This window comes from Triturus cristatus, chromosome 8 (assembly GCF_964204655.1).
Source record: "Triturus cristatus chromosome 8, aTriCri1.1, whole genome shotgun sequence".
NCBI classification, from domain to species: domain Eukaryota; kingdom Metazoa; phylum Chordata; class Amphibia; order Caudata; family Salamandridae; genus Triturus; species Triturus cristatus.
Window position 1 is genome coordinate 1,459,314,439 of NC_140591.1, and position 72,089 is coordinate 1,459,386,527.

Genomic DNA, 72,089 nt, shown 5'->3' on the forward strand with positions numbered 1-72,089 from the left:
GCGGCTCCATGGGTGTCATAGGCCTGGATCGGCCTGGTCTGGGATGGAGTGACGGCAAGGTGACTGCACCGCTCTGCATGAATCCGAGAAAAGTGGCGCCATGGTGAGAGCTTGAGGGGGGCCCCACTGTGCCTGTCTTGGTGTGTACAGTTGCTCGGGTGGCTGAGATGCGCTGCCCAATGTAGAATTCGGCGGTGACGAGCCCGACGGAGCATCATGGGCCCCGACGGGCGCAGTTCCCTGCTCTACTGCTTGATTGCTGCTGCCGGCACTGAGTGCAAGTGAGACTAACCTGAGAGACCTGCGTGAGGTACCCCCCGGCTGCCACCGCAGACCAGAAGTCATGAGCAGAGAGGTGAGGCAGTATGGCTGGAATAACCAGGCCCTGGACTGTGCGGTGAGTGTGCCCGCAACTGACTCGCAGAAGGGTGCAGCAGGGTTAAGCGGCCTAACGCCTCAATAACCAGGCTGAATAGCCCGAAAGGATGGGGCCTGCATGTGGGGATCTCCTGGCTCCCTGTTGAAAAGTGGCGAGGTGAGGAGAACGGGCCACGGGGTGGATGGCACTGGTGCTTTGTTGACTGTGTATAAGTGGGGCGGGAGTCGCTGGCTTTCGGACCTTACCCTCAGGAACACCTAGGAGCTCAACTCGCACTGCCCCCCCGAAGCATATGTGGATTCTGGGACGCTCATGCGACAGTCACTTGACAACTCCCTGTGCAGACCCACTGGACTTCTTTCTTGGTGGCATGGTGGTGGGGGAGACCCTGCCCTCTTTCCAATGCTTGTTCCCTGGTGGTACTTGCGGCGCACGAATATATGATGATACTTCGCAAACTAAAACAACGCATACTTTTACAACGTTGTTTTTAGTTCACAAGTACCATTACAACGCATTTTTCTATAACTCATACCATTACTTCACATATGCTTAAAAATGAATATGAAATGTCTTTACAATGGATCCCAATTCCCCGCATAGATTTACAATGCATTTTTTTTTAATAACCCCCAACACTACGCTAATTTCTACATCCATATACACTACCCTACACAACACATACTCCACAACACTACCCTAAAACACTACCCTACACTACCCTAAACCCAAAAACACTACCCCAAGCAGGACCCTGCCCCTACCCCCAGTCCGCTCCCTACACTGAAACACTACCCTGCATGACCCCCGACACTACCCTAAACCCTAAAACACTACCCCAAGCAGGACCTTCCCCCATCCCCCACTCCTGTCCCTACACACAAACACTACCCTGCACGACCCACAACACTACCCTAAAACCAAAAACACTACTCCTCAAACACAAGCCCTTTAAAAATACACAGCCGTCTTACCTCTCTCTCCTCGGTGCATGTCCCTTGTCCCATGTCCTTTGTCTTCGGCTGCAAGCATTGTCAATCTAAGGACAGCAGAAGTGCCCAAGAAGCCCCCAGCCAGCGCACAGAAGCCTGCAGATCCGCCCCGGGCACGCCCTCTGTCTGCAGCCAGCTTTGCCTCTTGGAGCCTGTGAGATCAGCTGCTTTGTGACGAGGGGGCTCTTAATTACGGGGGTGCTGAGATGAATGCGGGGGTGCCCGAAGCCCCTCATGCCCCTGTTTGGATGCTGTGGTCACTAGGTCACCTTCCACCATGCTGTCTTGCGGGTTGGGCACCACTTCCGGTGTTCGCCTGGTGGAGGACATCACAGGGGGACAAACGTTTTGGATAGCACTGCAGGGGATCTACGTATCTCCATCCGTGGAATTATTCATTTCCAGGGGTTAAGGGAGGGGGGGATCAGAAGTGAGAGCTGTGGGGACATGGGGCTTCAGACTCTGCCCTCGCTACTGGGTTGAGACCACTCTATGGTGTCTGTTTTCCCCACAGCTGAGGCCGCCTCTGCCCCACTGCCGTCATCACTGCCTCCTCATCGCTCCAATTCCGGGCGCAGCCATACACGCATTACAACGCATTTGTTGTAACAGCGCATGCGAAGTAATAACATGCGTAGTAAAGGCTACGCGTTGTTACAGCGCATGCGTTGTTACGCTTATGTTGTAATGGTATGTGAACTACAAGTTGCGTACTAATGGTTGTTTACTGTGGTGCACAGGTCCTGGCAGGGCCGGAATGCATTGGTGTCATGTGGAAGAGCGAAGCCAAACAATCCAAGCTCGCGTTTGAACAACGCAGACCTCCCAGCAGCCTTACCTCCATGGAAAGTGACCTGCAGGACACAGGGGCGATGGATACCTCTCCGCCCGAGCAAGACATCCAAGATATGTTCAGGGACCTGAAGTAGTCCCTAACTGCTATTGACCACAAAATTGACTCCCTGACTGACAGATTTGACTGTCTGAAAAAGAAGGTCTTTAATCATCAAGAACGCATTATGCAGGTGGAACAGCGCACTTCGACACTGTAGGACGACAGCGGTGCCACTCGAGAGAAACTTCTCAGCATGGAAAAGGTACTGGAGGTAATAAGGAACAAGAATGAAGATTTAGAAGCAAGATCACGCAGCAATAATCTGAGGATCGTGGGCATCCCAGAGTTCACCGCAATGGCCCGAGTTGAAAACTATCTGGAGGAGATGCTCCGTGCTCTCTTTGGTGCCTCGCTCTTGTATGGCTACATTGTTGAAATGGCACATAGATCACTCGGCCCCTGTCCACCTCTGGGCACGCCTACCAGACCAATTATCACTCTATCTCCTTTTATCCTGATTGTACCCTGGCGGTGCAGGCTGCCAGGCGAGAATTTCTAACAGTGAAACGCACTCCACAGAAACTTGACGTCAAATACTCTCTTCTATACCCAGTGAATCTGTGAATATTCCACGCTAGGAAAACATCCTATTTCTCGGATCTGAAAGGTGCAGCTAAATATGTCAGAGATCTTCGTATGGCCAAGCAGAAGCTGAAATCGGACAGGGATACCGAAGCACAGAATCACACAAGTGACATTGATTAATCAGGAGGCTGCAACAATGGAGTCGGAGGGGACACCCCCTCTTCGCAGACTGGTAATTGGGCGGCGCTGTGTGACAAGATGCCCCACTCCCCCTTTGCCTTCCCTGTAAGCTGTGTATCCAGTTGGCAACCAAGCTGAAGTTGCCGCGGTTGCACAGAGGCACTTTTGCCTACCTGCATTTGCTGTCTAGCCTCCCAGTTTCTTCCGATTGCTGGGTTTTGCTGGGCTCCGGCGGTCCCCCCGGGGGTTGATTCCCAAATTAAGTTACACTTGTGGGTGGGGAGGGAAACTGGGTAGAACTTTTCAGCCGATTTGGGGAGCTGGAGTGGGTGGGGTCCTGGATGGGGTTGTTTGCATTTCACAGTTCTATGGCTACTCCTTTCTCCTCCTTTTTCTGTCTTCCCTGACCAGCCAACGACTCTTATGTTAATAGACATGTACCACTCTAGACAGAGGATGAACACCTACATCCGCAAGGCCAGGACAACAGATATGAGAGATGCCTAGACTGAAATGCATCACGTGGAATGAACGGGGCTTCAATGACTGGCACAAAGTGAGACTGGTGACAGCGCATCTTGAGTGACACGGGCGACATTTGCTTTCTTCAGGAGCTTCATCTTACGGAGCACACGCGTGCGCACCTTCGGGTGGGGGAGAAACACATTGAATGCTACTCAAATTATGCACATGGAGTAGCCATACTCCTGTGGAAAGGCCTACATTGGCACATGTGCACAGCACTTTGTGACACACAGGAGTGATACGTGATGCTGGCGAGCATCTTAGGAGGGCAGCCTGTGAAACTGATCTCAAAATACAGGCTGAGCTTGGATGACCAGACTTCTTCTCAGAAATCTGGAGACTAGTGGACACCCTTGGCCCGGGTGCGGTTCTCAGGAGGGGGGCACTACAATGTAGTGCTTGACTCAACCCTCGACCACTCGACCAATTCAAGCCAACCACATCCTAGAGCAGCCGCTCTCTGAAGTCCCTCATAGCTGACTTTGGTCTGGTAGATGTATGGTGTAGCAGGAACTTGGGTGCTGCACAGGGAGCTTGTGTATCGTTGGCCGGGCCCTCGTGGTCACAGATCGACTACTGGCTGACCTCATGGGATGTAGCTCCCAGGATGGTGGAGGTACTCCATCTGCCCCGCACTCTCTCGGACCACTCCCCCGTACTGCTCACGCTGGACTTACCTGATTTTCTGGTGTGCTGCGCTCACTCGCAATGATATCGACTGGAGAGTGAAATACGCACATTAGAGATTGAGTTTTTACCACCAAAAGTGAGGCCACGCTGAGGCTCATCAGGGAGAAGATCGACGGCTTTGAAGAGGCAGCCACTCGCAAGACTCATTATCTCAGCAAAGACACCAGAGCTCGGCGATATGGTGAAGGAGATTGGGCCGGCTGGATGCTAGCGGGGCTTCTTCGGAAGCCATGGGCCAGCGACTACATACCCGAACTACGTACCTCAAAGGACACGCTGGTCTCGGGAGAGGCAGCAGTACAATCCGAATTGTTCTACTGCTACAAGTACCTGTACAGCTTTTGACAGAGGGTGCCCCCCCCCAGACCTTGACCTTGAGCCATTCTTTGATTCCTACAACTGCTATGGCTGGAGAGCGGACACAGAACCTACATGGATGAGCCATTCTCGGTGGAGGAGGTGGTACGGGCCATCAAGGTGATGCCAGGTAATAAATAACTCCGGGCTTGGATGGCTTGTCTGCCACTTTGTACAAGGAATATGCAGCGATACTTTCCCTGCACCTGATGCACATGTATGAGAAGTCCCTGGAGCTCAGGACGCTCCTAGTCATATTAAAAGAGGACCTCATAATAGCAATGCTAAAACCGGACAAGTAACCTCGGAGATGCGACTTGTACTGGCCGCTCTCCATGATCAATCTCGACAATAAGATACTTGCTAAGGGTTGCTCCCTTTGCTACCTCAGGTGTTGAGACCTGATCAATGCGGCTTTGTACAACCTGCTCACACTCTTCGCTACCATGCAGGAGCTGGACCCGACGATGCAAGCTGTAGCGGTTTTCCTCAAAGCCACCAAGGCATTTGACTCGCTCGAATGGCCATACATGTTCGCACTTCTTGCCTGTATTGGGCTCAGCGCCAAATTAATTAAACTTCTCCCTCTGCTGTACTCCTCCCTCTCCACCCGAATTCGAGTGAATGGGGTCATATCCCCCCCATTTCTAGGGGTACGCGCCAGGGGTGTCCGCTGTCGCCCATGTTATTCACCATAGCTATGGAACTCATGGCGGCATGCTTACAACAGCACAAAGCCCACCGTGGACTGGCATTCACACCATGGATGATACTTGTTTTGCTGTATGCGGATGATGTCACCCTGTACATCAAGCGCCCAGACGAGACTTTAGCCCCCCTGATTAGGGAATTTCTCAGAATTGGTGAACTCTCCAGAATTCTCATAAACATGGGCCAAGTCGGTGATCTTCCCACTAATGACCGTAACAAAGCACTTTCAAGCAGAGTTCCAGCTACAATGGGCAGATGGCCCGATTCGCTATCTGGGCTTTTGGGTGAGTTGTAACATTTAGGAACTATGGAGATCAAATTATGGACAGCTGATGGATTGGCTCGAGGCCCGCATGGCTGGCTGGACCAAACTCCCATTGTTGTTAATGGGGTTTTTAGCTAACGCAAAAATGATAATCTTACTCAAGTTCATTTACCTTTTTGCTAATCTTCCCTTTCCACTTAACACCGTGTTCAGACGCAGATTGTGATCTAGTATAATCTCCCTGTTGTGGGCTGGGAGACAGCCTAGGATCTCCTGGGAAATTCTGATGCTCCCTTTTGAACAGGGTGGATTTGCAGCTCCTAATTTCGATCTGTATTAATACTGCGCCCAGGCGCAGTTTGGCTTCCATTGGGTGCTCCCGACACAGTTTATGGCACACACAGCCCCTGAGTGGGACCAGGAATGCCACACTGCTTCATACCGTCCTTCATAGGATGCAAACTCTGCCACGTTCGGAGGTTGACAAGGTGGGATGCGCGGTGTGGGCATGGTACGCGTTGTGCCGTAGAGCGGGGCTGGGAGTGCTGTATGCTCCCGCGATACCCCTTCTCAAACACCCTGCCTTGCTGTCACTATCAGAGGCAGGCCCATGTGTCAGACTATGACAGCTTCATATCAAATCAATGGGCAACGCATTCCTTGAGGGGAAGTTTATAGAGCTCCACCAGGGGCAGGAGGAGGGGGAAATGACTGCTCTAGAGAAAATTACCTACTTTCAATTGCGGGCAGCATTGCGTGGCTACATAGCTTCTTTCTCTGCTGCACCACCCACGTTCTATACACCTGAGAACATTCTGAAAAATCCCTCCCCCCACAAGCTGGTTACACGGCTATAAACCGACATGCAGCGCACAGCATCCATATGCACCCCAACGGCCCATAGAGAATGGCAAGACTAACTTGGCATAGCGAGCAGTAGTCTTTCTGCTGTGTTCAGATAAAAGTCCTGTCCCCTAACTACCGGCTGCGCCTCCTTCACTTTAAATTCTTTCATAGATTGTATAGAGCACCTGACTGGCTCTACAAAATTGGACTGGCAGCTGAAGCGCGCTGCATGCGCAGTAGATCCCCTCGCGTTACTTTTCTTCAACCTCGCATTGGGCTGTCCTATTATATATTAACACTAGGAGACTATTTTCCAGACTATAGATGAGATGCTCGCCGAGCGCCTGGCCCACTCTCCCTTAATTGCCCTACTGGGATATGTCAAGACAATGCTGTGCATTGTAGGAGATTGGTGGCCATGCTACTGCTGCTCACCAAGAGGCGCATTGCAATGTACTGGGGCAGAGGTCGGGTCCCCTCAGTGAGGAGTGGCACAGAGATGTTGTGTTTTGTCAGGAGCAGTTGTCTGCATACTGAGATCTTGTGCCCGCTCACACCCAGCCTAGAAACATATGGGAATTACTGCTGGCATACTTACGGACAGTCGGACACACTCTAATGATTTGGACCTCCCGCAGTAATATCCCACTGGACAAGTCTTGTCTACTGATATGCGTGCATACGCCTGGTCCCTTAGTCGCACTCACGGGGGCTAGTCACCCCCCCGCTCTCTTGTCCCTCTTCTTTTCCTCTCCCCCTTCTTCCTCTAGTTTTTTCGCTAAATACTCCCTTTCTTCTTTCTTCTTCCTGGTTGGGCTCTGTTGCCTCTCGGCCATGAGGCCTTGTACACTGTGAGACGAACATTGAACTGCGTCAAGTGCACTGTGCATCCTGGGAAATGTTTGATATCATCTGCAATCCACAGTGAATGTCTCTAAATGGTACTTCTGCAGCTTGCAGCCGGGCGTAGATGTAAAACCTTGAGAGTATAATATGTATGCCTAACCGAATGCACTTATGCAAAAGTTAAGAAAAAGATTTTTTTTTAAAGTGCAACAGACATGCTCTGGGCCTGAAAAATCAAATGCTGCTAGTGGGCCTGCAGTGCTGATGGTGCCACCCACATGAGTAACCCTGCAAACATGTCTCAGACCTCCCACTGCAGAGTCTGTGAGTAGGGTTTTAAACTGCCTTCAACTACTAGTACCTGGGCTCTTCTGCTGAGAGTCCAAACTTGCCAAGTGCTGCCAAATCCAGTTCCTGGGCTCTTGAAAGTGGAATCTGGTGAACTGAAAGAAAAAAACAATTGACGCATCACGACAAACTTCGATGGATCGCCGCTGCCAGCACTTAAACGTAGTTACCGATTGACGCATCGACCACAGCTTCCACCTCAGGCCACAGCTTTTTGTCACATTTGGACATGGTGGAAGCACGGTTATCAACAAAGCGGTCAAAGCCTCAGACTTTGGAACATTAAACCCTTGCAGGACAAAAGTTTCTTATTCTGTAAAGAATCAAATGTGTGTAATGTGTGCATTGAAGCCAAAATGATTTTAGCATCACTAAATAAGCATTACAATTCCAGTGGCGGCTAGTGACATTTGAAAGTGGTGAAGCGTAAACGTTGGGCATAATTTATATATAGCAAGCGATGTGAACAAGTTCTATGGACAAACCTGGAGTCAAGGGGGAGTCCCTCTCCTGGGAAAGAAATGAAAAAAAAAATTGGTAAATGGTGCATTTTAAAGCAAATTAATGTAGCATTAAAGCAAGGCTTATTAAGCAGTGGGAACATATAGTCATGAAATATTAAACACATTAAAAACTGCTGCATATCTTCTTGCATTAATTTGTTCAACAGTTACTGTAATGTGTAAATTGTTCTGCATGACAACTTTAGCCCCTTAAAATGTATGCTTGCCCAGGGTCTTGCACTTGGACAGGGTGCAAACCACTGCCAACTAGAGACCCTTTTGTAACACCAAGATGCATAAGGTCATCATTCCCCCACATGGGAAATACAGACCAAAAAGTATCTCACTGAAAGAACTTCACAACCTATGGGACTTGCCACAGATCATGGACCATTTCCCGTGTGGCACCTGTTGTATCTGCCATTTGACAAAACCCATGAAAGAGATTATGTTAGACAACACACACCCCTGGATGTTGATGAGTCAAACGAACTGCAACACTAAGAACTGGATGTACATGATCACATGTCCATGGATATAGAGGCATGACCATTAGATCCATAAATATCCAGGTTAATGAACACCAGAGTGGCATAAGGTGCAGAAGGATAACCATTAAAATGAGTGCACATTTTTGAGACGTGCACCACACTCCAGATGAAATTGACTGGGTAGTTTTAGAAACATAGCTCTGTGCAAATAAAATCACTTGGCTTTACAGGGAACAAAATTGAGTGTGCCGTCTGCAGACTCACATGACTTGCCTTCATGATAAAATACACTGGATCAACACTGATCACTATTGTCGTGTCGTCATGCCTGACTCCGTCCGCTACTTCCGGGTCAGGCATGACAGGAAGGAGAAGGGAGGGGCAGAGCGAGGGAGCGCTAGTCGGGGAACAGCCATAAAGAATAAAGCAAGGGTTAATCCCCACTCCGTGTCCGCGTGTTCATTAAACGCTAGACACAAAACCTGGTGACGAGGGTGGGATGAGGACACCCACCATGAGCACACAGAGGCAAGAAGAGCTGCACACTGCACACAGAGCACCTGCAGCCTGGCAGCAAGAGATGCCTCGTCGGAGCTTATTAGAAAAGACTGCTCACAGTGCAGTCAGTAACCAGAGCACCGAGCGACCTGAGCGCCAGCCTCAAATATCAGATGCCATTGGGGTAAGAGCACTGAATCCCTCTTCAGAAACCGGCACCAGTGGTCCCATTTGGCGGCCATTTTGAGGTCAGGCATCCCTCACAAGGGATCACTGTTTCCAGCCCGGCGGCCATCTTAAAGTCAGGCAACAACCGGAAACAAACCTAAGCTCACCAAAATACACCCTGAAGCCTCCCGAAGCCATTGGGAGTACCCAAAATAAGCAGTAATACACCCTGAAGCCCTTCAAAAACCACCGGGAGCACTCCAAACAAGCAGTAAAGGTTGATAACCTGACGACATGACCACTCAGCCCGATTCTACGCAACCAGGCCCGGCCCGAGACATGCCGCAGGGACCCATACTCATGGGGGTGTCATTTCTGCATCCCCCCGAGCCCCTACCACTAACGTCTGGGAACAGCATGGGCCCCAAGTGGAAGAGCTGGATTGAGGACTTCGAGAACTTCATGAAAGGGTCTTGAGTAAATGACCAGGACCATCAACTCATAGCATTAAAAAATCTGGTAGGAAAAGACATTGGCCAGATCATCAAAGACCTGCCTCCAGCAAATAGCGCGTCACATGCAGATGTGAGGGAAGCTTTAGAAAGGAAGTTCCTCCACAAGTGCAATCTGGACTATGAACGATACACGTTTAACCTCGCGTCTCTAGAACAGGGTGAGTCCATGGGAGACTTCCTCTCTCGACTAAAACGCCTGGCGCGATACTGTGAGTTTGATCATTTCAACACAGAAGATGCTCTTCGCCTGCGCATCATCGAAGGGTGCCAATCAGAGTCCCTACGACGTCGACTACTAAAGAAACACTATTCGCTCGACGACATCGAGGAACTCACACGAATAAACGATCAAGCGGAGGAACACGCAAAGAAAATGGAGGCTGGGAAGACAGAGAAATGAGAGTAGGCATTCCGGTTACAATCACAAACAGACGCAAAACGCCGGCCGGATCAGAGGAGATCCGGAAAATCCACAAACTCGTCCCGTGGTGGGACTAGAGGTGGCAACACCCAGAAACAACCACCTCAATGTTATTGCTGTGGTTTGGACTATCCCCACACATGCACTTGCCCGGCCATGGGACAACAGTGTCACCTATGTGGAAGAGACAACCATTTTGAGCAATGTGCCAAACTCGTCGGAAGGAATCGGAATCGACCAAGCGAAGCACTGGACCACGCCACCACGTGAGGGCGGTGCAAAGGAGGAGAGACCACTCAACGAGCTCGTCCAGATCCAGCACCCAGACGTGCTCATCATATCGATCTCGACGATCAACGTCAAGGCAATCGTCTTCCCTCACCCCCATATCGCAAGACAGTGATGAATATGTGTGTATGTTGGTAGACCCGGATCGACTAAAAAAATATCCTCGGTTGCACAATCAGATGGGAAACCACTCGGCCAAGTTTATTCTAGACACAGGGGTGTCGCTTAATTACATCTGCACAACTGAATATGAGAAAATGCGCCCGAAGCCGCAGCTGGAGCCAGCCGCAGTACGTGTCTACACGTGGATGTCCAAAGAACCGCTGCCATGCCTGGAACGATTCCCCACTACGTTGACCTACAAAGACAGAACAATTCAGGCCCACGTTCATGTAATAGAGGGTCCTGACGCAGCTGACTTCCTCCTCAGTCTACCCACAGCAGAGCAGCTGAGGCTGGTAGAGATCCTATTCAAAGTCGACGACTCACCTGACATCATAAACAAGTTTCCGAAACTGTTCTCAGGCCTGGGAAAGTTAGCTAATGTCAAAGTCAGGCTACACATAAATGAACAAGTAACACCAGTGGCTCAACACCACAGAAAGGTACCGTTCCATCTCCAACAAGCAGTTGATGACGAACTCCAAGATTTGTTGAGAGCGGACGTCATTGAGAGATCAACTGGACCTACCCCCTGGGTGTCGCCAGTGGTAGCCGTGCCAAAACGGGGACACAAGAACAAAGTACGCCTGTGTGTGGACATGCGAGCCCCAAACACGGCCATAGAACGAGAGAGGCGCCCAGGGCCCCACATCAGTGACATGATCACTCGCCTGAATGGAGCGAAAGTCTTCTCAAAGTTAGACCTTAACAAAGGATATCACCAACTCAAACTCTCATCTTTCAGACACGTCAAAGATGATCTCACGATCAGTGCAGATGGGTTTCTGTTAAGGGACAGAAGAATTGTCATTCCTCACCAATTAAGACAAGGGACCATCAATCTAGCACATGTAGGCCACAGAGGCGTAGTGGCCACAAAGAAAGCACTGCGAGAGAGAGTCTGGTTCCCGTCTCTTGACCAGATGGTGGAAGCCATGCTGCAAGACTGCCCACAGTGCCAACTAGTCGGGCGTGAAGAACCACCTGCTCCGATGCAAATGTAAGACCTCCCAGACAGTGTATGGCAACAAGTAGCTGTCGATTTTGTCGATTTCTTTGGCCCGCTGAAGTCCGACAACTATGTGATCGTCATCATGGATGAGTACTCTCGATTCCCCATTGCACATCAACTCTCATCCACAAAGGCATCCACTGTCATACCCATCCTTGACAAAGCGTTGGGGAAACCCTGAAGTAGTGAAAACAGATAACGGACCACCCTTCAATGGACGTGAATTCACAGAGTTTGCAAATCATCTGAATTTCAAGCATCGGAAAATTACTCCCTTATGGCCCCAAGAAAATGGAATGGTCGAACGCTTTATGGCCACCCTGAAGAAGACAATACAACAAGCTGAACTGTCTCAACGGGATGTCCAACCAGCTCTCAATGAAGTGCTGGGAGCCTACAGGACTGCGCCACACAGTACCACCAACAGATGTCCTGCCACTCTGATGCTTGGGAGAAACCCGCACACTCGGATACCGACCTCAGATGCAGTTGCACGGTCTAGGCCCCCAGCATCAGACCATGAGACACTAGTGAACATCGACAAGGACAAAAAAGCAAGGATGAAGAAATATGCTGACGATCGTCGCCACGCTAAGGTGTCTGACATCCGAGAAGGAGACTGAGTATTGGTGAAACAAGAGCGGAAAACCAAAGCTGACAGTTGCTATCATGCTCACCCGCTCCAAGTAACAATGAAAAGAGGGACTATGATCACAGCTGCTTCTGCAATCAAGAGGACCACCAGGAACATTTCACACTTCAAAAAATGTAACCCAGAGGCCTAAAGTCGAGAAAATGAAGCAGACTGTGACACGGACACATCAAGCCCAGAAATGGATCAGTGTGAAGAACAGCCTCGCACCACCGATGGGGGTGAAGCCCGAGTCCTGAGCTCGTCCCATTGGACCCAGAGAATCATTCGGAGACCAGTTTGACTCATTGAAGAACTTTAAGAGAAGTGACAGAACTGGGGCCGTTGCCAAATCAAATAAGGGGGAGATGTTGTGTCGTCATGACTGACTCCGTCCGCTACTTCCGGGTCAGGCATGACAGGAAGGAGAAGGGAGGGGCAGCGCGAGGGAGCGCTAGTCGGGGAACAGCCATAAATAATAAAGCAAGTGTTAATCCCCACTCCGTGTCCGCGTGTTAATTAAACGCTAGACACGAAACCTATAGCATCCGTTGTTCAAAATCCACCACCCCTGGATGGTCTAATTCGGATGTACTGTTTAACCCCTTCAGTGCCACGCCCTTTCCCCGCCCTGTGCCGGGCATTACATTAGCGGGCAGGGTTCATGACGAGATAGTCTCGTCATGGGCACAGCGCAACCGTGCTCCATGACGAGACTATCTCGTCATGGGCACTGAAGAGGTTAACATCTTATGGGTGCAGCATATTCTGCCAGTTTTGCCCGAGGACCTGCCTTCACATTTTTACTGTTGAGAGTCACACACATGACTGTACATTAAACCCCCCCTTTCCGCTTTTTTGGCACTGTACCACCCCAACAAGCATTACAGTCTTTTTTTTGCTTTCCTTTACTTAACTCCAGTAGGAATGGTGGAGTCACTTTTTAACCTTATACCTTTTTTTCCTGTTTTTTTTTTTTAAAGAATTATAGATTTATATGTGCTGTTTGTAGTGAAAACTGAGTTTATTTTAGTGAGAACAGGTTTTTGTGGTCAATTTTATACTATATATTTTTTTACCTCTTTCTATTTGGAAACGGGCCCTTGCAAAATGGCAGCCTCGCTGTCCATCACTCTGCACACCATGATACACGCCAGTATGATGTGCACATGTTCTCTTGTGCCCCGCCCACTAGCGTGGATGCATGGCAGGTGCAGACAGCTGCATATTAAGCCACAACCTTCCCTTCTTGGGTACTTCCAGGATTGCTGAGAGGGGCTGGGTCACAGCCAATCACCACGCATGACACAGTGAATAGTCTCTTCCACCTCCGGTCGTCAGCTCCTACTGAATGAGGCATTGAGCATGGCCATTTTTTCATTATTGGTTCACAGAGACCGCACAATGCATGGTATTCCCTGCCATACATAAGGACTATGTATATTATACCAAAAGGGTAAGATATAACAAATGAATTATCTGCTGCCCTTCACTATGTATGACACGGTTGCTTGAGATGACTTACTTTATGTATTAAGTGTAAGTTTTGTCCATTTTGTCGTTTTAGTGACCCATATACAGGGAATGTTTGCCACTATCATGATGTTTTGCATCCAAATTGAATGCTTGCATACAATCTTTATGATGATAATAGCTGATAAGAGATGCTTGCAAAGACATGCCTCCCTTTCTATTATTCTTTCTTTCAAGTTGGACTTTTCATCCTCTATTTACTATTTACATGAGGTATTGGTTTAGCCACACTTTACAAGTGGTCTTTTGGATTGGGCACTTCACCAATTTGAACACATGTCCCAATTCCCCGTAGATTAGGATATTTGACGGTCCTGTTAAATTGCAACAGATCATTCAGGACTCCACTTAATTTGACCCCTTCAGAAAAACAAGAAGGAACATTATTTTCTTCTTGGTTTCACTTTGTTTTTAGACATAACAAGAACCACCAACTCTATAATGTAGTTATTAGGTGGCCCTTTGTTAGATTTAACATTTCAACCTTCTTTCTCCAATCTACATAGTCAGCACCTACATCTCAGGCTTCCTACAGCAAAATCATCATAAAAGATCACTGGCAAGGAGCGCCCTCGAGTGGCCCGTTGGACATTACGGCACCGGCTCAACAAGGAGCTGCCCGATGATGAAGCACACCATCCATGTGAGTGGGTGAGGGCTCTTGCTCCTGAATGTTCGTATTTCACTGAACTCCTTTGGCATGGGTTAGACACTAATTGTGTTCCCTCATGATATGAACTTATAAACTTCATAGTCTTTGTATATTGATTCATTTACACAGGAGACCATGTATCCTGGACTTTAACTGCTCCCAGCCCCACCTTTTTTTCACTGTCTTTTTATTATGTCTATTTATTTGTGGTTTTCTTGTTTTGCCTTTTTAACATTAACTCTCACCCTTCTGTACGTATTGTTTCATATTCTCAGAACAAAGTCAAGACTATATATATTTTCACAGAAGTCATGCTGTTTCAAATTCCGAAATCTAATACCAGTATACTGTTCCGAGGTGTAACAGCCCCAGATAAATTATCCCTAGCTGTATGCAGGTCCCAAGGGAAGCATCTTCTTGTAAGAGCAGTTGCCCTTACTCACCCTAAGGTGACATGCCTCATCATTGGGTGGTGCTCCTCGTCAGGTCAGCACTTCAATGCCTGTTTGGCCCCGCAAGAGGTCTCTTTGTCAGAGATCTTTTAATCAATATGCCGATAGAGCACCTTAAGGCAAATAATAGTGTGTCCTACAAAAAAGTGAGAAGATTGGTAAATGGTGTGAGAATAAAATCAACTACCAACTAGATGCCACCAAGTTATTTAGTGTGAAATCACTGGTTGGTGTTGAGCTGAAAAGAAAGACAGAGAAACTGAGCATATAACGGTCCTAGTCCCTGCAAGTGAGCATGTGGATCAGTCACTCATAGGCCAGGTATTAAGCTATGGTCTGTGTAACAGGTCAACATGTTTCATGCCTCAAATAGCCATGGGGTGGTCTATTGGCATTTCATCAGGGCCAATGCTATATGATGTGACCTAATCTTCCCGATAGAGTGGGGAGTTCAATAGATCATAGTCCCACTCCGTGTGTGGGTGATAAGGTGCCAACTGACATCTTACCGTTGTCTGTCGAGTGCTTTGCTAATGAGGTGCCTGGTTATGATTTACCTTCGTTAAAATCAAAAGAAGAAAGTGTAGACGTAACTGTACAAGGTTAAAAAGTATCAAACGTAAGTGCGCACACCCCTTCAACATGTCATTGATAAAACTGATGTACTGCTATGACACAATCCATACTAATAAGGTGGTAACACGCGCATAGATAACATCAGCAAGTCATGGATCCCATGGTGGAGAATAGGTGAATAAAACATGCACAAAATATAGGCTCCTCACCCTCCTGAATATTAGGGCAGATCAACTTGCCAGGATGCGTAGGTGCTGAACACAGGAATTGACCTGCATTGGGGAGGTAATCAGGGCAAGATATTATAGTTGTTAGAAAAAAGTGCCACTAAAGTATGGGGCTGTTGGTCACGGAGTAATATCAGAACCTCAATGCGGAGGGGCAGGTACATTGTAAACGGGTCGCGGCCACGGCCTCTCTTACTTGTCTCTGTATGTTAGAACATATTAGCACCTACTCTCAGACTCACCTCCGCAGGTAGCGGACATTGCAACCGGCTCCAATGAGAGAAGGGAGGTCTACGTCTTCATGTCATTGGAGAGGCATCTCAGCTGTCGGTGGGCGTGTCTACTCATCAGCGTAAGTGGGCTGATGGACTGGCGCTTGATCCCCTTAGTGGAAGGACGGACCTCGGTGTCTCGGGTGGTGATGGGTGTGTCTACGTCAGCATGCTGACGGATTGGCGCTCGAGACCCTAAGTTGAAGGAAGGACCTTGTGGGTGTGTCCCTAATGCCAGGGGCCGAGAGTGATAAACAAATGCCGCTCAAGTCTAGAGGCGCAGAAACCACTAGAATTAAACCAAAATAATAAAATAAATGAAAAGTGCCATGCGAGGGGAGCAGAGAGAACTGCAGAGTAGAGAGATAAAAACAAGCATTTGCAATGCAATAGGTCTCGCAGTTACACGAGTTAAATCTATTGGCATTGTAAATGACAATGCCAATAGGCATTGTTATTTGCAATGTCAATAGCACGAACTCGCGTAAATGCGAGACCTAATGCATTGCAAATGCTTGTTGTCTTTGGGAAGTATTTCTGACTCGGGGGGGGGAGGGGCGGTGACGATGGCGGGATTGCGTTCTACACTGAAGGGCGCAGCAGGCGACCTGACTGGAAAATGTGATCACACAGTGAGGCGTGTGCTCGCAGAGGGGGGCAAACTGTTAGAATAAGGTGCCATAATGCACGCCTGGCCAGGCTCCACTCCTGCAGAGAAAGGTCAAAAGAAGGGTCAAGGGACACAGAACCCAGCAACTAGGCTACAGAGGTGTGTAAGAACCACTAAAGAAGCTGACGTCATGGGGACGTTCGCGTGAGGGACAGACTCCAGACTCCAACCTCCAACTCCCCATTACATGCTTTAGATACATGGGGCCTGCGCGACGCACACGCCGTTAAAATGCATTTATATTTTGAAAAAAGTAACCCACTATTGAGATGCTCGATAGAGTTTAACAGTACCTCGTTAAAACGTATTAAAAATGTTTCATGTACTTTATTTTATGATTTAAATCAGGTATTACATGACTAGTTATAAAATGCAAATCCCTGCTATAAGTTGACGAGGAGGGAGTGGGAGGGGGAGTGGGGGCGGAAAGACAAGCGCGCACTGAAGTTGACGAGGAGGGAGTGGGAGGGGGAGTGGGGGCGGGCACAGTGGTGCGGGACATCAAAGGGGCCCCGAAAGTGAAAGAAAACGAGTGCTTTCAGGCTGCCAAATGGTGCGCGCGCCCGGGGCACATGCACTGTAGTTGGAGGCCTGAAAGCACTCGTTTGCACTTCCAAAACGCGCTTACTATAAGTCTCGCCAGAGCCAGCGCTAAAGCGCTGGTCAGGCGAGACCTAAAAAAGAGGAATGGACAATGACGGCCCGTGTAGGGCGTTTTACCGGGGCGGTGACGTGGCGCACAGGAGGGGCAGGGTGGGGGGTAGCAAAATGCGGCATACAGCCGAGTTCAGGTAAGTTACGAAAAAAATTAATAAAAGGAATTTCGTTGCGCGTGCTGCATCGTATTTGGCGATGCAGCGCGCGCAACGAAATTCGTTTTATTAATTTTTTTCATAACTTACCTGAACTCGGCCGTATGCCGCATTTTGCAACCCCCCACCCTGCCCCTCCTCTGTGCCACTTCACTGCCCCGGTAAAACGCCCTACACGGGCCGTCACTGGGAATGGACTGTACTGGAATAGTAGTGTCCAAGATGGTAACGTCGGGATCTCATTCAAAGGATTCCTTAAAATGTAATGACCTACCGTGATGTGTCCCTCTGACCAGGAGTTGTAGATGGCCACAAAAGGGGTGTCTGATGGGACATAGGTGAAATAGTAGATATCAAATATACATGAGTGAACCCACATTGTGGTTCCTGTAGGGCCATGTGGTGTATCTATGGGGCAAATATGACTATTTAAAATGAGTCCAGGTAATTTCATCATTCAGTCCTGTGTGATCCTTCTGGAGGCGGAACACCCAGCATTGTTCTTTCTCATACAATCTCCTAGACACATTGTGACCTTGCACAATTTCAATGACAGTTCATTTGAGGTCTGTGTGAGTGTTGTTCATGGTGACGAAATGAGGTCTAAGTTTGATGGTTAGCCTCTTACATCTAATATTGCACTGATGTTCACAGATCATGGTTTTGAATGCTTGTGTGGTCAAGCCTGCATATCTGAGTCCACCCGAACAGGTCATTAGATAGACACATGTTTTGAATTGGCAGTTGGTATGCTTTTCTTGATGCCACTCCCTATCGAGGCCGAGTTGCAGGGTTTTGGTGGCCTGCCTGAGTGGGCATACATTACACCTACCACACGGATAATGTCCAGTGACTGGTGCCATACCCCATGCACTTGTGATGTTTGTCAGTTTATTTACACTGCATGGGCTAATGTGAGCAAATAGATATCGAATGTTATTTTGGCATTTGTAGGCAAGAAGGGTTTAGTCATTTTGGAGTCCCCTATATTGAGAATCGCCACCGTTTCTTAATCACTTTCATAATGCTGTTAGAGGCTGATGTGAATATTGTCACGTAGGTGAGTTGAGGATTGAAAGGTATTTCTGTCGGGCTAGGATGGCTTCACGGTGGATATCATGAGGGTCTTTTGCATGCTGTCCTGACTATGTGTCATGGGGATTCTCATCCTAGGAGTTATTGCTCCAGTTTGCTTGTTTGTTGAAATTACCAATCTCACTACAGTTCCACCGGAGTCTAAGGAATTGTCCATACGGCAGGTTGGTCCTTAGGGAGCAGGGATGGTGACTCTTAAAAAAAGTAGGCTGTTCTGATCCGTTGGTTTATTGTATGTCTTGGTCTTCAGTTGTCCACCTTCCAGATAGATGAGAAGGTCCAAGAAGGGTAATTGGACATCAGACACATGCCTGGTAAATTTCAAATGGGGGTTTAATGGAATTAATCCAAACAAGGAAATCCTGAATATCTGTGGTCTAACCCTTCCAGATGATCAAAATATTGTCTATGTATCCCCGCCAGAAATTGATCCTGGTCCAGAAGGGGTTAGTTTCAGTCTGTATAGATGACTCTTCAAAAGGAGGCATGTATAAACATGCCAATCTGGGGGCATAGGGGCTGCCTCTTGAAGTTCCCCCACACTGTAGGAACAAATTGAAAAAGGTTCTCCTTAAGTGCCAAGGTTGCACAAGTCATCACAAAATCAATCGGGGTAGGTGAATTCCAAACCCAGATCTCATGATTTCCTCAATTACTTAGAGGGTTGCTTCCTGTGGGATAGTCGTGTACAGTGCCTCCACATCTAGTGTAACTAAGAGGTCCACCCCTCAAGTAATATTGATATCCTCAATAAGGTTGAGAATGTCCTTAAGATATGTGGGAGTTTTGCCGACCAAGGGTTGGATGAAATGGTCACAGAAATGTGAGAGGTGCTCCAGTAGTGATTGAATCCCTGAGACGATCGGATGTCCCGGTGGCAGGTATGCTTCCTTGTGGATCTTCGGTAGGATGTAAATGTATGGTGTATGCGGATTTGTGTTCAAGAGGAAATCTGCCTCTTCTTTGGAGAACCATTCATTGGTTCCACCTTCATTCACAAGAGTTGTAATCATTATACCTAGTCTAATGGTAGGATCCTGACTCAGTGGGTCTGTAACGCTCCGAGTTCCTTAGGAGGTGCAGACATTTGTTCCTGTAGCCGGTGGTGTCCTGAATCACAATAGCTCCGCCTTTATCCACTGGCTTGATAGTGATGTTGCCATCAGAAGATAGGGTTTTGAGAGCCTCCCTCTCGGCTTTGCTCAATTTCTGGGATCTCGGTGTGGAGGACATTTTATTGATGTCATTCATAACAGCCTTTTCATAGGTCCTCACCTCACTAGACAAGGTGTTGATTGGGGGTTGAAGGTAGATGGTTCTGTAAAATTTGTCTCCCAAGAATGTGATACAGAAAGATGATGTGTAGTATTCAATGAAATCATTAAAAATGTTGCTTTATCTATTAACCTATATTTAATGTATGTGGTCCAAATCAGACTGCAAATTTCTTCTGCTGTAAAATTGCCACGAAATTGATGGATTATTTAGGAGACAATTTAAATTATGTGAAGTAGTTTGTGTAATTTTGGGAACTTCAGGTTATGCTTGTTACATAAAATTCCTAAAATTACGCCATTATGCCACTTTGTGTAATTAGACGCCATTCACCATAAAAATGTACAGCAATTGCACCATTCACGGTAAAAATGTTCATAGCATGCACAAGATCAATGTTACAACAAACTCGCATTGTGCCCTCAGCAGTGCCTTGGCATTCAATATGTTTCCCACTCCCTTATTTGTAGAACCTTTGATCATTCCAGTTTAAACCCTCACATCTTCCCAAATCTGAAAGGTGATGCCCTGGCCTTGCCGACCACTTCCTCCAGTGACCGATCTTTCAGTTTGACCCCTTGACCTTCATGCCACTCTCCAAAGTTGAGAGGGTCCAACACTGGTTTTCTAAAAGTATTGCTCTCATGGCCTCAACCTGTTAGCACTTCCCGAATTAGAAAGGCCTCCTTTTCTGCGCACCAAAGGGGGATAATGCCTGAATGAACATGTGTTTTGAACTCTTGTGAGATTTCAAGCTCCCATGAGATTTGGAAGACATTTTGGGAGTGCCATTATGAATACTGCACCCATCTCTATCAGCTTAGCTTGGTTTTGAGTTTTTCCAGAGAACAGAGCCCCTCGTTGCTGATCTTCCTACTTACCCTCTCGTGATCCAGCTGTGATTTTTCTCTTGCCTCCAGCCCCTTTTCCAGCGACTTGTTCTGAACCTTCCTTCATCACCGGGGAGCAGGAATGCAACAAACTGCAAAAGAAAGAAGAAAAGAGAATACATTGACAACCCTCAGCTTAACCTCATGGTGAACAAGAAACTCTCTTCCCTCTGGTCAGTGCATTAAACTTTTCAATTGTCAAGTTCTTTTCTCATGACTAAAAACTCTACATGGAACTGCTTTTAGGAAAAAAGGATATGACAGATAGTCTGACTTTTTGCAAGGAAACTGTGACTCTAATAATAGACTTAATAATGTTTTGTGCATAACGCTCTATGGTGTAATATAGAACGGACCTCAGAATAAGTCTAAAGGTTTATCACCATACAGTGAGTTTCTTTGTTTTGGAGAATAACAAAGGGTGGGGAGAAAACCTCTGCTTTAACTGTTAAATGGGAAGGGGTTAAGCATGTTAACAAAGGTCTAATGTTTTTATCCATATAGAAGACTGTTGAGTGATCTCCTAGATGAAGCATGACTCCACTACCTGAAGATGGGAGAATTCATCCAGGGAGAATCAGAGAAGGAGAAAACTTACAACATGTCTTCTGTCTTGTTTCATCCAAATCCTAGTTTCATCTAGGACTTAGCCACCAACACCCATTGTTACCAAATCTTGAGGATACGCCATGCAAACCATTTGGGATTGTTTTAAAGTGACAGCCAGAGACTTCATTATTAACTATGTATTAAAGAAAAATAGCTCTAAACATGAAACATGATGTAATATTATGTTTGATATTATGAGATTGGAGTGTCAATATTTGTAATCTAAGTCCAAAACATGCTGGACATAATATGTAAGACCCAATTTCAATTCAATAAAATATCTTCGAAGAATGTTTCTACTTACCTAGGTAAATCCAGTCTAAGATAATATGATGGGCAGAATAAAGCAGGTAAATTGATGGCTAACTATTTAAAAATTAAAAAAGAGTGTACTAAAATTGATTCCATTCTAAAAAATGATAAACATCTCAGGCCTATTTACAAGCTCATCGCGACGCCGGTGCGTCACTTTTTTGGATTCACCGGCAGCGCAGTGTGCCTGCCCCATATTTACAAGGCCACGTAAAGTCACCCTGCGTGACTATTCATGGCCTAGTAAATATGGCCCCCTTTCACGCGTTACTCTGTATGAAAGGGGCATTCCATGGGTGTTGCTGTGGGTGTTCCCACGCAACATCTATGGAACGTGACACATTCCTGAAATTTGCAAAGTGTCACAAGCCTGGGAATGGGTCGGAATCCTACGACTCCCCAGGAGAGGCGTAGGAGAAGCACAACGAGGAGAAATACTTTTATTTCTCCTTGGTTTTTGCTCTTTCTATGTGTGCCACCTTCCGACCGACATGGTAGGTTTGAACTCTGACTGCTGCATTAGGATGACGGCGGTCGGAGTTTAAACCGGTGGGGAAATTTGCCTCGGTTCAGACGTGCTCAAGGACCCTGTTGATCTGTCAGAACTGCACCATAATCTCCAAAGGACAGCATTTCCACTGTCGGGATTATGTTGTTGCTTTCCGACAGCCAATCCATGTCGGCCTTTCTGACATGGATTGGCCTTTTGTCCTAGACATGGTGGTCTTCTGACCCCAGCTGGCCACCATCCCTGGGAGTGCCAGCCATTTCCAACGAGTTCGCAAATTGCGACAGCCTCACTAATATTCATGAGGTATGCAATTTGCGACCCCATTGGAGTAGCAAACAGTGTCTGGGACACTGTTGTACATTGCATTTAGCGAGTCGCAAATTGATGTAATTTGCAACTCGCTAAATGCAAGCTTCGACATCTGATCCTTGGACTCTGATAATGTTGGTATTTCAAACCAATGTTTCCTTTACATTTGCAAAAATTTTTTAGTTATACTTTCAGAGGATTGGAGCTATTACTCCTCAAATGTTAAAATTATAGATCTTTTGCTACCAATTTCTTTTCAGAAAATTACAAACTTCAAGAATATCTCCCTTCAAGCATGGTGATACAGAGTATGCTACAATCATTGGCTTGACAGATCTTACGTTTTGCCCATGTTTCTTGCTATAAAAAGAGAATAATTTGGTCTCTGTAGCTGTTTTTTTTTTTTATTACTGCTATATTATATAACTGCTTGCAGGCCAGGTTGCTCCCCACCTGCCGCACAGCTCCACCTGTGTGCCAGTGCCTCCCTCGCTGCCGCTCCTGCGTTGCCGTGAGTTCGATCCTGCTGTACCCCACTTCTGACTGTCTGTTGTGCCCAATTAGTTTAATATCTCTGTTTTGTGCCTGTATTTTGCGAACTGCTGTACTGTCTTGTCTTTGTTTGCCCTTGCTGTACTGTCTTGCACTTGCGTCCGCTGGCCCAGCTCGTTTCCTCCCCTCCCCCCTTTTCTCCTCAGTTCCCTTTGGCCCGTTTCCCGCCGCTGCTCCCCTGTGGCCCCGCCCCCTCGCCGTCCATTTGCTGCCCCGCTCCCGCCACCCAGCTGCTCCTCCCTCCCCGCCTGAATTGTCAGCCGCGCCAGAGGCGCGCCAGAGGCAAGCCCGTCTGTGCACGTCCGCGCCTGGACCGCGCCCAGCGCCAGAACCCCTGGACACCGCGAAAGCCACACCGCCAGACTCCGCTACGACGCTAGCACTCTCCACGCACTCAACGCCAGCCGAAACCACAGCTGCTTCCAGGCCGCCCCAAAACGCACCCGCGGACCCTTCTCCTGCCGCACCTGCAGCTTCACCTGCGACAGAGCCACCAAACCTCCAAGGACCGGGCCCAACCACCTCCGCTGCATACTCCTGAACACCCGCTCCGCACGCAAACACACAGTCGAGCTCTGGGACCTGCTCGACACCTTCGCCCCTGACGTTGCCTTCCTGACCGAGACCTGGTGGAACGACTCCTTGGTGCCCGACATCGCCATAGCCATCTCGGACGGCTACAAGATCACCCACAAGGACCGCACCAATGGAAGCACAAGTCCACCCTCAAGGTCTCCACCCACTCAGACGACACCCTCAACACCGCCGAACACATGCACTTCCGGATCCACACCGACCCCAATACCACCCTCAGAGGAACACTCGTCTACAGACCCCCCGGACCCCGAGCACAGTTCAGCGACTCCATCGCCGACCTCGCCTGCACCCACGCCCTCGCCTCCACGGACTACATCATCCTCGGGGACCTGAACTTCCACCTCGAGAACAACAACGATGCCAACTCCGCCACCCTGATCGCCAACCTGGCCAACCTCAGCCTCAGACAACTCGTCACCGCACCCACCCAGACCGCCGGCCACACGCTTGACCCCATGTTCTCCACAAGCACCCACGTCTCCTTCGACCACGCCATTGAACTCCACTGGACCGACCACCGCTGCATCCATTTCCCCTTCAAGAAACCCACTACACACTACCGAACCCAACAGTTGCCCCGCCGATGCTGGAGCAAAGTCACAGAGGACCAGCTGAACACCACCTTCACCCAGAACCCGCCAACCGACCCCACCGATCCAGACGCCGCCGCCCGCAACCTCAGACAGTGGATCGACTACTGCGCCAACACCCTCGCCCCTTTCAAGAAAACCCCCAACAGCCGCACCAGCAAGAAAGCCACCTGGTTCACCGAAGAGATCCAGACCTCCAAACGAGCATGCCGGAAACTGGAGAAGAAATGGCTACACGAACGTACACCGGACAGCCACGCAGCCCACAAGGATGCCACCCGCAGACATCACCACCTCATCAGATTAGCCAACAGATCTTCCTTCAAAGCCCGCCTGGAAAACGACGCACACGACAGCAAAGAGCTCTTCAGCATCGTTAAGGAACTCTCCAACCCCAGCGCCAACGACATCCCACCCTCACAAGAACTGTGCGACTCGCTGGCCACCTTCGTCCACCGCAAGATCGCTGACATCCACGACAGCTTCAACACCTCAATCACCCCAACAATGCCAGTCCCCGCCCACCCGACGAACACCACCCGCATCAACGGCCTGACCTCCTGGACCAACGTCAACAATGACGAGACACGCAAGATCATGAACTCCATCCACTCAGGATAACCATCAGACTCCTACCCACACCACATATTCAACAAAGCAGATGCAGCCATCGCACCCCAACTATGGAAGGTCATCAACATCTCCTTCGAGACAGCTACTTTCCCGGAAAGCTGGAAGCACGCCAGAATCAACGCCCTTCTCAAGAAGCCCAAGGCGGATCCCAAGGACCTCAAGAACTTCCGGGCCATCTCCCTGCTCCCGTTCCCGGCGAAGGTCATCGAGAAAATCGTCAACATGCAACTGACCCGCCACTTCGAGGACAACAACATCTTAGACCCATCCCAGTCCGGATTCAGAAGAAACTACAGCACCGAGACAGCCCTAATCGCCGCCACAGACGACATCAGGCGCCAACTAGACAACGGCGAAACATCAGCCCTCATCCTCCTGGACCTGTCAGCCGCCTTCGACACGGTTGGAGACACGCCTCCAAGAAGCCGGAATCCAAGAGAAAGCCCTCGACTGGACCACGTCCTTCCTCACCGGCAGAACCCAGAGCGTCCGACTCCCACCCATCCGATCCGAAGCCACCTACATCATTTGCGGTGTACCCCAGGGCTCATCCCTCAGCCCGACGCTGTTCAACGTGTACATGGCCCCCTGAAGTGACCACGAACACCAGTTGAGGGTAGAGGAGTGGAGTTTATTACAGCTCATCTAAACAGCTTCCAGGGAATGACAGCAGATAACATCCCACAGTTTGAACGTATACATTCCATCCCCAAGCCAACGTCAGAACCCTCAATCTGTGATGACATCGCTACCCAGGATACTACAATATCTCCCTTTCTCACAGAATTATTAAGAAAAGAAACAGTCCTGGAATAAAGAAAATTGCATAAAGAATTAATTGCACAAAACCCAAGAAAACTCAACGTAAAAAATCAACAAATAAAAAATAAACATAAAGACCTAGAAACCTTAACAAACACTAAAAATGATACAAATACACTTCAACAAATACACTTCATACATCCCCATCTTAAGAACACATCTCGACTCCCCTGTTCCACTTCATACATCGCTACCCAGGATACTACAATAAGATAACATCCCACAGTTTGAACATATACATTCCATCCCCAAGGCAACGTCAGAACCCTCAATCTGTGATGACATCGCTACCCAGGATACTACACCCCCCTCGCACAAGTGGCCCGCCAGCAAGGCCTCAACATCATCTCCTACGCCGACAACACCCAGCTCATCCTCTCCCTCACCAAGGATCCGCACACCGCCAAAACCAACCTCCATGAGGGAATGAAGGACGTCGCCGAATGGATGAGGAGCAGCCGACTGAAGCTGAACTCAGACAAGACAGAGATCCTCATTCTCTGACCGACCCCCTCAGCCTGGGACAACTCCTGGTGGCCGACCACGCTGGGAACAGCACCAACACCCACTGATCATGCACGCAACCTAGGAATCATCCTCGACTCCTCCCTCTCCATGTCAAAACAGGTCAACTCCGTCACCTCCTCCTGCTACAACACCCTCCGCATGCTCCGCAGGATCTACAAGTGGATCCCCACGGAAACAAGAAGAACACTGACACAGGCCCTCGTCAGCAGCAGGCTGGACTACGGCAACGCACTCTACGCAGGAATCCCGACCAAACACCTGCGACAACTGCAACGCATCCAAAACGCCTCCGCCCGACTGATCCTCAACATCCCTCGCTGCAGCCACATCACCCCCCACCTGAGAGACCTACACTGGCTCCCCGTCGACAAGAGGATCACCTTCAAGCTCCTCATCCACATACACAAAGCACTCCACAACCCCAGACCAGCCTACCTTAACAGCAGACTCAGCTTCTACACCCCCACCCGCCAGCTGCTCCGCCAGCCTCGCCCTTGCCTCTGTCCCCCGCATCCAACGAACGACCTCTGGCAGCAGATCCTTCTCCTTCTTTGCCGCCAAGACCTGGAACACCCTCCCTACCCACCTACGACAGACCCAAGACCTACTCACCTTCAGAAGACTCCTCAAGACCTGGCTCTTCGAGCAGTAGCAGCACCCCCTCCCCCAGCGCCTTGAGACACTCACAGGTAAGTAGTGCGCTTTACAAGTACTGATTTATTGATTGACATCAGCCATTGGTTAAAGAAGTGCTTGAGCCATCTGAAAGTCTATTGACTTGTATCACAGTTTGTAGGAGAGTAGGATCTGCTTCTTATGTTTACCCCCACTTTTTGCTTCCTGTTACACTGTTTTTGACTAGTCTGACTGGGACCTTGCTAATCAGGACCCCAGTCTATCTGCTTTCTCCCTAAACTGTTATGTCATGTACTTAGGTACACTCCAGATTGGATTCTAGGGTACCCTTGTCAGTCCCCAGTATATGGTACCCATGTACCCAGGGCATAGGTATCCCAGAGGCCTCCCATGGGCTGCAGCATGTATTATGCCACCCATGAGAGGCCATGCAAAATGGATCTACAGGCCTGTCATTGCAGCCTGTGTAAGTTGGTGCATGCACCACTTACTTAAGATATATGTTTACTATATCCAAGGGTCACTGCACTTAAAACCTATAAGTCACCCCCATAGGAGGCCTTGGCAATCCTGAAGGCAGGGTAATTGGTTCTAAGTGAGAGGGTGCTACTGCACGAGCAGGACACTCCTGCAGTCTACGGAGTCCATTCTCCCGGGTTGTTAGTGCTGCAGCCATTTACGACATATAGAGTGACATTACACGACCGCGTGATGACCAACTCTAAAACGGCTGGAAGTAACCCTATTGTGTTTGGTGTCAAACATTGTGGTGTGGGAGGTATGATTCCAATGAGCTTTTTGAGGTCCCTGGTGTTCCCGGTACCAGCTTTCTAGTAATGAGCAGCCCAAAATTGTTGCTGCTGACCAGAGACACATTTATGCTCTCCTGCTGCTGAGCCAAGCTCGAGCAGGGGATGGCAGAACAATAGGCATCCTGTCACAGGGAGGTGTGACCACCTCCCAGACAGAATTTGGTATTATTAGGCCTGGGTGGGTGTGCTTGCCATCGACCGAAAGTATGTATGAGGGGCACATTTGGTGTCCCTGTGCATAGTCCAGTTTAAACCAGTCCTAGGAGCCGTTGGCTCCTGCTCTGGCGCGAAACTGGACAAAGGACATGGGAGTAACATCCCCACTGTCCTGACCCTCCCCTGGGCGAGTCCCCTGAATCTGTCTAACCCTCTCCCGTGGGTACAAATGGGCTTACCTGGCTGTAGGACCCTAGATTTGACGTGGACAAGATTCTGAACCAGAAACCACTGAACTTCAACCGTCTGGACACCCTGGACTTTACTGGACTTCATTTGGGCCCACTTCATCTCCCACTCTGTCCAAAGCATCGTCTGTGCTCGTGCACCAAACAGGCTCCGTGCAGGACCTGTCGAGCATCAAGAAAAACCAAAGACATCTCGCTTGGAGTGAAATAATTACTCCCCTGCAACCACAGGCACTACATCACAATTGACCGGTCTGCTGCTCCTGAGCTCCTATGGACTCCGAAGGCTCCAGCAACGCAGGCAGTGGGTTTCCAAGTCCCTCAAGGTCTGAACTGCCCTCTCACCAAGTTTGAGGTCAGAATCCTTCATGGGGGCTGCAATACTCATACTCCTGTGCATAGCATACTTTTGCAAGTGCATATGCTTGTTGCCATTCCTAAAACAAGTGCACTGGGATCCGAGTAGCCCCAACCTCTAGCACCATTTCCACCAATGAACTTTGGCCTCCTCGCACAGAGTGCTCCATGGGCCGTTGCTTTGTAAATCTGCTCGAGGTCCCCTGCAACTCCTGTGCCTCCGGCCTGCGGGTCCTCTTGAGGCTCATATTTGGTTTTCTGCGCTCCCCTGGTTGCTCCAGGCTTGCCCTGACTCCCCTGTGTATGGTGAGTCTCCTGGACCTTGCTGGTCCGAACCATAAGCTTTCTTGACCATCTTCGTGGGTTGCTGCTGCCAAGCCTTGTTGGTGCTCCAGCCAGACACCGCCCCCTCAGCACTCGACATTCTCTGTGAGACAGCTCGCATCTGGCTCCTGGTCATCCTCGACGTCTCCTGGTCCAGGTGGCTGCAGAGTCAAGAACCCCCTCAACGCACCTAAAGCACCCGACATTGGTGGGCGTTCATCTTCCAAGCCCCTGGTCACTCCTGAGTGACCCAGACTCTGTCCGCTCTGCTATCAGGTACTCTTCATCTACAATCCATGGTTGGATTCCATCGGACACTTTTCTCCTTTCCCGCAGTGGCATTTCCTTGAAGTCCTCCATTGAGATCGACAGCGGTTTCCGACACCACTTCAGCTATATGCCACCGGCTTCCCTAGGATAGGTAAGTCTGGTACTACGGTATCCATGAGGTGGGGTGGCTCTTTAACCTCCTATGATCCAAAGGGCTTCCTCGCAATCCATTGGGAAGGGACCTGAAACTTTAAAACTGCAACCGCCACTCTCCCATAGAATTGTACGGCGCACGCGGTCGTGTTCCCACACTGCACCCGTCCTCCGTGGCGTCCCTACTTACTCACCTTGGGTGGTTCCTTGGGGTCCCAGCGATTCGACATCCTCTCGACACTGTCTTGACTCGAGTCGTGGTTCTGATACCACTATTTTAGTGTATGGTCTCTCCCTGGATCCCACTGTGTATTAGTGCTACTTACGAATGTTTCTGTGCTACAGTATTGTGTGCTTTGTGTTTATCTGTGTGTAACAGATACTGTGAGGTATTTAGAGTGTGTTATAATAATAAATACATATTTTTATAACTACTGTGTGGTTCTCCTTTCATTTAACCAATACAATAAGGATGCATTCTGGTAAAACAAGCTGCTTAACATTCCTTCAAGACTAAGCCTGAAGGCTGCTCTCCACAGCTATCACTTGGATAGCTTTCTAAGGTTATCTTTGACCTCTTAAATCACCTTAAGGGTTGTTTGGACTGGTACAGGGTCCCCACTTTAAATAGTGGACAGCATATGCCAGGCCAACTTCTCATACAGTTATTATTATAAATGCTTTTATTAGATTTATAAATATATGTATCCACATATTCTTTTTCATACATACTCATGGTTATTTTGGTAGATTAAACATGAAGGATGGTTAATTGTTTTTCTTTCTCACATTAATGTGATTGACTCATTTCCCCTCAATCACCTCTTCGTTTTCTTTGATCTCTCTCTCTTTCTCTCTCTCTCTTTCTTTCTATCTTCCTTTTCCTTTCTGCCTTCTACTCCCTGATTGTTAGGTAGAAATCATTCTGAAATACTTTATTTGACAGTCTATTTGATTGTTAATAATGTTCTATTACAGCTACTATATAATTGCCAACATTATCTATTATTCCATAGGACATTTTATAGGTGCCAAATGTATGTTTACATTTTTCTTTTTCTGTAAAATATACTGATTTTCAAAAAATAGCTCCAACTTAAAAAAAAAGAAAAACAGTGCTGACTATTTAAACCAATCAAATTCATAGTTGAACTTTTTGGTTTGTTTGATCAATGGCCAATGAGGGAAGCTTTTTGTATTTGGATTGGTCGCCCCTTGTTGCCTTATAGGCATAGTACTCTGTCAACAGCACTTTGAAATGATATGTTGGTGACAGGCACCCAGGAGTGGACCTATTCTTTTAAAGTGCTGCAGGCATGGATCAAAGGTGCTGTTCTGTCTACGCTCTCAGTGCTCACACGTTGGACACAAAGTGGATAAGTGAACACTATGCTGGCTTTGGGTGACGTACGCTGCCCTGAGTATTTTCCTTTCAGCTTGCACCATCATACCAGCATTGCTTTTCTGAACTCACACAACAACCACTCCAGTATTTTCCTTTTTTCTACTCGTTCATACTCTGAGCACTTGCACTGCGCCATCACTTGCAGCACATACGTTCTTAGGTGTTGTCTCATTGTACTGTTGTACATCCATTACACAAAATAGTGCAAGTCTAAAAATTCTCCTTGTCATTTAGAACCGAATTATGAGTCTGAAGGTCAGAGCCACCGCCGCACCGGTGCTCCGACTCTCCTATTACAACTAGGGCAGTCGGACCGCCACTGCACTGCTGATGCCACCAGGGAACCACCGTTCACCACCAAGCAATATGTTTGGCGGGATGCGCCAGGATGCCCGTAGGGTTGCAGTGCGCTCTATAAATGCTATAAATAAAATCTGATTATCTAACCTCCTAATAACTAGTTCCTTCATTGAGCGAGTCCTTCGTTTGCAGATAAATTATCTGTGACCTCAGCCACTCATTTATTCATTCATATGCTCACTCATCCAACTGTTAAATCATTCTCACAATCACTGTGCCACTCATCCACAGACCCAAACACTCAAACTCGCCAATTTATGAAAAAGCACCTTCACTTACCCAACTGCCAGACCTCTTGGCTTTGCCAATACTTGCTGAATCCCCACGTTTAAACCAATGACTGAAAACACTCGTTCATTTATGGCTTTTGCAAATATTTCTCCACAGTTGTTAGACATGATACCAGCTGAACCTTTGCAACATTCTGTCGGTTAAGATATACGATTTAAATACAGTTAAAATCTACAAGGGCACAATGTGACCAGGGTCAGATAAGGTAATGGGCTAACACAAGGGTGACAGCATATAAACAAGTGCTATCCACACTGCTGGTTCAAGAGATAATCTTATCTTCTTTCTTGGGTGGGATGGGTGTTTACTAAAGATAAGTGGTGTTGGGTTACTAAAATATTTATTAGATAGCTAAGAATACCATTATACATTGTATAAAGGCTTTGATTCTTTCAAGGCCCAATGTATATGATAGTGAGCTTGTGAGACAAAAGGGAGAGACACTTATCTCTTGCAGGGACATAGCTGGGTCAACAAAAGAGTGGGGATCGTGACAAAGTGACTAAGGTTTTGAATAATTAAAAGGGGCATCTCACCATAGGAGCAGGATGAGTTGAGGACATTACACGGGGTTGGATGTGCACAATCATAGAAAATAAAGATGGCAAGGATTATATTTACCTTTCTTCACGAGATTACCAACTTGCTTGGTGAGGAAAATTTGAATCCAGCAGTTTATTTCAGTGGGGAGTGCACCTACAATAGATCCCAGAACATTATAGTAATATTACTGCACACTTAACAAGCTGTGTTAGCCACTGCACACCCGCCAAAAAGATGATCAATACACAGGGATTTAAAAAGTGTATGGTACATTATTCCAGATGACTTATAAAAACAAGAACCAGAAAGTTGGTGTTATTGGTCTTATTATGATTGGCCAATCAGATTGCTAGACTGCAGCCTGATGGAAAGGCAGTCTTCCACCCCCCAAATTGAAACAATCACAATCGATATCACCAAGGTAAACACAAGTGAATTGTGCTATTAGATACTGAAGGTAACTCATAACAGTTTGACCTTACACTGTAAGCCCCTGTGTAATAAGACAAGCGAATGGAAAGGCCGCTTGAAATATGCACGGCTTGCCTTTGGGAAGATATGAATAATATTTATAACACTCTATTTTTGATTGTTTTGATTACAAAGCTCATAAAAGGGGAACAAATTTCCCGGGGCTCCGAGGCTTTCTCTGGGCCCCTACATGTGGAGAGGTGTGGCTCACTAGTTAGAGGCGGCAGACCCGTAAGCTGAGAATCGGCCAGGGACCAGGGTTCAATTCCCGACGCGGCAGGGTCGTGGACCAGGGTCAAAACGGACTCGATAATTCTCGCCTCGGTACCTACTCTAACCAGGAACACACTCGGCAACTCTGGGCATTAAGCTTGCCTCATCTCTACAACGGCCCCCCACAGACGCCGGGGATGCCTGGTTTCACCTTGGAGATACCCAGAAAGGGACCATCTCACAGGGATAGCCAGGACGGGTTCCCCAGCGGTCTACAGCGCCGGGACGCCCCGTTGCTGGGGTAGCTGTGCGCTTTACAAGTCTACAACATTTAACATTTAACATGTAGCAGGGTCTGCTTACAGTGTAACACAATGATGGTTGTCCAATAAGCAATCTCAGAACGCTCATGACTTTTGGCATCCAAAAGTGACTGGTACATGTCCACTCCCTCGCTGCCTTCATCCGACCAGGCTTTCCTTGTGATGCCCAGTGACATGCCAGTGCCCCACCAGGACAGGTACTTTTCCACTGCTGCAGCAAAATACTAGCACATCCCCCCTTTCTCTTTAAGCACTGAGACTATTTTATACAATTACTGAAAACCTGGATTTTCATGAATAACTCTCCCATGTTGGTCACGGAATCCTTTTGGCTCTGTCCCTTTTAACATTCTTTCCTTTAGTTATTGTGTTCACATGAGTACTGCATAGGAGTTTGCACTAGCCTTGGAGCAAACAAGGAAAATTGCCCCATGTACTGTTGTAGGGGTGGTAAAATATAGCAAATTATCAGGGTTCAACGGGCACCCCGGTGCTACTGCACCTTCTGCACCAATTGTAGCTGCGCTCTGTGAATGGGTTATAAATAAAAAATAACCTAACTTAAAAGTGAAAATTGCACTAAAATCCACCTAATTGGCTTCTGGTCAAAGCAAATTCTCTCAGCACTTTAGGACAGTATTTTAAGAAGGATCAGAAACTGGCTTGCGTTCTTATGGAGAGTATTATGGTTTAATACGCCTCTTTCTAAATTATCAGGCACTACTAGGGTAATAGTCGTCAACAATACACCTATTGCCCCACTTTTATGTGCGTTCATTCAATGTGCACTGTTTTGCTGCTTCTTTCAGACGAAATTGAACAAAAAGATATTGCGCAAAAATGCGCTTCGATGCCCCGATGCCCCACACAGGGTTAAGATGCGCGATTAAACTTAAGCAATGTAGAGAAGCTCCGACTCTTGACATGCACAAACCTCACGAGCGCGCAAAACTGACAGGAGCTTAGAGGCTCTCTGAGAAAGGACCAGATAACGTTTTACAGCTCAAGATTGCCCTCTTCTGGGCATACCGTAGAAGAACTGTGCAATTTCATTATTTGCTTTCTTTCCCGAAAAGGAAAATATCCATCCACTTTCAGCCCCAACACCTTTACGTTTAACTTAAAAAGCAGCACTTTCAATCATTAAATTATATAGGAATGGAATTTTCAGCCAACGTGTTGAAAATTCAAATTCTGTTTCGAAAACCTTCTAATTATTATATGAGAGTATATTAGTTGATGCACACCCACTCACACAAAAGGTGCCTTTTGTTTATTTGATGATATAAAATATCGCGGTGGCAAGTCACCATGCAGAAAGAAATCTAAATGCCATCGTTATTAAACACGAAAAAAATTAAGTAGGAAAAGTGGAAAAAATTCAACCTAAATACGGATTAAAAAAATAAAATCATAAAAATTTACAGCAAAGTGCCTTTAGGCAGTAAGAAATTGTTATGTCTTGTTTGGTCACATGACTCAGACTCAGGCAAGATGGCGGCCGACAAGTCGGCTGGTTAAGCAAGCTCTGGCACTCACCTGAGTAGCACCCCCTCTCCATTCAAACTCTTCGTTTCTTTACATCAGGTGGAAGAAGCAGAAACGCGGATTTTATCTGGGGATGATTTGGGGTTGGCTGTTGTGGCATAGAGAGGTACCGGCACCCTCGTGTTTGATACCACTGAGTCCTGTGTTCCGAGTGGCAGCGCAGACCTCCCGGATCTGCCAGACTATCCAGATGGCCCCGAAGGCAAGCGGAAGGGGAGTCAAACCTCGCGGGCCGCAGGTCGCTTCAGGCAGCCCTGCGAATTCAACCGGCAGCCTTGAGAAAACCCGAGCACCGCCGGGCAAAACTGACTCCCGTCAGGGAGACGGCGGAACTGGAGATAGAGGGTGCAGAGGGGAAGCACCTGCCCGCACTAAGCAAACAGTTTCCTCCATGTTTAGAGCCTAGTGTCAGAAGTCGAAGAACAGTGAGGAGGATAAAGAGGGAAATTCGCTACTGACTGGCCCCCCGGGGAAAATCACTGCATCTACAATCTTGCCTACAATGAGCGAGGGGCTTAAAGCTCCGGAGAAGGAGAAGGAAATATAAAGTATTGTTTCTGCTGTGGTAGGTCTTAGCCAGGATGATAATTGTCTGATACAATGCCTACCGGTTGACGATATGGTTAATACGATGAAGCCTTCTTTTTCTGACGGCAATTCTTTGACTTTCACAGAGGGGGAGCCCGGTAGAATCAGTAGAGCGGCTGCATTCCAGGAAAAATGCAGTATGGGTAATGTAGTCCGTGGTAATACTGCACAGAATGACTTGCCCAAACAGCTAAAAACAAACGCCAACACCCAAATTAAACAGCCTATTCCTGAACAAGATCTAGAGTTGGGCGCCAGAATAAATGGAGATTCAGGGGAAAACTTTTTCTCAATGTCTGATCCATCTATCTCCTCGGGGGACGAAAGCCCTAGGGAGGGGTGGGGAGGGAGACGAGAGCGATCTTAGCGGTCCCGGCCCGGATTTTGAGGAGGAAGAGCTCACCTCTCAAAAGGGGGGGGGGGACAGTCCGCAGGAAAAAAACGGATCCTCATACCCTGGATAAAATCTCCGACCAAGGTGGGTCAATGGTTTGGGACTACTCCTTTACTTCTAATTTGGGCGAAACCAGGAAAGCACAAGTAGGGGATTTAAGTCAAAACCAAGCTCTAGCCCAAGCTCAAAACCTAAACATGTCTGAAGAAGTGACCCTCACCACTATCTATCAAAGTATCTTGGCACACAGGGAGGAAACGCGGGCTGAGAGCGCGCGTATCCAGGGCGGCTATCGCAAGGTGCAGAATGCAATTAGAAGAGTGGCTAAGACATGTGCAGATATTGCTACAAGAATGGGAGAGGCGGAGATTAGAATCTCGGCAGTAGAGGATGAATTAATAGCACAGAAAGCCCGTACTCAGTCTCTGGAAGCACAAAGGGCAGACATAACCTAGAAACTGATGGATTTAGAGAATCAGGCGAGAAGAAATAACTTACGAATATTGGGCATTCCGGAAGGGAAGGAAGGGAAAGACATTTATCAGTTTGTTGTTGATCTGTTCAGTAAAGCATTCCCGGATTTGAAACACTGGGATTGGAAGACTGAGCTTCAGCGTGCTCACCGCTTCCCTTTCAAACAGTACAAGAAGAGCAGCCAAGCACCAGAAAAACCACGAGCTATCTTGATTTGTTTAAATAACTTCTTGGCTCGAGAAGCACTATATGATCTGGAACGGCCAGATAGGAAACGGAAGGGAAAAGGGTGCAAATTTTTTGTTAGGCCTGATTATTGCCAAGGAACAGTAGAGAGAAGATGACAGCTCTGGCAATTAATCCCAGGCTATCAAGAGAAGGGGGCTCAAGTGTTCTTATTGAACCCAGAAAAGCTTAAGGTTGTTGTTAACGGGGCTGTTAAATTCTTTACTTCCGAAGTACAGGCAAAAGAATTTCTGATTACACTGAAGGGTGGCTTGGGCACAAAGTAGAATAGAGTTCTTGATGTATTGATATAGGGATGGTTTACCTTAAACTTCTGTTTTTTCTTTCTCTCCCTCTGTTTCCTTTTTTTCTGCCTTTTTTCTTGCTTTATTCAAGGGGAGGGGAGCTACTAAGGGGAGTGAGAGGGAGGTGGAGTTTGCTTCCCATCACTTAGGGCCTTGGTCCTTGTGCCTCATGCGGTGGGGGGAAGGGAGGGTAGGGAGGGGCTGGTTGGGGGGGCGGGTGATAGGGGTGGAGAGGAGGGAGGGGGTTTCTGTTCTTGTGTCTTCGACAAATATTTTAGGAATAAATTATGGATTACAGCAGCTGAAAAATTACTTCTTAAAGTGGGGAAAAATCCTATTCATTTCTATTATGTGTGATAGGGACTGTAGAGATCTCTGTGAATTTGGATGATGGGTAGGCTACGAATCTGTTCTGTTAACATCTGCGGTCTTAATGATAGGAGAAAACGTGGGATGTTGGCAAAACAACTACGGTTTATGCGTATTGATGTGCTATGCCTTCAGGAGACACATATACAATGGAATAATCGTAGATGGTTTGGGGAACTTGGCTTTGAGACAGTAACTTGCACTCGCCAAAGCATTAATATAAGGGGGGTGGCTATATTATCTAGGAGTGGAATATGTTTATGTAAGAGGAAAAAAGCAGACAATTTGGGTCGCCGGGTGATCGAGGAAATTATAGTAAATAACTCATTCCTGACTCTGTGCTCCATTTACGGGGCTAATCTAGATGACCCTGCAGTACTGAATTTTTTAAGTGTAGAACTTGCCTTATGGCCAAGTCCCTTAATACTATGCGGGGATTTCAACATTCATATAGACAGCCAATATGACTTACATAATATGTCCATATATCAAGGTAAAAAAGTCAGGGTTTTCAGAGCCCTTCAAGGGCTAGTAACTGAACATGATCTATCCGATTGCTGGTATAAACTTAAGTCACCAGACCCAGAGTATACCTTTTTTTCCGCCCCCCATAATAAACATGTTAGGTTAGACTATTTTTTTCTTTCAACTCAATTGGTTGGTATTTGTGATATTGGGATCTTCCCCAGAGTGATTTCGGATCACAATCCATTGATAATAGAGATTCCTATGCAGGGGGTTGGTAAGGTACAGCGGCCATGGACGTTTGAAAGAAAACTCCTGTTGGATAAGGCATACTGTTCTCACATGGCCACTTGGATAGCTGAGTTCTTTTCTTTTAATCGAAATACAGCATCAGCCTGCGTAGTGTGGGATACATGTAAGGCAGCTGTTAGGGGGGAAAACCCTGAGTTTTGCTATAGCACGCCAAAAAAAGATACAGAGGGAGATCCAAAATTGGGTGGAAAGAAGAATGTAATTTAATAAATAAGATTCTGCAGGGGACAAGCATAGAGGAGTGCCAGCAACATATTGCTATATTAAAGAATAAAATCCATGAGCATATCAGTACGGAGATTGCACCTAGATACACACAACAGAAGGCAGAGGCATATGAGCTGGGTGAAAACACCGGTAGAGTTTTAGCCAAGCGAACTCAACAACGGGAGGTCGCCAACCGAATTCTCAAAATTAACGATCGTGAAGGACATATTCAAGAGACTCCAGCAGGAATTCTAAGAGTTTTTCAAAAATTCTATAAAAAACTGTATTCACAGGACTCTGCCGTGATAGAGAACGATTCTTTTGAAGAGTTCTTAAATTAGATAGAAACTGTTAAGGCGTCTCAGGGTCAAAAGGAAGCTCTGGAAACTCAATTTACATGGGAGGAAATCGAGCTGGCTTTGACATCCCTAGCTCTAGGGAAAGCAGTTGGTCCTGATGGCATCCCGTTGGAATTTTATCGAGTATTTCGACAAGAGCTCAAATATGATATAACATATCTACTTGAACATGCGCTCAACAACCATCAGATTCCTGATTCTTGGCGAATGACTACCATTATTGTTTTTTTGTTTAAAAAGGGCAAACCTGAGCTAAGCCCTGCCTCCTATAGGCCAATAACGCTTATTAACAGTGACAGTGAAATATATTAGAAATTATTGGCAACCAGGCTAGGTAATATTATAACCCCCTTGGTCTCCCAATTTCAACACGGCTTCATTCCAGGAAGGAACACGACCGATCATGTCTGCCGGGTGATTGCCCTTCTCGATTGGGCTCAGGCCACAAGGTCACCGCTGGGAGCTCTCCTCTTGGACGCCGAAAAGGCATTCGACAGGGTCTCCTGGCGGTTCCTTTGATCAGTTTTAAGCTGGAAGGGCCTGGGTATCAATTTCGTACGGGCGGTCAAAGTGATGTATACAAATCCTAAAGCCGTAATTAGGATAGCAGGACAGGAATCAACAACATTTAATATAAGTAGAGGTACAAGGCAGGGGTGTCCATGTTCACCCCTCCTTTTTGCCCTATATATTGATCCTTCCTAAAGAAGCTACAGACTAACATTCACATTAAAGCAATCGAGACTGGGGGGGCAAAATACAGAGCACTGGCTTATGCCGATGACATCGCGGTCCTTACGAGCGACGTCGCTACTGCCTTTCCAAAAGTTAAAGATTTGGGGTCTTATCTGGGTATAAATTAAATTCTGATAAAACCCTAATTCTATGTTCTGGCATGACATGCCCTCCCGGCTTTCCAGTCGTGACTGAGGCCACATATTTGGGCATCACAATTACCGCCCAAATAGAAAATATCCCTGATCTGAATTTATGCCCTTTAATTGAATCTAGTAATAAGAAATTGGAGAGGCTGTATCATTTACACTTGTCTTTGATTGGGCGGAGTAATGCTCTAAAGATGCTGATTTTACCTAAGTTCCTATATTTGTTTAGAACTATACCGCTTGAGTTCCCTTCTTTTTTTCTGAAAATAGAAAGGGTATGTTCTAGGTTTCTATTGTCATATCGCCGATCTAGAAGAGCAGCCAAGTGGCTGACTCTCCCCAAACAACGGGGGGGCGTTGCCATTCCGAATTTTTTACTCTATTACTGGGCCGCAATTCTTCAACATATGGCTATATTACTTGTTGGGTCCAAATTCAATATAACAATCGCATGCCGCCCATCTATTTATGAATTTGGATTGGGGGATCAAGCGAAAGGGCTGTTAGCTTCAATCTTTGAACCCAGCTACTACAAAAAGACAAGATTTAAAATCTTGAAAGCAGCGTTTAAGGTATGGAGACAGGTTCAACGTAAATTAAAGATCCCAAACCTAAATGCATATACTCCCCTGTCGACCACACTCTGTTTATCACCAATTTTTGGGGATCATGTTACATTTATTTGGGGCAGTAAGGGTATCTATACACTGGGAGATCTTTATCGAAATGGGCAAATGAAATCTTTTGCAATCTTACAGGAGGAGTATGGGCTAAGCAGGGGTGATTTTTTTAAATTCTTACAGATTCAAAGCTTTTTGGCGAGTGGACCCCATCGACAGGTTTACATTTTCGAAAAAATACCCTTGGTCGAACTGATTCAGAAAAGGGACCATATGGGGAAGCTATATATTAACCTACTTGAGTCTTTTCCAGATGATTTACCGTCCCAAACAGAAAAGTGGGCTTAACGGCTGGGGAAGGATGAAGTTGATATTGAAGACTCCATATCCTTAGCAAATCAGATATTGATTACGGGTAGTATAAGGAGTCAACACTTAATGTCCATATTCGATTTATACTATACTCTAGCGAAAATATCAAAATGGGGAGGCAGAAGGGGTGTAAGTTGCAACAGGTGCAACTTATATGCAGCAGATGCCGTTCATATGTTTTTTTCATGCCCAAAATTACAAGAATTTATATATGATATGGAAATTTTCTTATCTGCGATTTTTAGGATTCCAGTCCGAATTAACCCAGCTCTCCTTATTTCTGGTATTAGTCAAAATGTAACAGATGGTTGGGCAAGATCAGATACAGAACTATTATTTATTGCTATGGCCATTGCTTGTCTGTGTATAACTTCACAGTGGATAAGCGTTGATCCCCCGACCTTCTCGAATTGGAGGGCACGTTTATTCGCGGTATACAATATTGAGTCTTCAATCTATAAATTAAAGGGATGTAAGAACAGAGAAAGGTTTGCGAATTTGGGCACCAATTGATAAACTGGTGAATTAAATAATAGGGAATCTTATTGTCTCTTTCTTTAAATTAAGTGATTGTTTTTATTTCCCCCTTTTTTTTCTTTTTCTTTTTTCTGTTGCAATGTATAAAACTGGCAAGCGCCTAAATGGCTACCTGGACTATTTAAATTGATCTGTATAATCACATGGATGTAAAATGCTTTATTTATGAACTGGGGAAAAGGGTTAATATGCAAGGATTATTTGATTTTCATACTCGTTATTGATGGTTGGATTACTTTTCAGCTGCCTATTATCTTTCTTGTATTTTGTGTCGAAGAACAATAAAAATGTATTAATAAAAAAAAATTTTTTTTTGGTCAATTGTCCTGTCTCAATGTATGCTGACGTAGTGTTCTGTGGGCATCAAGTATGTTTTCGTGAGTGTGTGCATTCTATTCCATGTGCCCTGCACGTTGCATCGGACAATAAGGACAATAAATAGCAGTTCCTGGTAGGATGTGTATGTAGCAATAAAGAAGATGCTTTATTACAGAGCCCTTTCTTATTGTGATTAAGTTTCCTTTTACTTCTCAATGGTAATCCCACTGCAATTTGCGCTACAGGAAATCTTGCAAAATGGTATTGCCCCAAACTTGAAATGAAGTTAGAGCTTTTCTCTGTGTGGCAGAGTTTTTCTTGCACACTGCTTGCCAATGTTAAGTTGGCACGCACACGAGTTAAAATGTGTTGAGAAAGTTTCTGCTTGCATTGCGAAAGCTGCTTCTCCTCGAGTAGAAAATCTAATCAAGCGGCAAAAAGAAGCAGCACCCTCTGGTGTGCTGCGTGGTGTCGTTTGCGCTGATTTTACAGTGTGGGCCAAAGTCCTGGCACTAAAAATCACAGCAAGCAGTGTGACAGAGCGGAATTATGCCGCTCGCGAATCTCTGAGAAATCTCGCAGAACTCTGCAGAATCTCGCTGAGTTTTTATGTAACTGTGCAGAACGCAGCGGGTCAGACTCCCCCCTTTCCTCTCGGACCCTACACCTACCACCTGCGGAGTCCCCCAGGGGTCCTCCCTCAGCCCTACGCTCTTCAACGTCCACATGGCTCCGCTCGCCCCCATCGCCAGAACCTACGGACTCAACATTGTGTCCTACGCAGACGACACCCAAATCATCCTCTCCCTATCCAACAAACCCAACACCACCAGACACTACTTTCAAGAAGGCATGGAAGCAGTCGCCAAATGGATGAAAAACAGCTGCCTACAACTAAACAGTACAAAAGGGGGTGGTGATGGACGGAGCATCAGAACCAATCAAACACTCAAACCCAGTCAACAGATCTGGGTTTGATCCATCACCGTTCTTTAACTCACTCTGCCACCCCAGTTCAGGCATGGCCATATGCAAATCAGTCTGACCCTGTGCCTCATGGGAACAGTCCAGCCCGAACTGCCAAGCCATGCCTTCCCTGGACCAGAAACAAGCTTCCTAGGACCGGTTGCTGGCATTTCAGCCGTCTTCAGCCAGGCTTGCTTGAATCCAGTGGCAAAGTGAGCAAGGGACTCACGTCTGAGCATACCCTGCCAACTTATGGCGAACAAAGCAGTACAAAAGGGGGTGGTGATGGACGGAGCATCAGAACCAATCAAACACTCACACCCAGTCAACACATCTGGGTTTGATCCATCACCGTTCTTTAGCCCACTCTGCCACCCCAGTTCAGGCATGGCCATATGCAAATCAGTCTGACCCTGTGCCTCATGGGAACAGTCCAGCCCGAACTGCCAAGCCATGTCTTCCCTGGACCGGAAACAAGCTTCCTAGGACCGGTTTCTGGCATTTCAGCCGTCTTCAGCCAGGCTTGCTTGAATCCAGTGGCAAAGTGAGCAAGGGACTCACGTCTGAGCATACCCTGCCAACTTATGGCGAACAAAGCAGTACAAAAGGGGGTGGTGATGGACGGAGCATCAGAACCAATCAAACACTCACACCCAGTCAACAGATCTAGGTTTGATCCATCACCGTTCTTTAGCCCACTCTGCCACCCCAGTTCAGGCATGGTCATATGCAAATCAGTCTGACCCTGTGCCTCGTGGGAACAGTCCAGCCCGAACTGCCAAGCCATGCCTTCCCTGGACCGGAAACAAGCTTCCTAGGACCGGTTTCTGGCATTTCAGCCATCTTCAGCCAGGCTTGCTTGAATCCAGTGGCAAAGTGAGCAAGGGACTCACGTCTGAGCATACCCTGCCAACTTATGACGAACAAAGCAGTACAAAAGGGGGTGGTGATGGACGGAGCATCAGAACCAATCAAACACTCACACCCAGTCAACAGATCTGGGTTTGATCCATCACAGTTCTTTAGCCCACTCTGCCACCCCAGTTCAGGCATGGCCATAGGCAAATCAGTCTGACCCTGTGCCTCATGGGAACAGTCCAGCCCGAAATGCCAAGCCATGCCTTCCCTGGACCGGAAACAAGCTTCCTAGGACCGGTTTCTGGCATTTCAGCCGTCTTCAGCCAGGCTTGCTTGAATCCAGTGGCAAAGTGAGCAAGGGACTCACGTATGAGCATACCCTGCCAACTTATGGCGAACAAAGCAGTACAAAAGGGGGTGGTGATGGACGGAGCATCAGAACCAATCAAACACTCGCACCCAGTCAACAGATCTGGGTTTGATCCATCATCGTTCTTTAGCCCACTCTGCCACCCCAGTTCAGGCATGGCCATATGCAAATCAGTCTGACCCTGTGCCTCATGGGAACAGTCCAGCCCGAACTGCCAAGCCATGCCTTCCCTGGACCGGAAACAAGCTTCCTAGGACCGGTTTCTGGCATTTCAGCCGTCTTCAGCCAGGCTTGCTTGAACCCAGTGGCAAAGTGAGGAAGGGACTCACGTCTGAGCATACCCTGCCAACTTCTGGCGAACAAAGCAGTACAAAAGGGGGTGGTGATGGACGGAGCATCAGAATCAATCAAACACTCACACCCAGTCAACAGATCTGGGTTTGATCCATCACCGTTCTTTAGCCCACTCTGCCACCCCAGTTCAGGCCGGTCCTAGGGTGCTTGTTTCCAGCCCACGGAGGACCTGGCCTGGCAGTTCGGGCTGGACTGTTCCCATGAGGCACAGGGTCAAGTCAAGACTAATTTGCATATGGCTGGGTTCAAACTGGAACGGCATGGTGAGCAAAAAAACGATGGATTTAGGCCCAGATCTCTGTACTGGGGTGAATGTATGACATTGTTCTGCATTCTGTCCATCAATTATTGTTTTTGCATTTGTCACCTCGAGTGGGAAGGGTATGCCCAGACGTGGGTCCCTTGCTCTCCATGCTACTGGAATCAAGCTATACTGGCTGAAGAGGGGTGAAACCCCGAAACCAGTCCTAGGATGCTTCTTTCCAGTCCAGGGAGTACCTGGCTTGGCAGTTCGGGCTGGACTGTTCCCATGAGGCACAGGGTCAAGACTGATTTGCATATGGCTGGGTTCAAACTGGAACGGCATGGTGAGCAAAAAAACGATGGATTTAGGCCCAGATCTCTGTACTGGGGTGAATGTATGACATTGTTCTGCATTCTGTCCATCAATTGTTGTTTTTTCATTTGTCACCCCGAGTGGGAAGGGTATGCCCAGACGTGGGTCCCTTGCTTTCCATGCCACTGGAATCAAGCTATCCTGGCTGAAGAGGGGTGAAACCCCGAAACCGGTCCTAGGATGCTTCTTTCCAGTCCAGGGAGTACATGGCTTGGCAGTTCGGGCTGGACTGTTCCCATGAGGCACAGGGTCAAGACTGATTTGCATATGGCTGGGTTCAAACTGGAACGGCATGGTGAGCAAAAAAACGATGGATTTAGGCCCAGATCTCTGTACTGGGGTGAATGTATGACATTGTTCTGCATTCTGTCCATCAATTGTTGTTTTTGCATTTGTCACCCCGAGTGGGAAGGGTATGCCCAGACGTGGGTCCCTTGCTCTCCATGCCACTGGAATCAAGCTATCCTGGCTGAAGAGGGGTGAAACCCCGAAACCGGTCCTAGGATGCTTCTTTCCAGTCCAGGGAGTACCTGGCTTGGCAGTTCGGGCTGGACTGTTCCCATGAGGCACAGGGTCAAGACTGATTTGCATATGGCTGGGTTCAAACTGGAACGGCATGGTGAGCAAAAAAACGATGGATTTAGGCCCAGATCTCTGTACTGGGGTGAATGTATGACATTGTTCTGCATTCTGTCCATCAATTGTTGTTTTTACAACAAAACACCAACAAAACGGAAGAACTCATCATGGGCCCAAACCCAGATGCCTGGAACGACACCTGGTGGCCCCCCGCCCTCGGAAGTCCGCCCACCCCAACGGACCACGCACGCAACCTGGGAATCATCCTGGACTCAGAGCTCAAAATAGACCGCCAGATCAACTCCGTCTCGTCCTCCTGCTTCCACACCATACGCCTCCTACATAAGACCTTCAAATGGATCCCCCTCGAACACAGAAAGACCGTCACTCACGCCCTGGTCACCAGCAGGCTCGACTACGGCAACGCACTCTATGCCGGAATATATAAAAACCTCACCTGCAAGCTACAGAACATCCAAAACGCCGCCGCAAGACTGGTTCTCAACCTGCCAAGACACTGCCACATCTCCAAGCACCTGCGCACACTCCACTGGCTCCCCATCAAAGCTAGAGTCACCTTCAAGATGCTAACCTACGCTCACAAGGCCCTCCACGACACCGGACCAGCATACCTGAATAGCCGACTCAAATTCCACGCACCCCAAAGGACCCTATGATCAGCCCAGCTCTCCTATGCCGTGGTCCCCCGCACCAAAAAGACCAGATCGGGAGGCCGCTCCTTCTCCTTCTGCGCGGCCAGAGCCTGGAATGACCTTCTGCTCCACCTCAGACAGATAACATCGCTCCCCATCTTCGCAAGAAACCTCAACACCTGGCTCTTCGACAGACCCCCTCCTTGATGAACTGGAACCTGCGAGCCCTCCCCCCCACACCCTCCAGCGCCTTGAGACCCTTACGGGTGAGTAGTCGCGCTTAACAAACACCTGATTTGATTTGATTTTGATTTGAGAGTAAATCTCTGCTAGTTCTGCCCAACTCTAATGATAACCTTTCAGGAGTCCAGAGTCCAGAATGTGAATGAGCCATAAAGGGGCTGTTCTATTTTGTTTTTAATTGAACTTGACCTCTGCTTTGAACTAACAGTAAATGGACAAGTGTCAGGCAAGGTCTTCTAGCAAACTGTTGTTTTTTTTAACAAGAAACTTTTTGTTTAATTCGACTTTCCTTGATTTTGTATTTAGAACTTTGTAACACTCTTCAAGGGGTACAGGAAGTGTTAAAGGAAAGGTTGCGGGTTGTTAAATGTTTGTTAACACTCAACGAAATGGAAATACTTGTAAATTAACTTAATTATTTTCAAAATATATCAGCAGTAATGAAAGTTCAAATGATGTACATTGTTTGATTTGCTGCCTCATAAAATGTACATATTTTTGAGTGAATATCGGCAGAGTTTACCATCGCAGACCAGCAGGACGATGACTCAATCGTTTTTCACGTCATTTCTCATCCTCATTTTATAAATAGGATGTATTATTGCCCCCTTTTTATAAATGGGATGCATGATCGCACCTTTCCAAGATGGAGGTATAATCCCAGAAGTCAAGATTTTACAAAACAGCCAACCTAATAATGTGCCCCACAGCCGCATCCCAAGATGTCTATGGGCAATCCATTTGGGTCAGGTGCTCTATACTATAGGGTTTTTACGATCAGGCGGACAATAGCTTCTTCAGTTACTGAAAATGAAGTATTCAAGAAAGAAATTGGCTCTTTTGATGTTTTGTTGCCAGATGCGTACAAGGCTTTGACATGAGATCCCCATTTGTCTCTTGTGGTGTAGTTATCCTTTGCCTTTATAATGGTGCCTAGGGCCTTTCCTACCAAAGCACAGAATCTTTTCAGTGACTCTGAGTTTGCTGCATTCACAAGTTTAGTCCAGGCTCCTTTTGGCTGACCTCATTGTATGCCAATCATATTTTGTTTGTACAGTTGCTTGGCATTTTTAATCAATCTACCTTGCTCAGATTAGTTCTGTTGTTTTAAGAGATGCCTCAGAGCTCTACGATGGTTACATTTTGTTCCTCAGAGGCTCTGAGTTTCTTTGCATAGCTCCTAATTTCCTTTACTTTGCATTTATTGGCTGTATTTACTGAAATAAATGTTAGGACCTTATCCAATAAGTGATCGCAGTCGTTGAGCCAATCATTTGAGTCATGTCTAATACATTTCCCAATTTCCAAGCTGCTAATAAAAAAAATCTTCCTTGCTCAGTTTCAGTAGTTTGACAAGTCCTTATTCCATCGTATGACTCTATTGTTTTTTTAACTATATTTACACTCAGACTTCCCAGACTTAAGAAAGGTTGTGTGTGTGTCAAACATAACACAGTCCCCTGTGGATTATGATCACTTTCTTTCCGATGAGTAATCTCAAAGCTTGCGCATAAATGAAAATTAGTATAATGTAAGAATGTATAATCAATTTTCGAGCTGGCATTGCCGACGGCATATGTCAAAATTTTGCTTTCATATCTTTATCAAACCAACCATTTAAGTCCCAGAACCCCAGCTCAAGAAGTCTCAAGTTTTCTTGCCAATTTGCAAAAGTGCTTAGAATTGTTAGAGGCTGAATGCTAAACATTATGTCAGGGAAATCCTCAATTGCTGCTTCAATACCAGGTTTATATAATAGAGACTGATTGAAGACACTGGTCAAAATCAAAAAGCATCTATTATATTTCTTGATCATTTCTTCAAGGTGTCAAGTAGTGGCATGGACTGACCTGGATTGGCAACTAACTACCAAATGGGGTAGGTATTGATTCACAATTGTAAAGCAGTTTTTTTCTTTATCTTGTTAGTTGTCCTATTAGAATATGGTGAGAATCAAATTGAATACTTTTAGCTTTTATTTTGAAGTAATTATTCGCCAGTGTGATTAAACCTCCACTAGGACATCCTGATGGATTTTTCTTTGCCAGATTTTCATAAATTGAAAAATTTGATAGATAAAAGGGTACCGTTTTCCATGATTGTTGCAAACAGCTGGCAACTTTGAAAAAATGGTCAAGTAAATCATTCGCCATGGTTTTCAAATGTCTCTCAATCCCTGATATATTCCAGGACCATAATAGAAAGTCATTGGGTGGTAGTGGCAAAGGTTTGCTAGGGGCAGTATATGGGAGCCAAGGAGACTCTTATACAGTTTAAGGTTGTTGGCAAGACCATGCAGAAGCATTGTATTGATGAGCCGCATATGGAGATCCTTAAATTCTCAAAAAAGTTTGGGTTAACAGGACCCTTGAAATGATGAAATGTAGTTAGTAAATGTTTAATAGTTCCAGTACTTATGAGAGTAGATCTTAATATGTGAGGATATTTATTTTTTTACTTGTTGGGCAGTTATGACCCAGGCTTCCAAGTCTGCCCGCCTGGACCAGATTTTAGTAAACAAAATTTTCAACAGTCCTTGTTGTTCGTGTAATACTGGCATCTGTGGAATTTGACTTATGAACTGAACTCTCTCCAAGGCATAGGAGATTATAACCTTACATTCAGGGATATGACCTAATAGTCATAATAAATTCTCTTGGTTTAACATATTGTGTTTCACCTCTAATTTATACATGGGGTAGAAATCAAGCTTGAAACATTCATAGTTTTCCCGTTGTTATTCCTCTTAAATGATGTAACAATTGCCTCCTTTTTGCAATAATTGCATATGCGTGGCTATCTAATCCATACTAATTCATACTTTTGCTAGATTAGAAGTTTTCACTGGAATTCTTTCATTTTCATTTATTAATGCGCTTGACCCAGCCGTGAATACTGAGGCAATTAGGATCCTGGCTACAGTTTGACTGCAAGTTTGACCGGGCTCTGACGCCTTGTCTTGTGTTATTAGATTTAATGATGGACCGCTTGCTCTACAACCATTAATTTGTCAGGATCTCACTGGCGCTATCTGATTTGGTAGAGATAGTGTTGATATGTAAATTTACTTCGTGATTCGGATTGCCAGAGCCAGCCTGATTAAATATAGAGTTGAATTCCTGCCTCCTATGAACATTATTCTTAGTTGTGGATGGATCCAGTGGAGTTTCATTTTTGGCTCCAGTATTATTGCCCAGTTTTCATAATGTCTGCAATTCTTTTAAGTGCCTTTTACTGACGTACACTAAGAATTCTTCCTTTTGGACATCTTCCATGATTTCTAAAAGACACTGGGCGGTTTGGTCTGTTGTTTCTGGCATCTTTCTGGAGTAATTATGAGTCGTAGTACTAATAGATCTGGTTCCATCTACATCGTTTAAAGTTATAATTGCTCATGATTTGACAGCCCGATTTAAGGAGTTTGAGTGAGATTGTATCCATTGTGATCTATTGGCTGGATATTGATTCTCCCGGGAATTAGTTGGATTAAATCAATTATGTTGTCTATGTGAGGTGGATTCAAGATACTGGACTCATAATTATTTAGTTTTTGTTCTATATGTGCCAGACTTTTAGAGTCTGGATTTATTAAGTTGAGGTCTTCATTTATGGATTTTAATAACAAAACTTGTTCAGAATATACCAGAGATTGATTAATCAAAGTATTTGATATCTGTGTTAGCATAGAACTGATGGCTCCCATTGCTGCCAATACAGGGTATACTGGTGGAGGTAATTCTTTCAAGATGTGATTGGAGGACTGACATGCAGCATTCGGTTGTGAATGTGTTGGATGATCTGCGACACCTGGCTGTGATGAAACAGATAAATTACTTCTTTGGTTTAAGCAAATGTTTTGCCCAGAATACTCTTCAAGATCTTTTAATAAAACTGAAGTGTTAAAGGTACTTGGGAATTGTTGAAAAACAGTCTGATTTTTGTTGGGTCCAGTAGATCCTTCAGACTTGACTCCTCTCTCCCATAGATTGATTCCCCAAGGGAGTTGTTAGCTAGTGAAACATTATTATTGGCTAAAGTATTGATCTCCACTGTAGTTATGCATTGTGACATTTGCCCATAATATTGCTCTATAGAGTGGGTGGTGTACTGTTACACATATTTTCACAGTTTACATTAACAATGCTAGCTTTATTGTGAAGGTCATTATTTCAAGGATGTAAACTTAATGTACTCTGTATACTTAATGTACAGCAACCCACAATTAATGGTTAGCTAGCCAATGATTTTGGTACTTGTGTTCCCTGTAGTTCTTTTTATTTTTTATTGTTCGATCCGTGTCTAATCAATGCTGTTTACTTGGATACCATAGCATTGGCATGGTTTAGCAATAGCGCTAGGCAGTATATGGAACTTCCCATAACGGTAGAAGATGTGAGGCAAGTAATAAGTAGTATGTCAGCTGGGAAGGCTCCGGGGGCTGATGGGCTAACGGCGACCTTCTATAAAGAGTACTCAGATATTCTGGCGCCTCGCCTGTTGCAGGTATTCCTCGAGGCCATGGACACAGGTATCCTTCCCCCTACCCTCAGAGAGGCTACCATAATAACGCTGCTGAAACCTGATAAAGACCCTAAAACGCCTGAATCGTACCGCCCGCTCTCCCTCATAAATCTAGACACTAAAATCTATGCCAAACTCATAGAGAATAGGTTGCAGCCCATGCTCCCGCAGATAGCACTGCCAGACCAGTCTGGTTTTATACCGGGACGCTCGACTGCCCACAATCTACGTACACTGTTTGGCATACTACACTATCTGGCCCCACATGTCCAGGCCGTTGCTGCATTGCTGGATGCCACGAAGGCATTTGATTCTCTGGAATGGTGATTTCTTTTTGTCCTGTTGCCTCGCATGGGGTTCAGCCCCCTGTTTATTAAGCAAATACAGCTGTTGTATACAAATCCTATGGCACGGGTACGAGTAAATGGACAGGTGTCGGCACCCTTCACTATAACTAGGGGAACACGGCAGGGTTGCCCACTGTCGCCACTGCTGTTTGCTATCGCTACGGAACCATTGGCGGCTCGGCTCCGCCAACACCATACGCACAGAAGCATAGGGTTCACATCCAGGGGACTGCTGATCTCTATGTACGCAGATGACATGACGGTATATCTTACGAACCCTAGGGACAATTTTGTGGAAGTTATGCGTGAGATTGTTCATTATGGTGGCCTCACAGGCATTCAGGTAAACTGGTCCAAGTCAGTGTTATTTCCGCTAACTGACGGCACCACCCAGTTTGATGCAGAATACCCTATACAGTGAGAAAGTGCGGAAGTCAAATACTTAGGAATATGGGTGAGCAGATCGGTGCAGGACGTGTGGTTGGCAAACTACGGGAGGGTGATGAACTGGATAGAGGGTAAAATACAGAAATGGAAACACCTGCCGTTGTCACTAATGGGGCGTATAGCAATAATCAAAATGGTGATTCTGCCAAAGCTCCTAGATTTGTTCGTGAACATTCCAATGCCGTTAAATACACACTTTTTCAGAAAGCTAAGGTTCCACGCCCTTGATTTGATATGGGAGGGTAGGCAGCCGAGAGCATCCTGGAAGTTGCTGACACTACCCTTCGCCCAGGGGGGTCTGGGGGCCCCCGACTTCGAGCTATATGCTTATAGTGCTCAGGCGCAATATTTGTACTTTTGGCAGCACCCTACGCCTTTCCAACCTCACGTAGCGATAGAAACCGATAGAGCAGCTCCCACTCCGTTGAACACAGTGGTATACCAGACTTGTACAAGGCCTCATTTAGAAATCGACACGGTGGAAGCACTTAGATGGGCATGGTCGGGGATTGCTAAAGGGCCAAACTCGAGGAATTATATGCACCATCTATGCCGCTGGGGTGTAATCCGCTCTTAACCCCACTAGTTGACAAAGCGGTTACACTTCGAGCTATGGCACACAAACTGGTGAAGGGCGCGGATCACGATCTGGAAAATACCTTCCTTACGATTCAACAGATGTGTAAGGCCCAGGTACCCACGGCATCAGACACGCTTTTGTATTACCAGCTTCGAGCTGTATGCCGCGCTAGATATGTGTCCTTTCCGCAGGCGCAGCCTGCGCAACCTGCACTTGAAAACATGTTGGCGAATCCGTCTCCTCGCAAATTGATTACACGTATATACAATATAACACAAAAGGAATCGCCGATAATGGTGTGCAAGGCCAGGGCGGACTGGGAGAAAGACGCAGGCGTAGTGATCAAGGTATAAACAGTGGCATTATTGCTGTTCTCAGCTCGAACATTTATCACCTAATTATAGATTACGGCTAATTCACTTTAACTTTCTGCATAGACTGTATCGCATGCCCTCCCAGCTGCATCGCATGGGCATACACCCGGACACGAACTGTTGGCGGTGTGGTGCTCCTGGTGCACATTCTCGCATCTGGCATGGGACTGCGGCCCAATAGGAAGGTACTGGGAGGAAGTGTTTGTGCATGTCCGTCAAATCACGAAACATAGGGTGCCTGCCTCTCCGCTGACGGCGCTTCTAGGGTTTGTATTTGAAGTCCCGAAGACCTCCCATGGTCTTACAGCCATGCTGTTGCTGCTGGTGAAGAGGCAGGTGGCAATTTACTGGAAAAAACAACAGGCCCCCACCATAGCAGCATGGGTAAACACAGTGATTTACTGTAAAGACCAGTTGTCGCACTATTGGGAGTTAATGCCCACGAGATCTAGGCCAGCGGATATCTGGCAACCATTTGTGGCTTGGCTGGAGGCGGGGGGCTCAGACGTACACAGGGGATAAGAAGGGGAGCACAGGAGAGGGGGTCATGTACTGGAGCTGTAGACCAATTCTGACGGTGTTCATCACACACCAGGAGATGAAAGGGGGTAGACCTGATGATTTTTGAAGCACTCGGAGGAACGGAGAAGCCTACTGATTCACGACAACCACGTAGACCGTAAGATCAGCTGAGTGAGATCTTGGAGGATTAGTGTACAGCAGAGGGAGTGGGGGGGAGGGTAGTTGTTTTGGTTAAGGTCATTAAGTGCAAATATGCGTAATAAGTTATCATGGGAAGACGAATAGCTATAAAGAAAGCTGCTAAGTTTTTTAATGCATTGCTGCCGGCCCGTTGGGTTGTAGACACGCAAATTGTACATTGATGGCCATCCTGAAATCCGAAACTAGCTGCCGGCCTCTGGGTTGTGGGCAAGAAGCTGTGTCAATCTATTCTTTTCAAAGTTAATATTGTTTTTTTTTTTGTTTTTAAATCAGGTTTAAGAAGACGCAGAGCAAAAGGTTGTTTGTCACATGTACCACCAACCAACTGGAATATTATTATTAATGTTCTTGTTTTTCAGAATCAATTTTCATGTTTGATAGATACTGTATCCTGAAGAGTGCATGCCAATTAAAAAATAAATTGAAACTCTAAAAAAAAATAAAAGAAATCATTGCTGTTTGAGTGGCTCTATGGTCCTCCAAGGAACACAATATCTTTTATCGGTGCATAATTATTTCCTTCTGAAAGCACACTGGTTCCTTCATGCCTGGCTTTGAATTGTTACAGCTGGCATTGGTCATCTTCTCAATGGACCTGAGGGTTGCAGAATCAGAGGAACAGTTGTCTTTCCCTTTCCTTTCTTTACTCCATTGTCCGTCGCTGTGAATAACTCTGTCGATGCTCTCTGGGAACAGGTTTTCATATTTCCCTTATATCTGTTTAGGAGACTGGTGTTACAATACCTATAAGACATCTATAGTTGAAGATACCAGAATGTCCACAAAGTAGCCAAATGTATTTTATGTCTGGTTAGGGTGGTAGCTGAGCTCATGCACTTAGTCCAGTTATTGCAGCTCATTGCCTAAGATGTCTGCCAATAGATTTACAGGGAGGACAAGTCTACTGCCCGGGCCGGACAAAAGCAGCCCATAGAAAAAGCTTCAAACCAGCCCTGCACCTTTCCTTCCCTCCACTCACTCTGTCTCTCTCTTTCACATTTAAATGGGTATCATTGCTTTTTATTCCTTTTTCTGTTCCTCTTTTAACCCTGCTTTGGTGTCTTCCGATTCATGTAATCCATCCAATAAAACCCAAAGCAATTTTTTTTTCAGATTACTCACATTTAGTTACATCAAATGCCTGTAATCTGCAATCCTACTTTGAACATTTACAATAGTCAGCATGGTACTGAAAGCACAACTGCGTGCAGCCTGCCACTGGAACACAGCAGTTAAAACTGCACACATTTAAATTGCACAGCTGCCTATATGTTGCTTTCACCCTCTCCCTATCCCACCCCATTCCCGGTGAAAAGGACATTTTGACATGCTCCATGGGACAACCATGAAATGGAAATACATGGTTGGAAAATGCATGATTTATCAATCCAATGTCAGACGTCTTCTCACCAAATGAACCACAACAAATTGAAAGATGTGGCATAATGGCCAGGGCTGCCAACATTGGAATTGTGGAACCAGGTTCAAATCTTGGCGCTGGTTCAACATCCTGTGATTCTGGGCAAATCACTTAATCTCCCTGAGTTTACCATAAATGTGCCCTTGTGTAATGTATCGGGTGCTCATGTAAAGTGTTCCAATACCTCTGCGTCGAGGTAATGCTATATAAAACTGGAAGAAAATATTGCTCAACATATCATTGAGATTTGTAGTGTCGCACAAAATGCTAATTTTACTTAACCTGTATTTCCCATAGCAGTGGAACACACAATTTACTTAACACAGACCGTAAGATCTAGGTGAAAATCACTGTCCTGGTTAGAAAAAGGTTATGCTTAAATTGATTTACTCCTCCTAGACTGGATTGCTAAAGGGCAAATTAGTAATGTTAATATTAACAAGCAATTGCAAAGCAATAGGTCTCGCATTTGTGAGAGTTAGAACTATTAGCATTGTAAATGACAATGTCCTTTACCCATGTGTTTTGGTTTGGAGCCCAGTAGATGTATGTGGACTGAAGTGGAATTATGTGGGTTGGATTGGAATTGTTAGTTGTGGAATTGTGCATGGTGGAATTGTGTCTTGTGGAGTGGAATTATGTGGCATGGCGTGCAGTAGAAATATGTGGGTAGAAATTAAATTGTGTTGAGTGCACTGGAATTTTGTGGAATGGGGTTGTTTGTCATGGAGTGTAATTATGTGGATTGGTATTTTGTGTTGTAGAGTGGAATGTAGTGGAGTTTAATTATGTGGTGTTCTGTTGAAGTTTGTGGCATGTTGTGAAATTCTGTGGTGTGGATTGGATGTATGTGGTGTGTTGTGTAATTGTGTTGTTGAGTTGAATTATGTGGGTTGTTGTCAAATTATGTGGCGTGGAAAGAAAATGTGTAGAGTGGAATTTTGTGGCATGGAAGAGTGTGGCGTTGAGTGAAATATTGCTGATTGGAATTATGTGGCATGGTGTGGAATGTTTTTATGTGGGTTGTGTTCCAAGTTTAACAATGAACAGTAAAATAGATACAGTAAGAGAAAAAGAACTATCAAGTTCCCAAGTGCCAAACCAGTTTTATATGCATTTTGGGATTTGTAGACCTTTTATCCCATTACAAACAGAGGCTGGAGTGGGTGACTTGCTCCCTGTATGATGTGCCCACACATTTTCTATTTCGACAGTGGATATGCATCAGCTGAAATGGAGGAGAAAAGGCATCCTGTGCTGTGGAGCAGCAGGAAGGACAGACCGCTAAACAAGAAACACGCCTCCTTGACAGGGTGCCAGCTGTCTGAATGAAATGTAAGTGAGCGCAACTGGTTAATCTGCAAATGTAAAAGCTGCTTAGAAGCCAGAATTGACTTTAACTAGGTAGCTTGAAGCTTGTGATAAAAAATATGTATTCTTTTTCTGAGAAATTGTTAGGGTGTTACCAGCTGAGCAATGGAGTATGTGATTTTAATGATCACACATTTTGTTTGTACCTGGCACAGTCTGATCACTGCAGTCTATATATTGAAAGCACTTTTCAAAATCTTAAACCTAGATATGTTTTTCTGCTTTTTGTGGTAGCCCATATTATATGGTGTGCAATGCAAGTTTAAAATAATGACTTACATATTCACAATGTGTCCTATCACAGGATCCTTGTAGCACTAAAAATACGCAAGTCACTTCCCCAGTGCACCAACAAGGGTTCAATTCTTTGACTCTCTGGTTACAGACACAGACAGCTGAAGTTATTACATTAACCAACATAATGTAAAATAGTGCATTTCAAGCTAATTGGTTTAACATACATTTTTTTTTCATGTGGGTGTATATTATTTTATGTGCAGTTATCTGCAGGTGAAAAAACCCAACAACATTTTACAGATCAATCTTTTCTTTTTAGCTACGCATTTGACCCCACCCCCTTACTACGGAGGATCAACGTCCTCACATTTTATACATGGGCGTTCGACAGCTGATTAAAAGTCAGCTCTACAAGGCAAAGAATAATCTTGCTCAGTTTAGTTACTCACTCATGAACCCAGTAGCTCTGGAAGCCCGAAAGGCAAAAAATACTCACAAAGTTCTACAAACTGTTGGAAGCACCAAACGCAGTACCCTGTGCGTTTAAATTGCTATGAAATCTAAAGGCACTGGGCAGGTGTATCGTTGCCTACTTGTGCCACTGCAAGTAATTCCCTCCAATTAAGCGTGCATTTTGCGCCATCTTACCAGTAGACAGCGTGTAATTTGATTGGCATGGCTGCAGGAAAGGATCACTGAGAAGAGATCGAAGGAACAAAGCTCTCCACGGCCGGCTCGCCAGCTTGTTATTAACAACTTTGCACATGCGCTGCCCAGTAATTTAAAGGGTCTGTCAGTCCACACAAGTGCAGATTAATCCATTTTACAATAAGAGGAGGGATAGGACTGAATAGATGAGTAACTAGTACAAGGCGGTGGGAGGGGGGTATTGGTTGATACGCAAGCAAGACCTAATATAAAGGCACCTCTGACAGTTTCCCAAGATGATAGATGAAATTGCTGCATCAGCGCCTCTCCCTTACTGCGATGGTAGCATCTGAAGGCAGTCGGGTGTGTGTTGTTGCGAATGACTAGGCACTGATTGGCCAGCTCAGGTGAGACCCCCAGCCAAATGGATCTGAGCATTTCATGCTTCTTGGAAGATGTGAGCTTCGGCTGGGGAGAGGGTGGCCCTGTAGTAAGAATGGCAGGGGAGGAGGGTAATTTACACTTGCTTCGTTTTTAAACATTAAACAAGATACCTGTACTGCTTTGCTTGCTCTCATTACATAGAGGATTGCTAGTCAAGAAGCTGCAGACTGGTTTCCACAGTCAGCAGTCGCCAAACACACAAATGAGAGAGACAAATGCTGCATTAACATGCAAGCACAGGCAAACAGCAACAGAGCAGAAAACCAAGACAAAACATAGTCCCACAAGGAACATATAAACAACCATAGTGTAATGATACTGTACTCAGTCCCTGCTCTGTGGGAAGCCCTTGGAGAGAAAAGGAGGGCCAAAGAGGCAGGACTGATCACTAGCAAGCAAGGATTTTAAAGGACACTGACATAGACAAATGAAAAGCAATGGCAAGCAATGGGCATAGTTGTACCCTACAAAGCATATCCAACAGGTTCCTAAGTGACAGCGCAAGCACAGTCTAGGCTTGACATAAAAAGGAAATTGAATACACTGCCTTAACTAGAATTAAGGAGGTCCAGTAAGCTTTTCATAGTGGCTTATTCTTTCTAGAACAAAATGTTATTACATTAGATTTCTTGTTTTAGGAATATGATTAGAGCAATTATATTCTATTTGAAAAACAGCGTTTTTAACAAAGTGGATAAAATCCTAAAACTCTACATTTGTAGGAGGAACAAGGCAGAGGTGTCCCTTTTCTCTGTTTTTTTTTATTTTACCCTTGGCAATGCAGCAGCTGTTTCTACTGAGAATAAAGTATGGTGAGAAAGAAGCAAGTGTATTACTCTGTGAGTAATAAATTATTCAGGTATTTCAGGACATAAAGTGGCCCAGCTCTATTGTTGATGCCTATGCCGCTGGATTACTGACCGTTTTAGTGGGCTTAAAAAACATAATGTAGAGATATTTAGATGCCACCGAATTACAGAAATTGTTATTGCTATCCACTCAGAACTAAGAGCCATCTCTTACAGAGCCCTAATTTTATTGACAAAGGTACAGATTCACAAAGCAGTTAGTCATAACAACTAAACTTATCTTGTTAATTTTTTATTTATTTTTGCAGTTTTATATAGCGTGAACTGGACCAGTTGGTAATGGAGTGCTTTACATGAGCAACAGTTAAATTACACCAGGACACATTCTTCCTTTTTGTAGGCACAGAGAGATTAAGTGATTTGTCCAGAATCACAGTATGATGAGCCAATGCCAAGACTCGAACCTGGTCCTCCAGTTCCAAAGTTTTGCAGCTCTGGCCATTACACCATACCCTGGGTACAACCTTCACGTAAACAACTCAACACTAACTCAAAGCACCGTTTCTGTGGGTGCATAACACAAATCATGTTAACAATTCTGGTGCATAGTTATTGAACGCAAATCATATAGCAGGGTTCCTCAGCCAACACTATTTTCACAGTCCATACCTCTTTCTCAAGACTTCAATTTTTCACTTACACAGAAAACACTAGTGATACAACTGTGATAGATTTGCTCCTACATTTTACCTAGACTACTATAATTGGCAAAGCAGCGTAATTGTATTTCATTTTAACAACGTGGGAAAGAAAACCTGATATAATTCACCTTGTGTCCTCATTCTACCAGATACAAGTACACACATGTAAAATTGAGTTCTTCGGGGGAGGTTCTGACTACAGCTCAACTCTGGTATTTCTTTCACTGTTGCACAGATCTATAAGGCACAAGCATGGAAATCAACTTCCAATAGAGTCCAGTCAGTATTTTGATGTCTTGGTTACCACCGCCTTAAAAAGCCTATGATATGACAAGAAAGAAATCATTTGCACACTTCTGTTTTACAAAATAGACTGACATATTTGCTTACTGTAGGTTGATGAATTATTGTTAGTTTTCTCATAGCAAAGACTACATGCCTCCCACACTTAACACTCAGACCACCAAATAACAAGAGAAAAGTCAGATATTCTCCCCAATGTTTGCTGTTAGGTTTGTAGGCATTTTCCTATTTAGAAAGTGTGATGGTCAGACAGGGAGCTGCAATATCCATGATATTGAAGTTTAGGTATGTTTCTCTTTTTTATTGGGAAAGTATCAAATGCCATAATATAGTAGGCAAGACAGAGGTTACATTTCATTTCAGTAACAATTACAAATATATGGAATTTAGCAACAAAAATGAAATATGTCATACCACCTTGGTTTCACTAATGATGAAATCAACACAGAGGAAAATGCCCTAATTATGCAAATCAGAGTTACATAAAATCCCCTGAAGGTAGCCAGGTATACAAAGAGCGACCCCTCCTTAACAGCAGCCCACAGCTTTTTTAATTTTCGCCTGTTAAGATTATGTTGGATGACTGTTAATTCCAAGCCACATGCCAGACTAAACTTGTGCCAGCAGGCCCTTGAAACTCAGGGCTCGCTTTGCAACCGGGCCATGGGGATGCCCAATCTTGTCCCTGTACCAGCGTAAAAAGAAATCGAGACCAGGCTGCGTGGTATAGAACTGGAAGAGCCCAATATAATGGACTTTCCGTCATAATAGGCTTCTCAATGTAACAGATTGTTTAATTCATTAAATAACGAAGCCCAAAATTATGAAAGGACTCGACAAGTAGCAAAGATATAATAAGTAGCGTGTGCACCTGGTTCCATACACCGGAAGCAGTCAGAGGTTGCCCTAAAGCCCATTTAAAACAAGCATTTGTAATGCAAATCGGTCTCGCCTTTGGGACCTTATAAGTATTGACAAACCTGACATTAGCTAGTAAATAACGTTGCAGAGTTGTGGCATGCTGGTGACTTGTGGCTGCCAGAAGTGATAGTTTTTTTTAACTTTAATTGATTTGCATATTTCCGATGCAAATACGGGTGCTTGCAGTTCTCATTTACAGTATTTAGAAACTGCAGAATGGGAACGTATGCAAAACTGATCACATAGCTCGACAGGGGAGACAGGCACTGCGCCAGGCGGGATTGCGCCGGAGGGGGCTCAGCTTCAGCAGACATGATCTTTGCCGTCGGGGCTTTTCTTGGCGTTTCCTACCTAAGCAAAATGTATAGAAGGTGAGGCATGCACTCCAGCTTGAATTAGAAGGGCAGTGAGAACAGTATAATGCTGAAAAGGTACTTTCACCATTGTGGGCGATAACAAAGATAGCCGAGGCACCACGTGATATAAATATGGCTGAGACGCTTCTTCGTCACATTTTTCATAAATCACCAAATGTGACTAAAAGACGGTTTCTGGCACCATGCCGTGTTTAATGAAATATTTAATTGTTAGCATTGTAATACTTGGCTAGGGTGGATGATTGTGACCTATTCTTAGGACACCCCCGTGCCGCACGGCCACCAGCTGTAGCGTGTGCTCCCCGCCTGCCGCTGCCCTCAGCCTCGCTGAGCCTGCCTGCTGACCACGCCCCACGCCGTCGCTCGGTGTGGGCTCCTGCGCTAATTGTGTTTACATTACTTACTTGTTGTCTTGTAGCCTCTTTTAGGCATTGTACCCCCTTTTTCTTTCTGTACCTGTGTGCCCCCCAGGGCTGTGACCCCGCAGTCGCCCCTGTGCCCACCCGCCCCGCTCCCCGCCTCCCGCCGCCGTGAGCACGGACACGCCCCCTTTTCCTTCTGTGCCCTCCCCGCTCCCGCCTCCCAGCTGCTCCTCCCTCCCTCGCACTTGGCCATAAATGGCGACCGTGCGGCACAGGTGAGTGTGACCTATTCTTAGGACACCCCCGCGCCGCACGGCCACCAGCTGTAGCATGTGCTCCCCACCTGCCGCTGCCCTCAGCCTCGCTGAGCCTGCCTACTGACCACGCCCCCCGCCAGCGCTCGGTGTGGGCTCCTGCGCTAACTGTGTTTACATTACTTACTTGTTGTCTTGTAGCCTCTTTTAGGCATTGTACCCCCTTTTTATTTCTGTACCTGTGTGCCCCCCAGGGCTGTGACCCCGCAGTCGCCCCTGTGCCCACCCGCCCCGCTCCCCGCCTCCCGCCGCCGTGAGCACGGACACGCCCCCTTTTCGTTCTGTGCCCTCCCCGCTCCCGCCTCCCAGCTGCTCCTCCCTCCCTCACACTTCGCCATAAATGACGACCGTGCGCACGCGCAGCGTTGACGCGCAGCGGGCACGCCGATTGCGCGCCGAAGGTGCGCCAAAGGTAAGCCCGTCTGCGCCCGTCCGCGCCTGGCCCGCGCCCAGCGCCAGGACCCCCGGCACCCGCAGACCCCAGCCCACCCGCTGGACGTACGACGCCGCCACCCTCAACGCACTCAACGCCGGCCGAATCCCAGGATGCTACCAAGCCACCCCGAGACGCACCCACGGACCCTTCTGCTGCAACGCCTGCAAGTTCACCTGCATCCGGACCAGCACTACTCCAGCACCGACCAAGACCAAGACGAGCAACAGCAGCAGCCACCTGAAATGCATCCTGCTCAACACCCGCTCCGTCCACAGACACGCCATCGAGCTCTGGAACCTGCTCGACACAACCTCACCAGACGTCGCCTTCCTCACGGAAACCTGGATGAACGCCTCTTCAGCGCCCGACATCGCCATCGCCATCCCAGACGGCTACAAGATCATCCGAAGGGACCGCATAAACCAGACCGGAGGAGGCATCGCCATCATCCACAGGAACACCATCCGCATCACGACCGACACCAACGACACCCTCGCACCCACCGAGCACCTTCACTTCCAGGTCCACATCAACCCCAAGACCACCCTCAGAGGCACCCTCATCTACAGACCCCCGGGACCACGCACACAATTCAGCGAAGACATAGCCGACTTCATCAGCCCGCACGCCCTCCCCTCTGCTGACTACATCCTCCTCGGGGACCTCAACTTCCACCTGGAGAACAACAACGACCGCAACACCACCACCCTGCTGGACAACCTCGCAAACCTCGGTCTCAAGCAGCTGGTGACCACCCCCACCCACTACGCCGGACACACACTCGACCCAGTCTTCTCATCCAGCAAGGACATCGCCTTCAGCCACGCCACCGGACTCCACTGGACGGACCACAGCTGCGTCCACTTCAGCTTCAGAAGGACCACGATCCACCACCACCAGCAACAGGTTGCACGCAGAAGCTGGAACAAGATCACAGCCGACCAGGTCGCGACCTCCCTGAGCACGAACCCTCCCGCCAGCACAACGAACCCAAGCCAGGCGGCCACCAACCTCGCGAAGTGGATCAGCAACTGCGCAGAAGACCTCGCCCCTCTGAAGACCCCGCCTAGCAGACCCGGCAGCAAGAAAGCCCCATGGTTTACCGACGAACTCAAGAGCTCCAAGAAGAACTGCCGAGCCCTCAAGAGAACATGGCGCAGAGACCCAACACCGGACAACATGACTCCCCTCAAGCTCGCCACCCGAAAACACCACCAACTCATCCACGCCACCAAGAAAACTGCATTCAAGGAACGACTGGACAACAACGCACACAACAGCAAGGAACTCTTCAACATCGTTAAAGAGCTCTCCAACCCCAACGCCGGAAACAACGACATCACCCCTTCGCAAGACCTCTGCAACTCCCTCGCCTCCTACTTCCACAACAAGATCGCGGACATACACAACAGCTTCGGCACTCAACCGACGCACGCCACGACCGAACCACCGCCCCCCACCACCACCCTCCGCACCTGGACCCCGATCAGCACCGAAGACACCGTCCGCATGATGAACTCCATCCACTCCGGATCTCCTACCGACCCCTGCCCTCACCACGTCTTCAACAAGGCCGACGCTGTCATCGCACCCCACCTGCGGGACATCATCAACACCTCCTTCGACACCGCTACCTTCCCGGAGAGCTGGAAGCACGCCGAACTCAGCGCTCTACTAAAGAAGCCATCAGCCGACCCCACCGACCTCAAGAACTACCGCCCCATCTCGCTGCTCCCGTTTCCTGCAAAAGTCATGGAGAAGACCGTCAACAAGCAGCTGGCTGCCTTCCTCGAGACGAACGGTTCCCTCGACCTCTCGCAGTCTGGCTTCCGGGCCAACCACAGCACCGAGACCGCCCTGATCGCAGCCACCGATGACATCCGAGCACTGCTTGACAACGGAGAAACAGCAGCCCTCATCCTCCTAGACCTCTCCGCGGCCTTCGACACTGTCTGCCACCGTACACTAGTGCAGCGACTCAGCAACGTCGGAATCCGGGAGAAGGCACTGGAGTGGATCAGCTCCTTCCTCGTCGGAAGGACACAGAGAGTCCGCCTCCCCCCGTTCAGATCTGAAGCCACCGAAGTCATCTGCGGCGTTCCTCAAGGCTCCTCGCTCAGTCCAACCCTCTTCAACGTCTACATGAGCCCCCTCACAGACATCGCACGCCAGCACAACCTCAACATCATCTCCTACGCCGACGACACCCAGCTGATCCTCTCCCTCACCAACGACCCCACCACCGCCAGAGCCAACCTTCACGAAGGGATGGAAGAAGTAGCCGAATGGATGAAGAACAGCCGCCTGAAACTGAACTCGGACAAGACGGAAGTCCTCATCCTGGGGTCCTCACCCTCCGCCTGGGACGACTCCTGGTGGCCCCCCGCCCTAGGCAGCGCACCCAAACCAACAGACCACGCACGCAACCTGGGCTTCATCCTGGACTCCTCCCTCTCCATGACCAGACAAGTCAACGCCGTCTCCTCGTCGTGCTTCAACATCCTGCGCATGCTACGTAAGATCTTCCGGTGGATCCCCACCGAGACCAGGAAGACGGTCACCCAGGCCCTCGTCACCAGCCGTCTGGACTACGGCAACTCCCTCTACGCCGGAACCACCGCCAAACTCCAGAAAAGACTCCAGCGAATCCAGAACGCCTCAGCACGACTCATCCTGGACATCCCCCGTCGCAGCCACATCTCCGGACACCTGAGAGACCTGCACTGGCTCCCGGTCAACAAGAGAATCACCTTCCAACTCCTCACCCACGCACACAAAGCCCTACACAACCAAGGCCCAGGATACCTCAACAGCCGCCTCAACTTCTACGCTCCCAAACGCCAGCTTCGATCGACCGGCCACGCCCTTGCCACCGTCCCCCGCATCCGAAGAGCCACCACAGGAGGACGGTCCTTCTCCTACCTCGCCGCCAAGACATGGAACTCCCTCCGGGCTCTACTCGGGTCGCTCAGCTTTCAGTCCGTATGATAGTGCAGAGAGGCACTGCGCCAGGCGGGAGTGCGCTGGAGGGGGCTCAGCTTGGGCAGACATGATCTTTGCTGTCCGAGGTTCTTTGGCACAGAACACAGACCAAGTTTAGGAATTTAAAAAAAGATATATACACATCTGTTTTAAAATTAGCAAAGAGTCATTATTTCTTAGCATGTTTTAATACAATATGTCCTGCTCCAGGTGAGGCTCGAACCCACAACTTCAGCATTGCTTATGGTAAGTACTGCTGTACAAGTACAGCACTCTAACCAATTGCACCACTGGAGCACAGAAGTGAAATCTGAACAACTCTCTCAAGAGAGTACGAACATGAGTACTGGTGGAAATCTGTTCGAAATAAATTTTACACATTGATTAACACTATGCATTAACACACTAGCACTAACATATTGCAAAAATGTTTTATATTTCTAAAATATTAACACAAATTAAGAAGAAATATGAGTAATACCGATGACAAGCTGAAAAGAAAATTACAATTTCTATGACCAACTATAATCCCGTGTACGGACCAGAACAAACGAGCCCGCTGGAGGCACTTGTAAGCAGAAGAGCATCTGAAAGCATAGTAACGTGATACACAGACAGAATCATGTTTAAATAAACGTCAATTTAAGGCGCGTCCCCACTTCTCCTCCGTCCAGGTGACAAACTATCCGTCGCTACAACAAAAGGGATGCTGGTGATTGCACTGTGTGTTTAAGAGGATGCGTGTTTTTTAGGGTTTAGCGGGTCTAGGCTCACCTGGGCAGAGTTTAATTGAACAGAGGTATGCTTCCCGTAACTGTACTTTTGTTTTATAGACGGTCATTTAGGTTTCGGGTGTTTGTACATCTAAAGTGCATTCATTGCAGGCAGGCTGCGCGAAAGTGGTAGGAATTAACCAAAATACAAGCCTTGGGAGGAGAAAAATATCAACACGCCGCTTTAGTGAACTCGGAAATGTTCCTCTTTTCTGAACAGACAATTCTGGGCAGTTCTAGTTTCTTACCAATGCGGCTCCTTGGGCTGTGGGCTTGGGCCTGGCACGCCCGCATGAGCATGCAGCTTCAGCTCCAGCAGGAAGGGGGAGGCGGCTCCAGGGCCAGTCCCAGCTATGGCTTTGTCGGACCTGCCTCTAAATGACTGCTCACTATTTTAAAACAAGCATTTGCAATGCAATATGACTCGCATTTACGCGAGACGTATTGCATTGGAAATGGGAGTGCGGGAGTCAAAGAAGGCACAAACGGGAGTGGGGGGTTGAGGGGTTGGCAAAAAATCACAGACTGAGTGAGCGGGCAGGGGGGACACAGGGAAAACAATAGTGTTTGAGTAAAGGGGTCAATAGCCTTGGATGTATACAAATTACGCCATGGCCGTCAGAAGGAGGGACTAACAAGTCGAAAGCCAATCAGAAGGCAGCATTTAGGCTGCAAGCCAAACAAAAAGATGGGCGGAGAGTGGGTGGAGGTTACACGAAGCTTTCCCACTATAGTAAATACTGCATGCATCGCAAAGCGAGCAACGCATGCGCTGCAGCGCTAGGCGAGGCCTAAAAAACTGTGAGGTGTATAGTATAGGTCATATAACATCTTTAAAAAATTAGCTTTAAAGCATGACACATTTAGCATGCTTTGGACCAAATGGACACCAAACCTAATGTCCTCCTCAGTCACCTTCAGGCCTAAATTCCTAGCCCATTTGTTTTCAAATTGTTGGAGATGTTTGTCATTAGACCAACAGCAGATACAAGTCTGGCACAGGGTACTGATTGAGCCAAATTTAGATAAAAGAATAAACTGATCCAGGAATGGATTATCACACATAGAGATTTCATTAGCAGGAGGAAGGGCAATGAAAGCTATAAGCTGTATGTATCTAAAAAAAGCTCTGACAATATGTACAGCGAAGATGTTGAAGTGACCCGAATGAAAAGAATATCCCATCAGAAAACAATTGACTGGGTTGTTTGAAACCAATGTGGTGCCATAATGGTACATAGCCCTCATGCAGATGCAGCTGCATACTAGGATTTCGGCCTGGGGAGGTGTATTTTTTATTTATTTTATTTTGAGAGTTTTATATAGCGCTGGCTAGACCCGGAGGTATCAGAGCGCTTTACATAAGGTTCCACAGAAATTACAAAATTACATCAGTTACGTGTTACATCAGTTACTAGAAAAACATTTCAAGAGAGTAGAAGACAAAATAAATGGAGCTTAGAAGGGTATGGGAGAATAGATAAATATATGCGACACATTAAAGAGCGAGAAGGGGAGACAAATAGAGCGGATAGGGGAGAGGGGGAGTGAGAAGGGAGAGGAAGAGGGGGTAGACGGTATTAGAGACAAAGGGAAAGTCTGCCCAATGACCGACTGGGTAGGTGACGGCCGAGGAGGGAATCCACAGCCAGTCTCCCCTATAGCTCTCAAGGTAGCTCCATCGGGCATCGGTCAGATAGCTAGGTCTCTAGGTTACATCAGTTACAGGTTACATTGGTTGCTCGAAACGTTTAAATAGCATATTTAAACGAGAATTAAGATGAGAATTAATGGCGCGAGGAAGGGTAAGGGTAAAAGGGAAACTAGGAGGGAGATGCGACGGAGGGACGAAGGAAAATGTTTGCCCAATGTCCGGCTGGGTAGGTGACGGCTGAGGGGGAAGTCCACAACTCATCTCCTCTGTAGCTATCAAGGTAGCGCCACCGGGCATTGGTCAAAGTGCTAGGTCTCTGCTGTCGGTGGCAAGATCACAGATTCAAGGTCCAGAAAGGTGAGCCGGATAGGGGAGGAGGGTGGGGGAAATGCACAAGGTCTGGTTGATGACCACTCCACGTGCTGTCGTATTTGTACCCTCTGTGTGGCATGGCCATCGTCCATCACTACTCCTCTTTCCTGCAAACCTGAAGCTGATGTCTCCCCCTTGGAAAACGGTCTCGTTGATTTGCTGGGCTTGAATTAATTCAATCCTTTAGACCCCCATTGGGGTCGCTGGTGGACGATTTCCGCTCCCCCTCCCACCGCCTCTGAAGAGCGACCGCTGTTTAACTCGGGGGACGTTGCAGGTCGTGCTCGAGTGTCTCACCCTCTCCAGCCTCAGCCACACCATAAATGAGCAGTGCGGCAAAATCACCCCTTAGGGGTCAGCCGGCATGAAGAAGTGAGGGCCGAGGGGTGGGGGCATTGGATTGCAGATTGGAACTGGACAGTGGCATCACGGAGCATTACGTTGTTGGAGTTGTCGGAGTTGTTGGTTATTATTGTTCAAAATGGGTGCCATGTTGGAGTCAGGCTACCTGCTCCGGTGAGGTTTCTTTCTGTGGGACACGCAGGGGTAGAGGTGCCATGTTTTGTTGGCTAATGTCACCACCTCCTTGCCACTTGTTGTCTGGGACAGTGATGCTGCTCCCCGTGGCGCACCCAAGCCCCCGTCACTCACCTAGGCGAAGGTTGAGGCGTTCACCGTATCCCGTCGAACGGCCGCCATCTTAAGGTCAGGCTGCATCATACAAGCCCCTAACAAGATAGTACAAGCCCCTATCGCCACAGGAACATCACTTTTTGTGACGTTCCTGTGGCGATAGGGGCCTTGCCTTATGTACAAGGCAGCGTTAAGCCACTTAATGTGGCTTAACGCTGCCTTGTACATAAGGCACCATTTAATGCTATGTTTAGCGTGAAAGAGGCGTGCAGTGGGTGTTGTGCGTTTCACCACAACACCCATTGTATTTGATGCTCCCTCCTATGTATAAGGGTGGCGTACATAGGAGGCAGTGCCAAAATTAAGACTAGGAAATTCCTGGTCTTAAGTTTGCGAAACGAGGAGAAATGCATTATTTCTCCTCGTTTTTGCTTTTTCCATGTGTGATGCCTTGTGCAGCACACATGGAAAAAGCTAAATGCCATGGGTTGTTCATGTACAGGAAGGTGCCGCTTCCTCTACATAAACAAACCTTTTTAAAAAATGACATTTTGTAACTTTCATGTGTGCTTCATGAAGGAGCACACATGAAAGTTACAAAATGGCATTTTAGGATTGTTTATGTGCAGGAAGGGACACCTTCCTACACATAAACAATCCTCCCCTGCACACACACACCCTTGCACTCTGGTGCAAGGGTGCCTGCGCTGGCGCTAAGTTGTTAAACTTAGCGCCATTGCAGGAGGAAACGCAAGGCTGCACCACATTCTTGTAAATATGGTGCAGACTTGAATTTCCGAAGTGGCAGAGCATGTCGTTAAGCCCAGGAGGCTAACGACACGCTCCACCACTTCATTTTACATATCTCCCTAGATGTTACAATACGTTTGAATAGAAAGACAAATCTTATGATAGACAAAAAGCGTCTAAAACCTGGTGTGTTTGAAATAAACTATATCACTCAAGCCCTGCATAGAAGATGGGGTGGGATTACAGATCCGATGCTCTGGAAAAACACAGGAAAGCTGTCAATCAGTCCTACCCACAACTGACAAGAGCTGACATCCAAACGAGGAAAGAAAGTACGGCCACAATGAAGGAAGGGCCATACCACCCATCTCACAAGGTGACTACAAAACCCGGATGGTGCCATTGGGATTTTTTATACCCCCATATAATCTCTGACAATTAGCCTCTACCTTTTTAAATAACAGCTTTGGGAGACACAACAAGTACAAAAACTGGGGCAAATTGATCATTTTAATCATGTTGCACAAGTAATTGAATCATATTACAGTCCCTAATAATTAAAATCGACAATGTCCCTCAGGCAGGGGGGAATACAAATTGCTAAAGCTTCTTTTACATGCTGGGAGTTTGAGGAGCCTGGTAATAAGCTAGTTATGACCTGAGTTTTGTCAATATTCAATTTATACCCATAAAATGTGGTGAAACAACGTGCCACCACCTCAATACCATTGAGTGCTTGATCGGGAGAGGGTGACAGAAGCACTGTTTATCACTTGTGATGGTGTCCATGTACTGGGGGTGCTGCTACTGATTTGATTAGTTGTACAGCCAGGTTTTTAGGCCATTCCTGAATTCCTGCAGGGTGGGGGCTGGAAGGCTGTTGCAGGATCTGGCTGCCAGGTGCAAGAAGGTGCGGTCGCTGCTCCTGTGAATGCGGGGCATGTAGGCCATGCATAGGGATGCAGATCGTAGGTTACGAGTGAGTTGATCGAAGTTGACCCTGTGGTTGAGGTATGCTGGTCCCTTGTTGTGAAGGACTTTGTAGACATGGGTGTGCAGTTTGAACTGGCACCATTTGGTGTAGGGGAGAAAGTCCAGAGACTAGAGGTGGAGGGTAATGTGAGACCGCCTTGGGAGGTCGAGGACAAGAACGAACCTTGCTGCAGCGTTTTGAATGGTTTGTAATCTGTTCAGTAGTTGAGAGGTGATTCTCAAGTAGAGAGAGTTGCCATAGTCCAAGTGGTTAGTGATGAGGGCTTGGGTAATGGTGTGTCTGACCATGATGGGAAGCCATTTGAAGATTTTCCTGAGCATGTGCATGGTGAGGAAGCAGGAGCACCAAACCAAGTTTATCTGCTTCCTCATTGTGAGCCCGCAGTCAAGTATGATTCCAAGGTTTCTCGTGTGCCCTGTGGGTGTGGGTGAGGGACCGAGTTCCGTTGGACACCAGGAGTAATTCATGGGGAGTTGCTGCTCCCGAAGATAAGTATTTATTTTTCTTCATTGTTTACTTTGAGGCATCTGTTCTGCATCCAGCTTATGACGCTAGTCATGCACCTGTGGAAGTTAGATTTGGTGTTGGTAGGTCTGAGGATAGGGAGAGGATTAGCTGAGTGCAGTCTGGGTAGGAGATGATGTTCATGCCATAGGATCTGACCAGGGTGGCTATGAATGTGTTGAATAGGGTTGGGTTTAGCGAGGATCGTTATGGTACGCTCAGATGATGTTTTTTGGGTCCAAGGTGTACGATGGGAGGTGGACACTTTGGGTTCATCCAGAGAGGAAGGACACAGTCCAATTGAGGCCTTCCCTTGGATCCCCATTTACTGGATTCCGTGCAGAAGAGTGTAGTGGGACACTGTGTTGAATGCTGTGGAGCGATCGAGTAAGGTCATGGCGGTAGTTTCCCCCTGTCTAGGAGAGTCCTGATGTCATCTGTAGCTGCGACCAGGGTGGTTTTGGTGCTGTGATTTGAGTGAAAATCAGATTGGGAGGGGTCCAGTAGACTGTTGATTTCTAGATGGGTGGTGTGCTTGAGGTTTATTTCTTTTTCCAACGCTTTGCCTGGAAATGGTAGCAGGGAGATGAGGCGGTAGTTTTTGAAGTCCTTACGGTCCGTGGTGGGTTTTTTGAGGAGCAGCGCTGTTGCCCAGGTTGAACAAGTGGTGGGGGCAAGGATCACTGGGTGCTCCAGAGTGATGGAGCCCATGATGTTGATGGTTGTATGCGCCAGAGTGGTCCCCATGTGGTTAATGAGATTTTGTTGGGGTCGGTAGGTTTGTGGTGTCTGTTGAGTTCGATTGCAGGATGTTGGGGGTTGAAGTTTTCATAGATGGTTGTGATTTTGTTGTAAAGGAAGTCTGCTAGGGTATCACAGAGTTCCTGAGAGGGGTGACAGGGTTCTTGTGGATGTGGAGTTGGAAAATTCCTTGATGATGCCGGGTAGTTCTTTGCTGTGGTTGGAGCTGGCTTTGAGGTGGGTAGCTAGGGCAGTTTTCTTGGCACTTTGGAGTTGCTGGTTGTACCTGTGAGGGCTAATTTGAAATTGGAACGGTCAGTGTTTGTTTTGCTGGTGTGCCATATCCTTTCAAGTTGCTTGCAGATATGCTTGTGGTATTGGAGATCTGGAGTGAACCAACTGTGATGTTTAGAGGATCTGCTGGTTTTGGTGAGTCGGAGAGGTGCGACTATGTTAGTGCAGTTGTTGATCCATGCGTTGAAGTTTTCGACTGCCACCTCGAGGTTGGCGGTGGTGTCAGGGGTGAGGCGCTGAGGGTGTTGGTCCAGAGGTTTTTGGTTACTTTGCTCCTGCTCATTTATGGGGAGCTGGGCAGTGTGGTGGGTGTAGTGGGGATGGGTATAATGTGGAAATGGTCGGATCTGATGATTTTTGTAGCGTGGCTGTACCTGATTCTTTTGCTGGCTGAGAATAGGGGGTCCAGGGTGTGCCCAGTTATGTGCATGTGGTCCGTGACTAGTTGAGAGAGGCTGAGTATGTTCATGCTCTCGAGTAGGTTGGTTGAGTTGGTGTTGTTGGGGCATTCCAGGTGAAAGTTGAGGTCCTCGAGGAAGAGGAAGTCTTTAGAGTTGATGACTAGAAGGGTGATGAAGTCGGAGATGGCCTCGCAGAAGGTGGAGCGGTGTCATGGAGGTCTGTAGGTGAGGTTGCCTTTAACCATTATGTTGCTGTCAGTGTTGATTTGAAAGTTGAGATGTTCCATGATGGGGGTGGTGCTCGGTGGCGATGCAGCGAGCGCAGGGTAAGTGGTTTTATTTATTTTTTATGTTATTTTCCCTATTCCGTCATCTGTTAACTTACCCCCCCGCCTCGCCCCATCCCACCGCCCCACCGCTCTAACCTGAACCGGCCGCACCTGGGCATGCCGTAGCTGGTTCTTCCCAACCCTCAGGTGACCCTTGGTTAATCGGGCTGCAGGAGCCACGGTGAGAAAAGATAGCCGAAGACCCGATATAACACCCCCCAATGCTGCTGCACCCTCTACAGGATACAGACCAGCCTTATCTTCATCCCATTACAAAAATGGGGTGACCCAGTAAATTAAGGACCTGGGTGAAATCTTGATACAAAAGACAATGGTCCTAAATTAATGATTCAAACAAAGTGGCAAAGGCACTTACATGAGTTAATTGATCTGCTAAGTCATGAGCTGGAAAAAAACAGTTATAGAAAGCTCACAATGTTCAATCTAACATTTGAATATGAACCACAACATCCAAAATTATAAATCACCAAATCTTTACTTCATTTGGACAATTCAATTACAATTTTTAATACAGTGTTAGACTCAAGGTTGCTCCAGAGGGAACGTGCAATAGGTGCAAGTGCTAAGGAGTGAGTATAAGAAGAAAGGAGTAATAGAGCATAGTTGTGAGAGATATTCTTTGAATTCACAGTGGTGAACGGTTCATAATTCACCGTCACTGTTCAATTCAATTGTCTGGCACGAGAAAAATTGGCGTGTCCCAGGTAGGACTCAGCGCGGAGTCAGTACCTGTGCGTTGAGAGAACTCTACGCACCGATTAACTCGGCGTTCGTTCTGAACCTGATCAACTAAAGAGGTTCTTACCCCGCTGAGAGAAGAAACCAGACAACTGACCCCTAAATCACGAGGGACGTCTGGAACTGTTACCTCACATGCCCCTAACCATAACGGGCCCCTGATAAATCAGGCACCCTCTTGCGTCTAGGAGTCACTCAGGTTGCCCTTCTGGTCCTGATGAAGAC

General features: G+C 46.9%; 1 long non-coding RNA gene across 1 annotated transcript; it reads left to right on the forward strand.

Annotated features, from left to right (window-relative positions):
* Window positions 1–14,299: 14,299 nt before the first annotated feature.
* Window positions 14,300–21,424, forward strand: LOC146805929 (uncharacterized). Its single transcript, XR_014967527.1, has 3 exons — window positions 14,300–14,424; window positions 20,733–20,875; window positions 21,207–21,424. It is a non-coding gene; the product is annotated as an uncharacterized LOC146805929 (long non-coding RNA).
* The last annotated feature ends 50,665 nt before the right edge of the window (window positions 21,425–72,089 follow it).